General features: G+C 40.6%; 3 protein-coding genes and 1 pseudogene across 4 annotated transcripts in view; 2 read left to right on the top strand and 2 right to left on the bottom strand.

The window, feature by feature from the left end:
• Igf2bp3 (insulin like growth factor 2 mRNA binding protein 3) overlaps window positions 1-19,509 on the top strand; it is a 98,105-nt gene extending 78,596 nt beyond the window's left edge. The window contains exons 9-15 of one of the 2 annotated variants that reach the window (XM_090332758.1): window positions 2,185-2,320; window positions 4,421-4,546; window positions 12,631-12,747; window positions 14,598-14,672; window positions 15,877-16,008; window positions 16,548-16,661; window positions 17,724-19,509. In XM_090332758.1, the coding sequence (XP_090188884.1) occupies window positions 2,185-2,320; window positions 4,421-4,546; window positions 12,631-12,747; window positions 14,598-14,672; window positions 15,877-16,008; window positions 16,548-16,661; window positions 17,724-17,822 (799 nt within the window). In that variant the 3' untranslated portion in view covers window positions 17,823-19,509. The remainder of the gene's footprint in view (window positions 1-2,184; window positions 2,321-4,420; window positions 4,547-12,630; window positions 12,748-14,597; window positions 14,673-15,876; window positions 16,009-16,547; window positions 16,662-17,723) is intronic. The other variant, XM_090332759.1, reaches the window with a different exon arrangement.
• A 587-nt stretch (window positions 19,510-20,096) lies between these two features.
• Window positions 20,097-28,610, bottom strand: Malsu1 (mitochondrial assembly of ribosomal large subunit 1). Its single transcript, XM_090332760.1, has 4 exons — window positions 28,343-28,610; window positions 26,946-27,124; window positions 21,296-21,377; window positions 20,097-20,483 (listed from the first exon to the last, which is right to left on the bottom strand). Exons 1-4 carry the CDS (start codon window positions 28,590-28,592, stop codon window positions 20,296-20,298), a joined length of 699 nt encoding a protein of 232 aa, XP_090188886.1. The 5' UTR covers window positions 28,593-28,610; the 3' UTR covers window positions 20,097-20,295.
• A 5,937-nt stretch (window positions 28,611-34,547) lies between these two features.
• Gpnmb (glycoprotein nmb) lies at window positions 34,548-59,383 on the bottom strand. The gene is made up of 11 exons (XM_090332757.1): window positions 59,265-59,383; window positions 52,080-52,232; window positions 50,589-50,732; window positions 48,837-48,998; window positions 46,341-46,499; window positions 45,276-45,575; window positions 42,579-42,677; window positions 40,810-40,912; window positions 38,983-39,191; window positions 36,554-36,647; window positions 34,548-35,693 (listed from the first exon to the last, which is right to left on the bottom strand). Exons 1-11 carry the CDS (start codon window positions 59,332-59,334, stop codon window positions 35,540-35,542), a joined length of 1,647 nt encoding a protein of 548 aa, XP_090188883.1. The 5' UTR covers window positions 59,335-59,383; the 3' UTR covers window positions 34,548-35,539.
• Window positions 59,384-65,563: 6,180 nt separating this feature from the next.
• On the top strand, window positions 65,564-66,570 carry LOC150063072 (mitochondrial fission factor pseudogene; annotated as a pseudogene).
• The last annotated feature ends 4,722 nt before the right edge of the window (window positions 66,571-71,292 follow it).

Below are 71,292 nucleotides of genomic sequence, written 5' to 3'. Positions count from 1 at the left end.
GGACCTCCTGCTCTTGGTTCATTTTAGTTGAGAGCTGATGCTCTCCCTGCTTCAGCCATGCCTCCATTGCTGTTCTTTGATGTTGTAGTTTCTGCATTTCTCAGCTTAAGACACTAATTGCTCAGTACCTTTTTTAATTGTCAAAATGATGTACAGAGGAGTTCCAGATACATATATAAGATAGTGAATACATTTCTGCTTGAACTTTGTTACCCCCCTCCCCGCCCACACACACTGTACTCCCACTTTCCTTTCTTTCCCTATCCTCCCCTGCCCTAAGTTGTAAAGTTCATTTGCAATATATTGGCTTGTGAGTGTCGGCTGTTGGATTGGTTTGCCCTTTTTTCCTTTCTCTCATGTTGCTCCCCTTCCTTTCCCTAATTCAGATAACATATATACAATAAAACCTAGTACCAAAATCAAATACAGTGACAACAGGGGATAAAACATAGGGAGAAAAACAAAAGAAGAAATAACTTCACATAGTGCATTAAAGTTAACACAGTACATTATCCTCTGCTAGGAAAATCCTAGATACATACTATTTATTAAAATAAGGGAAACCATGGAGTCTGTTTCTTTGGTTCCAGTTTGCTTCACTTAGTATGATTTTCACTTCCTTACGAATGCAGTTCAGGATCTTAGGATTGCTTTGAGGATCCTGCTGGCTGTTGGCAGGGGCCTCAGGAACTTGCCATGTAGGTCTCTCCATAAAGTGATCTGTCCAGTGGGATGACTTAGGAAGAAAAGTGAAACTGGCCTGATTTTTATGGCAAAGCCTCAAGAGTTAATTTTTTTGTGTGTGCTTGCAGTACCATTGATCAAGTCCAGGGCCTCATACATACTAGACAAAACTCTCGAATCATTTGTCATACCCTAATCCTACCTCCTCCACATCTTACCAAGCTCTTCATGTCTGGGTAACTTTATTTGGATTCTGTGAACTCAAGATCATCCTGCCGCTGCCTCTTGAGCTGTTGGTATTAAAGGTATATGTCACTGCATGTGACTAGAAGTTCACTCTTACCATTGTCCTAGTATTATTTATACAAGTTAGATCCTAGATATCTTTGAGATGGTCAAACCAATGATCTGTATGTATATGTGTGCATAAAACATTTTTCCCTTTGCCTGCATGGTGGTGAGTGTTAGTATTCTTAGTTTCCCTCAGAGTACCCAAAAACATGGAAAGAGATGGGTGAACTCAGAGTGATGAAAATTGCAAAACAATGTTTGGCAGGGATTGAAGTCATCTTTGAGTTGTCTAACACAGTTAAACTTCTTGTTACTGAATATATTGTTTACATTTTTAACAAGCTTGAGGAAATATACAGTATGTCATTCCTCTGACTCAGGATTAGTGTATGTTTTCCTGGTGTGAATTCTAGCAATGCGAAGGAGTCACCACTGTGCGCTCTTTTCAGTCTGTGCATTTAGACTGTTTCCCACCGTGATGTCTTCCTGCTTTTCCTCTCAAGGCCTTTGGCCAGTTTAGGTAATAAGTTTCCTCAGATAAAAGTGTTAGTAGATTTTGAAGCTTCAGCAGGTCCTGGGTTAAATAATCAGGAAGTTTTTGAATGCCTATTGAAAGTTTTTAGTCTAGTCATCAGTGAACCATTAAAAATTTTTTACTTGAGACAGATTGAGTTATTTCCTCCAGCCTACTTTAACTTCTGACAACACTGTCCCCCTCCTCCCCCCCCCCAAAAAAAAGAGCTTAGATGCATGGAGTTTGGTTTGCTTTTTGGGACTATTTCCATGCATTTTCCTTGCTTAGTGACCCAGGAAATGCATTTGCACAAAAGGCCAATTAAGCCTAGAATTGGTCAGTACAGACTTGGAACATACTAAAAGGTTGCATGCCATTAAAACTACATTCTTCTCATTTCTTTGGAATTCACTGAGATTGTGAACATGGTTTGATGTTAAGTACCCAAGAAGTAAGCCATGTTTAAAACTGGGGCTTAAACTATATAATTTGATAATGTTTGACAGATTAGGAGGGGAGAGAAACCTTCTCCTCCACAACTTTATAGTTCTTGGATTCCTATCTTTTGGAGTTTATTTCCCATTTTGTTTGACCACCCACTTGTGCATACTGCCAAGGTTCTACAACTTGCCATCTGTGGATGAATTATTAACTGTCTTCCTCCTGCAATTTCCATTCTTTTATCTTTTCCACAGATTGCAGGAACTGACGCTGTATAACCCAGAGCGTACCATCACGGTGAAAGGCAGTGTCGAAACCTGCGCCAAAGCTGAGGAAGAAATCATGAAGAAAATCAGGGAGTCTTATGAAAATGATATTGCTTCTATGAATGTTAGTTTTAACATGAACTTTCTGTTTCATGAAGTTAAAAGATTTTGTTTTGTTTGGTGTATTGTCAGGGTAACATATTGAGAGGTTACAATTCGATTCGCCAGATAAAAAGATTTTCTAAATTGTTAGACTTTTACCAACATCTGAAATATGCCTGGGTAGTAGGAGAGACACAGAAATTAGGCTTAACTACCTCTTGATTTTTAGTAAATTAGCTTTTGAGCCTTGGGTTCTTTAAATATGAGGATGCTTATATCTGCCAACTACAGATGAATATGTATTATGTTCATTTAAGGAACACTCTAGAAGGAATGTGGGCTTTAGAAAGGCATGTGAACTGGACTTGAATTCTAATCAGTGATGAGCTCCAGCCTACTTTACCCAGTGTGAGTTTTTTCTTCACCTGTGAAATGGAGTTATAATAGAGCTTGCATATTTATTAGGATTGCAATAGCCACAGTTCATATAAAAGTATTTTTTAAAGAATAAGTTTTTGGGGGTCCTACTGTAATCCAAGCTACCCAGAAGGGAGATCTGAGGATTATGGTTCAAAACCAGACTGGGCAAACAAACCTGAGACTCATATCCAATTAATCCCCCTCTCCTTGCCTCTTCCTTCCCCCAGAAAAGTCACAAATAATTTGTGGCTCAAGTGGTAGAGCACTAGCCTTTAGAGGAAAAAAGCTAATGAAGCCAGGTATGGGTGGCTCATAACAGTAATCTAGCTACTCAGGAGGCTGAGATCAGTGGATAAAGGTTTAATGTTGAACTGTGTAGCTCAGTCCCTGAGTTTAAGTCCTACTACTGGTACCAAAAAGCAACAACCAGATTTAAAGATGTAAAGCACTAGCTGTGAAGCATAACTCTGAGTTTAAACCACAGTACTGCCAAACAATAAAAATACAGGTTTAAGAGCCAGGCATGGTGGTGGCACACATCACTATTTGAGGTGTGTGAGTCTGGTAGATATTGAGTTCAAGGCCAATAGGAGCACTTTGCCAAGGCCCTATGGTAATAACATTTATAGTCTAGAAACGGAAGTAAGCAGTAGAATGCTAACCTTAAGCACAATGCTTTGCACTATAAAATAAAGATAGCAAAGGCTTAAAATGTACTTAGTTCTTCATATAAACACTTGGCCGTATCAAGAATGGTAAATGGCAAAACATTCTGTGCAATGTATCTTTGTCCATTAAAGCCAGTTCATGATATTCTTTAATTTGTGAAATGGTGCTGATAATGGTATATTTTGGAAATTCTTGTTTCCAAAAAAATCCAGCCCGTCTTAAGTTTTTTTTTTCAATTTATTGTAATTAATAGAAGGGTTACAGTTATATTCATCGCCATCTTAAGTTTTAAAGTACATGAATTAACATTTTCCCAGAGGGCCTGTTGTATGAAATAGGAAACTTGAATAAGGCAGACGTGACGCTGTTGATCCTTGTGGGAAGAGGGAGATGCTCATCAGCTAACTCCTTTGATGACCCACCTGCCACCTTCCCATTCTGCTTGTCCAGATACTTTAGAGTCAGCTGGCTCCAGCCCCAGTATACCCAGCTTTCAGTTCTACTCCCAGTGGAAACAATATCTCTTCAATGGCTCTGTCTATTCCAAAGATAAATTTATTTGCAGTAGTTACATGAAAATGTGATGTCATTTCCAGACTTTGTTTCAGGGTAGTAGGTTCAGGAATAAAAAAGATTTTTGTACACTGATAATTTTCAGATCAAATCTTGTTGACTTACCTTTTCAATAAATGCAAGATTTTGGCAGGGTTCCCATAGCCAACAGCACTATTTTTTTCAGTCTGAGTAGTGTGGGGTGTTAGTGAGAGAAATGAAGGTGCTACTCTTTTCTTCCCTCAAGGCACCTCAATGCAGCTGTCGCTTAAGCGGCTGTGGAAAACCACCCCACAAATTAAAAATGCCATGATCTGTAAACAACTATAAACATGTCTAAGTAAAGCACTATGGAATATCTGCTTAGTTCTACAATGCAGTTCTTTTTATTAACATGAGGGTATAATCTGAATACTGTCACTTAGAAATGCTCACTTTTAGTTTTTTAATGGTCAATTAAAGGATGTTTTTACCATTGCAGCTTCAAGCACATTTAATTCCTGGATTGAATCTGAATGCCTTGGGTCTGTTCCCACCCACTTCAGGGATGCCACCCCCCACCTCAGGGCCCCCTTCAGCCATGACTCCTCCCTACCCACAGTTTGAGGTAAGGTCACTGGCCTCTGCTTGCTTCTGGTTGAGTGGGATCCAATCAGGCAGACAGTGCCTTATGGTCCTGCAGTGGTGTGACCTGTGGTGCTACCAGGGAAAAATCTTGATAAGGGGCCAGATGTCTGTGTGGTCTCTCATTTGTTCGAAGCCAGTGCTTTCTGGTTTTTAGCAGTAGGACCTTTTAATTTGATCCAGTGAAAGTAATTTGATCCCAGTGAAGGTAACAAGCATGAAGTTCTTTTTTTGAAGGTTTTGTATGAGAAGGTTGTCAACAAATATTGAAATGTTGGTGGTTGTGACTATGGAACAGGAAAGAGTTTTTTGTAGTTGTTGGCTGCTATTTGTTTAGTCTGGTATTTTTTTCAGTGTTAAAAGTTAACGTTGGTTACTTGGTTAGTTGGTAAAAGAAAAGAGCTTTTAAAAATGGTTCCTGTTGGGCCAGGACTTTTGCCTAGTGGTAGAGTGCTTGCCTAGCATGCACGAAGACCCTGATTTGACTCCTTGGTACCATATACATAGAAAAAAGTCAGAAGTGGTGCTATGGCTCAAGTGGTAGAGCTCTAGCCTTAACAAGGCCCAAGGACAGTTCTCAGGTACTGAGTTCAAGACCCAGGACTGGCCAAAAAAAAAAAAAAAGGCTCCTGCTAGTGGTGGGCACCTGCAAGCTTACCACTCAAACTGAGGCAGGAGGATCACAGGTTCTAGCCCAGCATGTTAGTTACACAACACAAACAACAACAAAATGGTTTCCTTCCTTTTTGTCACCTGAAAGTTTACTGCTTTAAAAGGTCAAGAAAGCTGGGTGTGGTGCCTCACGCTTATAATCCTAGCTACTCAGGAGGCTGAGATCTGAGGATCACTGTTCAGAGCCAGCCCAGGCACAAAAGGACCTGAGACTCTTACCTTCAGTTAACCTCTAGAAAAATGGAAAGTGGGGCTTGGCTCAAGGGTCAGGTGGTAGCCTTGAGCTGAAGAGCTCAGGGACAGCCCCCAGGCTGAGTTCAATCTCTATCTTGCGCTCTCTCTTGCGCGCTCTTTCTCTTGTGCGCGTGCACACACACACACACAAGAAATTCAACACAATACATTGTTTTCTATGTTATCTATCTTTTAAGTTGCTAGAGTCAAAAAAGCCTTTTCTTGTATACTTCCAGTGGGGTCTATCAAGAGCCTGCATTGAGTTAGTCTCCTCTAACAGTACTCTAGCCCCATGTCCCCCCATCCCTTTTCTTGCCAGTCCTGCGGCCCCTCTTCCTTGTTTTAAATGGCATTGCTTTTTTTTTTCTTTAAAGCTTCCATGCCAGTGGGTTACAGGTATAGGATAGATCTTAGCTTTTGATTGCCTGCCTGCAGAGGTTAGATTTGCACCATCCCACGCTTACTCATTGTGTCACTGCAGGAAGGAAAGGATGTCAGTTTGTCTTGTATGATTATGGTGGTATCCAGTTTTCCATTCGTTAGGAATGAGTCATCAGTATCTTTACAGTATCTTCATTTGAGTTTTACACCTGTTGCTGACATGAGCTGAAATCAATCATACAATGCTAGTTTTCCTTCATTCTTTCCATTCATTCACCAGCAGTCTTCTGCATAGCATATGTACTCACCCACCTAAAGAGATGATGGTTTAATCTGCAGGTACACTAGAATTGCTCTAGGCTGTTTAAATCAGGGTCCCCAGGGGAAGGCACTTTAGAAAGTATCCCAGGTATAGCCTAGGCCAGCAACAGTTGCCTTGGAACAGAACTGAGTGAAAGCTTGTGTCCTGCTTACCATCAATGAAAATCTCAGTGGGAGCAAGCAACAGCCCAGCTTTACAAAGCTGTCAGGTGGCTGTAGTTCATTTCATTGTCAAGAGCTGATGGCTTACCTGCAGTTTTGCTGTCCATTGTGTGACTTAATCTAGTTAACCGTGTTCCAAAAATCACATAACATCACACTTTGTTTTTTATTACTCTTTAGCTGCACCCAATTTATAAATTAAACTATTATAAGGACAATGGTATTTGTAAGATTTGGTACTGTTGGTGATTTTAGGATAAAGGAAGTTTTTCTACTGGACTTTTTGTTACATGTACCTAGGGGTCACACATTTTGAAATATATGTAAGAAATTGTTTTGAAAGGCAATTAACCAAAGCAGTGCCATTTTTTCTGCATTTTACATTTCTTTTGACTTTATTATACTCGTCAGCAATAATGAGGGGTCTGTGATTATTTTTTGGGGGGTGGTGGTATTGGGGTTTGAACTCAAGGGCCTTGGCTTGGGTTTGCATCCTACCACTTGAACCACACCTCCAGCCTAACTTTTTTTTGCCAGCTCTAGAGTTTGAACTCGGAGCCTGAGCACTGTCTTTGGGCTTTTTCCTCAAGGCTAGCACTCTGCCTCTTGAGCCACAGCACCACTTCCAGCTTTTCTATGTATGTGGTATAGCGCAAATGAACCTGGGTCTTGTGCATGCTAGGCAAGCACTCTACTACTAGGCCAAACTCTAAAACTTTCTTTATTGAGATTAAGTAATTACATATATTTCATAGTACTGTAGCATTACACTTGGCTAAAGTCACGATCACTTTTTTTACTTTCAAATACCAATAAGCATCATTTAAATCTGCAAAATTTATATATGTTGAAAAATGCAAAATCTTCTACTCTTTTCTAGAAAAAAAGTTTAACTGTTAGAACATTGACAAACCATTTCTTCCCTTTTGCTAGTGTATCAGTTGTTCCCTGTTTCTCTCATTCTCTTCCCTCCACCGCCACCCTTGCATTGCTTAATTCCATTCCGTCAATGTCTAGTGCAGCTGATGGCCCCGTTGTGGTACCTGAGCACTATCCTTGGGCTTTTTCCTCAAGACTAGCACTCTGCCATTTGAGCCATAGCACCATTTCTGACTTTTTCTATGTATGTGGTAACGAAGAATCGAACCCTGGTCTTTGTGCATGTCAGGCAAGTACTCTACCACTAGGCCAAACTCTCAGCCCCAGGTACCACATTTTTAAATCCATTCATCTGTAGTGGGGCCTCTGGGTTGTTTCCAGATATTTCTTGGCTATTGTGAATAGTGCAGCGATGAAACAGGGCTGTGCAGGTGGCCTTATATCCTGGGTCATGTTGCCCAGGGTAGATACCTAGGATTGGTATGGCTAGCATTTTACTGGGTTTTTTTGGAAATGGAGTCTTGTGGACCTTTCTACCTAGGCTGGCTTCAAATTTCAATCTTTTAGCTTTCTGATGGTAGGATTTCAGGCCAAATGGTGGTAGACTTGTGACAGTAGTTTTTAGGAAATGGCGAACAGCACTGGTTGATGTATTTTTCTCAGCATCTTTTTTTTTCCCCCGCTTTTTGGATCAATACTGGAGTTCACACCATGGCTCCGGGCTCTACTGTGGTAGTTTTCTCTCAGCTGACAGTCTTAACTCTTGAACCATGCTGTTTGAAGCTTTTCTTCTGTGCATCCTGATACCTGTTTTCCCTGATGAGAAGCTCATTATTCCTGGTTGGGAAGTTGACTGAGTAGGGGCATACTTACCTAGCACAAGGTATCAAAAGTAAAGAGAAGTGTGCAGTCTTTAGTTGCTATCTCAGAAAAGGCAGATTTGACATTACCTTCAATGTCCTGTAAGTGGAGCCCATCTCTGCTTTAAGTAGATAATGATGGCTGTTAGAAGCTGATTCTGTATTTTTATGTATTTCCTCCTTTATCTTTGTACTTGTTTTCTCCTTCCTGGTTTATAACATTAGAGTAGAATGCTGTATCTTGTCTTTGGATAAACCACTATCTGTGTTCCATTCCAGAATTTTGCCCCTCATCCTTCTACAATATTCTCTTTTTCTTTGAACCTGCCAGGTTGCTTTTTCCAATAGGGCCAATGGGCTGGTTCTTCTACTAGACAAAAAGCCTCTAGTTTCTGCCCGGCAGCTGGCTCAGGCAGTACTTTATTGGCAAGCTTCTAGTTTATAAATGACAGGAAATGCTCCTTTCAGAAATGCTCAAACAGTAGGGAAGAGGCAATTGGCAGCAAGTGAAGCAGAGCAGGAGCTGGCACTGGCATCGTGCACATTGCCCTGGCTGGATGGTGTTGGCAGCTTGCACTTGGGTTGGCAGGAGTAAACCTACGGGCTGTTGTCTCCAAAATCTGATAGCCTCTTTGGAGTATTCCCAAAAGTCTCCAGAATGATAATGTCACCTTCAAACTGCTAACTTCTGCTGATGACAAGATGGGTACTTCTTTTCGGTCTAATTAGTTTTAAGACACTCTGTAACAAACAGAATACTTTCTGAATTGAAATTCCAATTTTTAGACTGGAGAATTTTCATGACGTCTCAAGTTCTTAAGATTTTTCATTGTGGGTGTTCCTCCTTTGTTGGTAAACAGTTCCCAAGTAAATAACTCACTGAAATCCAGAGAAGTCTTTACTGTTGAGTTTGGGAGAGGAACTTACTTTTTGCCTTCTATTTTTTTTTTAGTTTATTTTTCAAGTCATGAAAATGAGTCAGTTTGCTCTCAATTCCAGACAAAAATCCATTTAAGAACAAAATCCCCCCAACCCCAAATATGTACTTTACAAGGAAAAGGGCAGCACTGGCATCCTTCCACATTCCTGGAGACTGACCCCGCTGGCTGGCGTGCAGGTTTCCTTGCCTTTGTGATGTCTTAGGTTTTGTTCCCCACAAAGTAAATACACTTAACCTTACTATTTGCTCATATTTACGTCTCATCACAATGCATGACTGGGAACTACACACTGGCAGACGTCAGCAGTTATGCAAGTCTAGCTGCCACAGCTTTCTTCTTTTAGGATTTCAAGCCATAGCACAGAGTATGCCAAGAAGCCCAAAGGAGCTTTTGCTGGTAGGCAATCTGGCGGAAACCCACTGGAAAGTAGTTTATATCCTGTGAATATCCTTCACCCTAAAGAATGTATCGAGAAAAGCTTTTTGTTGTTTTTTAAACTGTACTAAAAATAGGTGCCATAGCATTTTCATATATGCATATAATGTATTTTTTGGGGTCACCCTTCCACTTCCATATCTTTCCCTTAAAGTTCTAGATTCCATATGAGAGAAAGTGTTGTCTGGGTATGGATTCCTTGGTACCACATACATAGAAAAAAAGCTGGAAGTGGTAGAGCTCTAGCCTTGATAGAAGTCCAAGGACAGTGCTCAGGCCCTGAGTTCAAGCCCCATGACTGGAAAAAAAAAAATAGGGTTCTGTAAAAAGGGTTCAATTAATGCATCTGAATATTAATTTAAATTCAAGGAGTCTATAAAAACACAGGGTTTTTATGTGACTGTTGTAGTCTCAGAGGAAAATGTACTTACAAAGCAATCTATGGCCAGAGAGATGCCTTATACATAGGAAACTTGGGCAGATTAGGTGATGCTCAAAAATGTCTTCTGAACTTTAGACATCTGGTGAGTCATTTTAAGATACTTTAGGTGAACATGACTGCTCTTCAGTCTCGAGCAGTATCTCTCTGCAGGAAACACTATGTTTGCTTCTAATTCTGCATTATTTGACAGATTCTGTTGCTCTGTTCTCATATCACAGAGCATTTTTTTATTTTATTGTCGGTCGTGGGCTTGGACTCTGGGCCTGGACGCTGTTCCTGAGCACTTCAGCTCAAGGCTACCACCCTACCCCTCGAGCCACAACACCATTTCCAGTTTTCTGGTGGTTAATTAGAGAGGAGTGTCTTGCGGTCTTCAGTGCCTGGGCTGGTTTTAAACCTCAATCCTCAGATCTCAGCCTCCTGAATAGCTAGGATTACAGGTATGAGCCACTGTACCCTGGCAAACTGGGCATTTTAAAGTCAGTGTAATAGTCCTTTACAGTAATTTACCCTTTCAGCTAACATTTGGTCCTTTGCCTACTATTCCTTTCCCAACACTTGTTACATTTCTTTGGGAGGGAAGGGAGGGAGTAGAACTGGATTTTGATTTTAGAGCCTTGGCTGTCACAAGGCTAGAGTTGTATCCTTTAAGCTACACACCTCCACGACCAGCCCTGATTTTGCTGGCTATTATGGAGATAGAAGTTTGGAGGACTTTTCTGCCAGGCCTAGCTTTGACCTGCAATCCTCATTGCTTCTTCAGTAGTTATAGAGGCTTGTGGTTCTCTGCCTGGGTTTTCTGTCTTCTTAATCTTCATATTGGATTTGTTACTTTTCATCTTTATAACCCGAAAATTAACAAAAACATGGTAGCCTTTCATTACCATGTCAGAAAGTTTATTGCTTGTTGAGCTTTTGAGGTGTCATGGTGGCCATCTGTTACGTTCTTAGCTAAGACACATGCTGTGGCTGTGCTTTTGAGGTTGGCACTTTTGTCCCAAGAATGATGTGGAGGATGAAGGCTGTTAAATTTCTATCCTGAAGAGATTTACAAGGTTTTTGGGGGGAGCATCATCAGAAAAAGTTTTAAGCAAATGAGTAGTTTTTCTTTATAGAACCGGCGCGAATCAAGCCCTAGATAGTTTTAAATTGGCTGTTAGCTTCAAGCCCTATGTATGTTAACAGATTTTGGTTTTGCATTATGTTGATATTCAGATCCCTATCCTCTTATTTTTCCACTGCCTATTTTTTATCTTTCAAATTGGTTTATAAGCAACATATAAAATTCTGGAATGAGGCCCAAGGAACAAGGAACACAATATTCACAGTAAAGTATTATGCGGTAGATGTGGGCTAATTACAGTTTAGATTTAAGCTAATTTTTAGCCTTATCATTCCTAAGCTGACATCTTTTATTTATATTTAATTAAAACACAGTAAGGATGTTTTAAGTAAAATAGATACTACTGGGAAAAAAAAGAGTAAGCATTAACTTAACATGCTTGATAAAGGACAGAGGACACAGTGAGCACACCTCATGGTCAATGTCAGCATTGAATCAGTTATAAAATAAGAAAAGCCCTAAGGAGCCCATGGTGTAGGGTGACTATATAAGACACTGCAATGTAATGCCTTCCAGAGAGGCACTCACTCTTCCTATGACTTGGATGTTCTGAAAAATAAAATAATTTTATTTGATGTCTTATGCTAGTGGATATGGATATGTAAGATATACAATTGGGTTATATCAGGCAGTATAGGCCCCTAAAAGGAGGATGTAGCACAAGTGATAGAAAACCTGGTAAGTGAAAAGACTTGAGTTCAAACCACAGTTCTGCCCAAAACAACAGAAACCCAAAAGTTAGACAAGCCACTGCTGACCATGCCTATAATTCTAGCTACTCAGGGAGGCTGAGATCTGAGGATAATGGTTCAAAACCTTCATGGGGGCAGCAAAACCTGAGACTGTTATATCTAATTACCAAAAAAGCTAGAAGAAATGATGTAGCTCAAGTGGTAGAGCTGTAGACTTGAGGTGGGTAAAAAAAAAAAAAAAGCTGAGCTATTGCCCAGGCCCTGAGTTTAAGCCTGGGGACTAACAAAAAACAAAGTAAAACCTACATATATTAAGGGTAGGTATGGTGTCCTTGAATGCTGCCTTGTTTATTGATATGTAGGCCAAAATTCCATTTACTTATCAAGAAACTACCTTGGGATAGTTAGTAGTTGGGAGATACTAGTGGTTAATGCAGTTTTGTTGTCTTTGTCTATATATTTCAAATTTGTATTTTACTGGCACTTTGAAACTTAGAAAAAGTGAAATGAAAACACAAATTCTTTTTAGAATGTGTATGCACAGTACCTCCTTATGAAACTCTTGCCAACTTACTGTAACTTTTCTAATGAGACTACTATATGAGAATGTGCTCATCCTAAATGATTTAAAAAGAACATAAAAATAAAATTGGCTGGCACTGGTGGCTTAAGCCTGTAATATTAACGATTCAGGAGGCTGAGATCTGAGAATCCTGGTTCAAAGCCAGCCAAGGCAAAAAAGTCTATGCGACTACAATTAACCATACCAAAAGGCTGGACCTAAGTGGCAGATTTTGGCTTTGAGCAAAAACAAAAAACAGCAAATTGCCCTCTCCCATCTCCCAACTCAAGGGTTAGCCCCAATATCAAAACAAAACAAAATTGTAGCAAGTAAGCATGTATGTATTGGCTTTCTTTTCTACAGCAATCGGAAACGGAGACTGTGCACCTGTTTATTCCAGCCCTATCAGTCGGCGCTATTATCGGCAAGCAGGGCCAGCACATCAAACAGCTTTCTCGGTTTGCAGGAGCTTCAATTAAGGTACTGTTTTGCCAACCATGGCTGTCTTGGTTCTTCAAGCAAATTACAGAGAGATGAGTCTTCTATCCACTTGATAATTTCAATTGAAAGTAGCAGGCTGTCTTGGATTACGTAGGGTATGACAGAAAACTCCAACCACTGTGGCTTTAACAAGGTAAGTAAACTTTTCTCTCCAGAAAAAAAATCTGGCAGTGCAGAACTAGATATCTCTGCCCTACCAGGCTTTGGATTTACTATTTCCCTTAACCTCATCTTCCCCAGGCATGACCCTTCATGGTCCCAGGGGACATGATTCAGGGTTCTGACAACCAGCCAGTAGGGCAGATGAAGAAACGTGAGCCTTTCTCACAAGCAAGCCTCCTTTAATGGCTATGGCACATCTCAACTTAGTTCTACTCTCTCAGAACTTAGACAAAGCTAAAGAGGCTGGGAAAGCTCATCTGGGTTAGCTACCACTCGGTTAGGTAACCAGTATCAGGACAAATGATGCTGTCTGAACACAGAATAGGTTCAAAGATACTGTGTTTGGATATATTCAGGCAATTTTAATATTAAACAAGAAACTTCTTGCTTTCTGGAAAAGAGGCTTGATAAAACCGTAAGTTTCTCAGGCAAACACCAGTATACAAGAGATTGTATGTTTTATAAACTTTTTCAAAAAGACTTAAAAAGATAACAGACTAGAGGCATGGTTCAAGTGGTAGAAAGACAGCCATGAGTAAGAAAGCTAAGGAACAGAGAGGGACCTTGAGTTTAAAGCACACATGTACACGGTAAGGTATTTACTATATAATCCATAAACCTCACTCCTGGACATTTATCTGAGGAAAATGAAAGATGAGGTTTACACACTGGGGAAAAAAAGCCATTGAAGTCAAATATTTACAGCATGTTTATTGCTATAACTCTGCCCAAATAAGAAACCAATTATCCTTCAACTGGTGAATTGGCTAAGTGTGCTTCATCTATAGTATAAATACTGGGAAAGGCCTGGGTTGAGATGACATTTTCTCCTTCCTTTTCTTAAATTGCAATGATGTTTTGGTTTGTTTTACATAATAAGCTGGACATAGTAGCACAGGACTGTAATTACAACATTCAGAACAGTGCCCAGGCCCCAGTACTGGTGTGTTTCTATACACACATACATGCACTGTCCTGTCTGTAATTATTTTGTACAGCAAATGTTCTATCAGTTTTAAAGTAACACTTAATCATCTGGGTCTCAAAATAGTTTCTTCCAAACTCTCTTAGGTATATTGGTTTCTGCACCATTACTCAAGCCTGGTCTTTTTATGTGATTTTTATATATTCTGAGAAAACAGAAAAGTCTGACTTGTCCTTTTTCCTGCACAGTTACTGTTATTTTATTTGGCATGCTATGCCAATAAGTTTATTTGATAATTTACTAAGTCCAAGACTCAAGCATTTGCTTTATAAATTAAGTAAAAGGGATTTCGCAATCTTGACTATTAATGTGTCCCTTCTTCTGAAAGTTAGAGAAAGCTGTGGGGTGCAAGAACCTTGCAATGGTAAGCAGAGTTCCATAGAGTTTTCTGGGACAGGTAGTTCTGGAGCAGAAACTCTCTCACTGGTCTTATTTCTCCAGCCTTCCATTTCTCCATCTGTGAAATGGAGGTAACTCATGAAGATGCAGGAGGGTTAGCTTTAGGCAGTGTCATGTACATAGTGTATAATGGAAGTGCCATGTGACTATGTAAAAGGCAGTGCTAATTGTGGCTTAATTTCTAGTTGTGCATTTTAGTGAGGTACATCTGTCAAGCTCATTGGCCTACAGTTTCTATCAATTACACCTGAAAGTATAACTAGTTGGTGATGGTCTGTTATAGATTGCTCCAGCAGAAGCACCAGATGCTAAAGTGAGAATGGTCATTATCACTGGACCACCAGAGGCTCAGTTCAAGGTATGTGCTTAGTGTGTAAGCATCAAAGAAAACTATCTGAAGTTTCATTTCAAGGATAAACTCAAGCTTTTGTTTTGGTCATGAGGTTTGAACTCAGGGCCTGAGCTGTTTTGCTCAAAGGTAGTACTCTACTACTCTGAGCCACAGTGCCACTTCTGGTTTTCTGATGGCTAACTGGAGATCAGAATCCCGAGGACTTTGCTGCCTGTGCTGGCTTTAACTCCAGTCCTCACATCTCAGCCTCCTGAGCAACAGGGATTATGTGTCTTACATAATGGGAAATCTATTATACCCGTGTCTTCAAATTCCAATTATCTATTAAATACAACACTTTTTTTTTTTTGGTGAGTGTTGGGGCTTGAACTCGGGGCCTGAGCACCAAGGAATGGAACCCGCGTCTTCATGCATGCTAGGCAAGCACTCTACTACTAGGCCAAACTCCTGGCCCCTAGTAAATGTTTTAACCCAGTTTTTTTAATTGTATTGTCAACAAGCATAAATCAGCTAAAATTAAAAAAATGTGTGTAGTTGAGCGTGGTGGCTCATTCACACCTATAATACTAGCTACTCAGCAGAAAAACACTAAGAGGACTATGGTTCTAGGCCAGTTAGGCCTTGAAAGCTGAATGGGTTATACACACTTGACATCTCTTTATACATTGGAAATAGAAACTGAAGTCCAGACCAGCAAAGGCATAAACACAGGACTCAGCTTGAAAAAAGTAAAAGGTGTGGGCTCCATGGGTAGAACATACACTTGGAAAGTGCAAGATGTTGAGTTCAAAACCCAGTAAAACAAAAACAAAGAAAGTATGGCTCTTGATGAGCTCAGCATTGTTAGCTATGTAGTTCTTTCCTTACCTTTTCTTCTTAATTCTTAGTGCCAGAAAAGATGTGTTGGCTTTCAGTAGTGGAGTATGAGTGGCCATTGTCTGTAAAAATGATTTTCTGGTTTGACTAGTAGTTGCCATTAACTGTTTTCATGAGGAAAATGTGACTTAGCCTTCTTGCTACATTTAGTTGGCTATTCTGTGATAATCATTGTCACACTTTGTAGCACTCCTAGCTTTTGTGTCTTAACTTCAACAACCTTCCAGATGTAGATGTAACAAAGGATTATTCCAGGTGGGTTTAGGCCTTCTTTAAGTTAACTGATCTTTCTGTTTTAAATATGAATGATACTGAACAGACATCTCATTTGTAGGCTCAGGGAAGAATTTATGGGAAAATAAAAGAGGAAAACTTCGTTAGTCCTAAAGAAGAGGTGAAACTTGAAGCTCATATCAGAGTGCCATCCTTTGCTGCTGGGAGAGTTATTGGAAAAGGAGGCAAAACGGCAAGTACTTCAGCAAAACCTGTTGAGGGGGTATGAAAGGGAAAATGGTGGAAGGTATTTGAGGAGTGCATTTTGGCTAATTGGTAAAAAGCAAGACCATGTTTACCAAGGTTTGAAGAAGATTGCCTATTGTTCCCTGCACACTGGTATCACCAAATCGCTGATGCATATTTCAGACTTTGTGTGAAAGGGAGATCCCATACTTGTATGTTTTCGACATTGTCTTGTTAGCTTTAAACTTATTATACCCTGAAAAGTGAATGGTTTCTTATTGCTACCTAACAGCCTTTAAGCTGTTTGTAATTTTGAAGTGATGGACAACCAGATTTGAATGTAGTTTTGCTACATGTAAATGGGCAAATCCGTTTCTCTGGATGAACCTTAAAATGGGGATAATAGTCTGTAAGCTAGTAGATTCAGTGGATAATAGTCTGTAAGCTAGTGGATTCAGTGGAATTTATAAAGCCTGGAACATAGTATGTACGTAGGGATAAGTGGTGATTGTGTCTTATGCCACTTAGTATGATTCTGTATTTCAGGTGAATGAACTCCAGAATTTGTCAAGTGCTGAAGTTGTTGTCCCTCGTGACCAGACACCTGATGAAAATGACCAAGTTGTTGTCAAAATAACTGGTCACTTCTATGCTTGCCAGGCAAGTCGGCTTTTTGTTCCTTAGATTGAAGCAGTTCTGCATGGATGCTCCCACCCCATACAATATTTACAAATATTTAACGTTTGGGGGACACTGAATTCTTTACGGACTGTGTAAAATGTGTGGGTGCCTCCAGGGACACACTGCTCTCTGAACTGTTGATTCTATTTATTTGTTCACAAGTTGGTCATGATATTACTGATCTGAAGGATGTTGTAAAGCCCTTTAAAAGTCATTTTTTCCTCATCCATATTTCAAGATTAATTTCTATAAACCATAAGATTGGTTTCTATATAATAGGATTCAAAATGCATGTCACTGTCCCAGGCACAGTGTCAAACACCTCTGTAATGTACCTCAAGCTTTCCCTAGCCTCTAAATTACTGAAATAGGGTCTCAGTAATTTTGTCCAGGCTATTCTAGAATTTGTGATTCTCTGGTATCTTGTTAATTTTCAGATGGATTTCTATTTTGAAGTTGCTGAAATGGAGGGACAAAAAAACCTTGGGGGGGGGGCGAAGTGTGGCCTAGTGGGTTTGAAAACCTTAGTACTACATACACAGAAAAGGCTGGAACTGGTGCTATGGCTCAAGTGGTAGTGTGCTAGCCTTGAGAAAGCCCAAGGATAGTGTCCAGGCCCTGAGTTCAAGCCCCAGAACTCCCCCCCCCCAAAAAAAAAAAAAAACCCCAAAAAAACTTTTTAGGAGCTCATTACCTATAATCTAAGCCTCTCAAGAAGCGATGGGGAGGATTTTGATTCAAAACCAACTTGAGCAAAAAAGTTAGCAAGCCCTATCTCAACAGGACAGACATGGTTGTGCAAACCTGTGATCCTAACTATGGGAGGCTTAAAGGAGATTAAGGTTTGAGAGCTGGTTGCCGGTGAAAAAGATTGACTCCATCCTAACAAAAGGGCTAAAGGACACAGATCTAGTGGTAGAGCACCTATCTAGCAAGTACAAGACCTTGAGACCAAACTCTAGCACCATCAAAACCCAAAAAAGTTTAGAAACTTTTGATTGTGGAGGGGAAGCTTTTTTTCAGAGCTATGTCTTTTTTTAGGTTGCCCAGAGAAAAATTCAGGAAATTCTGACTCAGGTAAAGCAGCACCAACAGCAGAAGGCTCTGCAAAGTGGACCACCTCAATCAAGGAGGAAGTAAAGGCTCAGGAAACAGCCCACCACAGAGGCAGATGCCAAACCAAAGACAGATTGCTTAACCAACAGACGGGCGCTGACCCCATCCAGAACCACATGCACAAGTTTTTACCTAACCAGTTGTTTCTGAGGACCAGGCAACTTTTGAACTCCTGTCTCTGTGAGAATGTATACTTTTATGCTCTCTGAAATGTTTGACACCCAGCTTTAAAAAGAAAAGAGGGGGAGGGAGGGAAAGAGCTCTGCACTTCCCTTTGTAATCTCGCATATAACAAATACTCGTTTCTTCTTAATATCCCCTATATAATGCCAGAAATTGGCTTAAATGGTGTAGCCACTAAATTCATCAAATGAGTAAATTAAAAAAGTAGATTGCTCCTAAATCCAATTGTCAAAATTGGAGCCAAATACAATTACCACAGGAACTTAATTAAATGTTATGTCATTAGTAAAGAAAAACCATTTTTATCTAACACTAACACAAATAACCTAAGGGAAGTGCTAAACGGTGTTGGCAGGGGTATTAAATGTGCATTTTTACTCAACTACCTCAGGTACAGTAATACAGTGAAAAGCAAATTGTTCCTTTTTGGAAAGTTTTATATACTTTGAGTCCAACCATTTTTTTAAAAAAATTCAGTAACCTATATCAGCAGATAGGCAAATAAGAAATTTTGCTTCTGGCTGGTGACAGTAAAGTAGGAAAATTTTGGGCTTTTGGAGGCTACAAGTGGAAAATCCAACAAGTATTCAAAGATAGGGAGCAGTCAGTGCCTGTATTTAAGGAGCAGCCATACCATGTATTTGTTTATAATTGGGAATTTTTGGCAAAGTGATGGCAGGAGGCTTTGAAACAGCTAGTTTAAATGGCTTCAGGAGACTTCAGGAATTTTGTTTAGCTGTGTGATTGAACGCACACTTATGCTTTGTGCTTTTGACTATCACTGTATGCATTGATGAGGTGCAGGATTTATACAGGAAATGCGCCAGCTTGGGCTTGTCTTACAGGATGTTTAACTTGCCAATATAATTCAGATCAAATGATCTACACGGATTCCAGAAGAATTGCTTTGTAAGAGATAGTGACAGTGTTTGAACACAGTCATGTATTTTGAAGATTTTAAGCAGTGGATAATTTTTTTTAACTTCACCTAAACTATTATGTAGAATATAGCAGGACTTCTGTATATCCTGCAAGCAGTTACTTGAAAAATAAGTCAAAAGGTAGAGAATGCAAGGAAACAGTTTTGTGAATATAATTTGAATAACTGAAAACATCAGACCATTGATGAATTCTTTGCCCAGTTTGTACAAATGTGTGGGTGGTCTCCAGGGCCACACTGCTCTCTGAATAGTTTTTCTGTTGCTTTTGTTCACAAGATGATTACAGTCATCACATTACACTAATCTAAGGGTGTTATAAAACCTTTAAAAATCTTTTTTCCTCATTCAAGATTAATTTCTACACACTCTAGGTAAGTTTTCTAAAGATCAGTATATAATGTAGACGACTGGAAATGTCTTCCTAAATACTTTCTAAAAACCAATTTCTTTTGTAGTTTTAGCCAAAAAGTGCCCTTTTCATCATTGAATTCATATAGCGTTCTTTTTTCCCCATACAATGAATTTAAATTGCTAAAATAAAATCATGTACATGCTTTTTGGTTGGATTTCAGGTGAGATGTATAAGGCCAGAGCTCTTCCTCAATATTTGATTTTTTTAATAATGACAGGTGCTGTATAGGAATTTATAGCTGCTGGTTTAAATTCTGCCATATTTCACTTCTAGCCTTTGTCTGGCAAATCATGTTTTACTTTCACTTAAAGCACCGGTAATTTAGAGTATCTGGTACTAAGAATGATTCTGTAATTGAGTTTTGTACTTACCATATATGCATCATTCCTCATCTATAATGTGCCCCAAACGCAGCTTCATTTTCCAGATACCCTGATGCAGAATAAAATTTTCCATTGTTAGATACAGCTTGTTTTGCACTATTTTTCAGATGAATATATGTTCTATAAACTTGAGCAGATTTTGAACAATGATATATGTATGTCAGTGTTGAAATATACACCATTTCCTTCAGCTCCTGAGACATTAATGTGAACACTGATTATTGCGTATGAACTACAAGTTCCAAAAATTTACCCTAAATGGTGTAAGAATATGCTGGTGTTGACTACTGACCTCTTACCTCAAAGTAAATGAATTCAGTGTGAGGTGATACTGTACATAGAGTTAAGCAAAATTGTAAAAACAAAAACCAGAGCACAGCACTCAAATCACAAGAACCAGTGCTAATATTTAGGAAATTTCAGTAGCAAAGACAAATGTTATAAGGTATTGTAGATAAATGGCTTGAGTGCCCACACATAAGGTAAATCAGACTGGTTCTAGCAGCAAAATTGCAAAGGTAAGATTTAGGACCTCTATTTTCCAAGAAGTAACTCAATCCAAGTCTGCAATGACTGTTTTATTCACTTTTAAGTTCCACTGGTGCCAGGGAAGAACTATCATCTTCTATTCCAAGAATGAAGTCTTCAGGTAATATCTCAGGTACCATTTGAGATAACTGGTCATCATAAGAACGTAGGGTCCATAATTTTTCTAATTCATAGGTTTCTCTGGTTTCTGGGAGCATCAAATGAATCACCATGCTGCCTATTGGGGATAAACAAGAATTACAATTAGTATTGTTTTCCCCACCTCTACTTAGTATGAATCTGGAAAACTACAGCAGTGGTTCCAAGATCATTACCTGGGAACTTTTTAAAAGGGCAAATAATTGTGGACCCTCACTCAGAAAATGAAATGCTGGGTTCCACTTAGGGGACTTCTCCATGGATACTGCATATTGCAAATAGTCCAGAAACAAGTCAGTACTATCAAGGTTTATAGTCTTAGCAGAAATGTCGTCTATCAAACAGTATTTTTTAAGGCACAAGAAATCTACAAAACATTACACAAGGTATCGCTACAAGATAAATTGATCCAAAATACTTACAGTGGCAAAGCTGGGAAACTCCCACCTTTGGTGTCTACCCACAAGAGCAAAGTACCCTGGCTTCCTAGTAATTATAAAAGACACTCTAATCTCTGTGCATGTGTCAGCTGGCCTTCTGTTGCGAAAAGGGTTCTAAGATGAGACCAGTACAAAATCTGTTCTAATTGCATAATCTGGTATCTATGAACCTGGAAGGACAACTTGGGACAAAAATCTATGACCAAGCTTACTTACATCTCATCCTCACCCCTACAGTCCTTTCTCTACTACACTAAAGGATCTATCCCACCTGAACCATGGTATTCATCCTGTTCTACTTTCTGGCCCCAGGTGGTTAGATAGGTATCTATTAATACATTCCTCGGGAGTATACTTCTTAGAATATTTTGGTCAAGTAAAGCTTTCCTTTCACACATGAATAAGACTACCTGGGAATTAAAAATCAATTAGTACTTTTAAAGTAACTTACCAAAATCTACACATAGCCAGTCATCAGTTTCCTTTCCTTCAATCTTAACATGAGGCTCACTTTTACATTTTAGATGTTTGTACTGAAAAACAAAGCCAAACCATATATTAAAAAGTGAGGGAAGTCTCTGCTAGTAGGATCTATGGCCTTTTTCTTAGTCTGAATTTGGAGACTAACTTGTTTCTTATAGCTATAAGCCCTGAATATGACTGACAGGACTAGATTTGAGACAATTCTATCTTCTACATCTCTTTCCTTCCAAGGGATTAACCTCTATATATTACCTTTTGTGCCAGTTAACTTGCTCTTTACCCTTGGAGAAAGCAGATGCCCCTTTCCTGTTTGAAGGCAGTGCCTTTTCAGTACTACTGGTTTTATATAGGTCTTAATAAAAAGAACGTTTTCTGATCACAATGTGATGTCAATTCATACTAGAAATCAGCACGAACTAATAACTACACAAAAATCCGCTTCATTTTTCTATTCACTAAGCAATAAAAGAAAATCCTTAGAAATAAACCTAGCAAAGGACAAAGGACTTAAATAAATGAAAAATATCCTGTTTCGTAGACTGAAAATATATTTATTTGCCATCAGGGCTCAAACTCTGAACTTGGGCTCCATCCCCAATCTCCCTTTTGCTCACCGCCAGCAGTCTAACCACGTAAGCCACAGGGTTAGTTCCAGTTTTTGTGGGTGATTAATTGGAGTTAGGCGTTCTCACAGACTTTTCTGCCTGAGGTGGCTTTAAACAGGGACCCTCAGATCTCAGCCTCATGAGTAGCCAGGATTACAGATATGAGCTCCCAGCACCCAGTTTGTAAGACAGTATTTTTGAAATCCAATTATGTTTTCAAAAACAAAAAATTCATTCTAAACTTTATACAGATTCTCAAGTGATCCTTAACGGCTATAAACAATTTCATACCCAGATTTAAAAATTTAATATTGAGATTGGGTGCTCTGTTTGCTTGGCATGCTTGAGGCCCTGGGTTCAACTCCTTGTACCAAAGCAAAAGACTTAGTATAAAACTAAATCAAAATATGAGGTCCTTAAATATAGTAAGAACTACAGATCAATGGAAGATTTTCAAGAATAAACTTTCACCCATATGGCCAAATGATATCCAATACAATTGCAAGGGAAAAGCAAGTCTTCAACAAACACTGCCGAGGAATCTGGATGTCCATATGGAAAACCTCATCTAAAAAAGCTTAAAATTTGGGGTTTGCACCTCTGAACATCACCTTTATAATAAAGATAAAAAATTATTTTAAAATGTAGGGTTGTAGGCATGACTTGGTTGACAGAACACTTGCCAATGAGTGAAAGCATATCACATACCAAGTTTGAGTACTGGTGGAAGGCAGGGGACTTAAAATAGACTAAATGCCTAGCATAAGCCCTAAAAGTATAAAACAATAGGAATAAAGCTTCACAATGTGAATTGGGCAGTGATTTCGTGGATATATCAAAGGCAAATACTTTTGGAGCTAGGGAAGGAATGTAGCTCAGTAGTAAATCACTTGCTTGGCATCTCTGAAGCCATAGGTTTGATTCCCAGCACAATGCCACTTAATACATCAAATGACGATGGTAAAAAATAGGCCATCTATAGAATGGCAAGAAATACTTGCAAATTACATACCTGCAAAATACATAACTACACTCAGAAAATAACTCTTACAACTAAAAAATTTTTTTTAATTAAGCCTGATTTAAAAGTGGACAAACAGACCTTAGTGCTGATGGCTCACACCTATAATTGTAGATATTCAGGAGGCTGAGATCTGAGGATGGTGGTTTAAAGCCAACCCATGTAGGTCCATGAGATTCCAGTTAACAAAAGAAGCTGAAAGTTAATCTGTGCCTTAAGCAGTAGAGAGATAGCCTTGGCAAAAAAAAAAAAAAAGCAGAGAGGGTTGGGAATGTGGCTTAGTGGTAGAGTGCTTACCTAGAAATGTACAAAGCCCTAGATTTGATTCCTTGGTCCCCACATACACAGAAAAGGCTGGAAGTGGTCTAGCACTAGCCTTGAGAAAGCCTAAGAACAGTGTAGGTCAAAGGCAGAGTATCTATCTAGCATGGAGAAAGGCCTGGATTCTATCCCTGTCAATGGCAGATGGAAACATGGCACCAGAGTACAAAGACTATGTTTTGGTTAGAATGTAGAGAAATTAGAAACCTTGTGAGGATGTAAAGTGACATAGTAATTATGGAAGAGAATATGGTAGGTTCTCCAAAAGTTAAAAGAATGACCAGCAGTTCCAGTTTTGGGCGTATACCTGGAATTAAAAGCAAGTTTACTGCACTATTCACAACAGCCAAAGTTGGAAGCAACCCAAGTGGCTATCAATGGAAGAATGGCTAAACAATGACCTCCATACATGCAGTAGAATATTACTCTACCTTCAAAAAGAAAAGGGCACCAGGTACTAGTGGCTCAAGCATGTTGAAATCCTAGATACTCAGGAGGATGAGATTTGAGGACCATCATTCAAAAATCAATCCAAACAGAAAAGTCCAATGAGACTATCTCCAATTAATCAATAAAAAGCCAGAAGAGGAGGTGTGGCTTGTTACAGTGCCAGCTTTGAATAAAAAAGCCAAGTGAGGGAATTTGGCCTTTTGGTAAAATGCTTGCCTAGCATGCATGAAGACCCCAGTACCACATACATAGAAAAGCTGGAAGTGGTGCTGTGACTCAAGTGGTAAAGCACTAGCCTTGAGGAAAGCTCAAGGATGATGCTTAGGCCCTGAGTTACGACTTCAGGACCAGCAAATAAATAAATAAATACATACATACATAAATACATAAATAAGGGCCGGGAGTTTGGCCTAGTGGCAGAGTGCTTGCCTAGCATGCACGCAAACCCAGGTTCAATTCATAAAAAAAATGCCAGAAGTGGTGCTGAGGCTCAAGTGGAAGAGCTCTAACCTTGAGAAAGTCCAGGCCCTGAGCTCAAGCCCAGGATTGGCTAAATAAATAAATAAGCCGGGAGTTTGGCCTAGTGGTTAAAGTGCTTGCCTAGCATGCATGAAGACCCGGGTTCGATTCCTCGGTACCACATACATAGAAAAAAGCCGGAAGTGGTGCTGAGGCTCAAGTGGTAGAGCTCTAGCCTTGAGAAAGTCCAAGGACAGTGCTCAGGCCCTGAGCCGAAGCCCAGGACTGGCAAAAAAATAAAAATAAAAATAAAAATAAATAAAAAAATAAAAATAAATAAGCAAGCAAGCAAGCAAGCCAAGTGAGAACAAGAAGCTCTGAGTTACTCAGCGGTGTTTACCTAGTAATGTACAATCCCCTGGATTAGATCCCAACACTGGGAACATCCTCTAGTACATTCTTTACAGATGACCTTTGAAGCCATGATCTGAGTCATCACTAAAGGACAAACACTGATTCTACCTATGTGAGATACTAAGAATAGTCAACTTCCTAGATAACATGCATGATAGCCATATGTGCAAGTGGGAACAGAGACTTATTGTTTGGAGTTACTGTTATTTAATGGGTACAGAATTTTATTTTTGCAAGTTAAAGTTCTAAGGACAGTAGTAATAACTGCACATCAATGTGACTAAAGCCACTAACCAGTACACATAAAAACAATTACAAGGGCCGGGAGTTTGGCTTAGTAGTAACAGTGCTTGCCTAGCATGCATGAAGACCCAGGTTCAATTCCTTGGTACCACATACATAGAAAAGGCCAGAAGTGATGCTGTGGCTCAAGTGGTAGAGCCCTAGCCTTGAGGAAAGCCCAAGAACAGTGTTCAGGCCCCAAGTTCAAGCCCTAGGACTGGCAAAAATAAAAAAACAAAAACCCACAATTATAAGCCAGATACCAGTAGCTCATGGTTTGCAAGGTAAAGTTCTAAGGACAGTAGTAATGATTGCACATCAATGTGACTAAAGCCAATAAACAGTACACATAAAAACAATTACAAGCCAGGTACCAGTAGTTCATGCCTATAGTTCTAGCTACTCAGAAGGCTGAGATCTAAGGATGACAATTTGAAGCAAGCCTAGTCAGGAAAGACTCTTTATCTATAATTAACCACTAGGAAACTGGAAGTAGCAATATGGCTCAAAGTGGTAGAGTACTGGCCATGAGCAAAGAGCTCTGGGACAGTATCCAGGCCTTGAGTTCAAGCCCCAGGACCAGCGCAACAATTATAAGCCCTACATTATACCATTATACATATTTCATCATAAACTTTTTTTTTGTGGGTCATGGGGCTTGAGCTTGGCCTGTGTGCTGTACTTGAGCTCTACAGCTCAAGGCTACCACCCTACCCTTGAGCCTGGGTGTTGTCCCTGAGCTCTTCAGCTCAAGGCTACTGTACTGCCGTTGAGCTAAGCCTCACTTCCCATTTCCTAGAGGTTAGAGATAAAAAGTCTCAGGTCTTTTTGTGCCAGGGCTGGCTTTGAACCTTGATTGTCAGATCTCAGCCTCCTGAGTATCTAGGATTATAGGCATGAGCCATCTTGCCTGGCTCATCACAAACTTTAACCTTAATTGCACTCTCTCCATTTTCATTACTTTGTAAAGGTAATTTTTAATCCCTTATTTTACCTCTTTTAGAAATGTCTCTGAAGAATCTCTCATTCTTTTTATATTCCCCAAGTACAAAAATTGTCATTACTGAGTCTTCATGTTAATCCATTACACTATTATATCTGAAAGAGGCCCTAGCTTACAACTCTTCTCTATACCACTTATTTACTTATTTATGCCAGTCCTGGGGCTTGAACTCAGGAGCTGGGCACTGACCTTGGACACTTTTTGCTCAAGGCTAGCCATCGAGCCACAGTGCCACTTCCAGCTTTCTCTATGTATGTGGTACTGAGGAATCAAACCCAGGGCTTCATGCATGCTAGGCAAGCACTCTACCACTAGGCTATGCTCCCAGCCCTCTCCATTCTTCAGAATCAATCTTTGTTCTATCACACTATATATACATCAGTCTATTTTTACACCCCTTCTTATAACACTTTTCTAAGCAATTCTGGCTATTCTTCTGATCTTGTCTTCAGCCAATTTTTAACAGCACAAGAAAACTCCATTATCTTATAGAATGGTGGCAGATCAATTATATGGTTTCAAGATTCAGTCCAATTGGAAAATATGCCCACCTTGCTTTCCTTAAGACTTGTAAATTCACAGAACAAGGACTACACCATTTTTACTGTCCAATACTGAGTATAATGTTGAAGGACACTAGAAAAACTCAAACACTCAAACAGATAAACACTGTCTAGAATATTTTGAATTTTGGAAATATTTTATAGATCTCTAATATGATAGCAAAATACCTTGAAATGTGGCTAGTGCAAATGAGTACTACAACTAATAGAATTTAAGTTTAACTTACAACTAAATAGTTTCTGTGGCGAATGGCTACTATTCTAGAAATCTTTCTGATTTATACTATTTTCTAGCTTGCCCTTAACTTTTTGTGGCTCAACAGGGTTGAATTCTATATTTTTCACTATCAAAGAACTTACAATAAACTCTTGTAAATTTTGAAAGTTCAGGATTCCTCTGAAGCCCCAGTCACATAAGAAGTGTTGCTCCTCCATCTGATCCACTGATACTATTCCCCTGAGTTAATGGTCCAGAAAAGAAAAGAAAGCATCCTACCTACCATTTTCACAATGTAGTAGGCCATAGCATGTATGTGCCGGGTAGAAGTTCCACTACCAATTACAAAGTAATCCGTATACTGCATTTCTGGAGGAACTTTGATCACACAAATATCTCTTGCATTTTCTTGCCTTAGAAGTGAGACCAGCATATCAATGTCAAACTTGAGACCAGTATGATCTGAAATGCATAAATGTTTGTCAGATAGCCAAGTAGAAGACAGACCTGTGTGCATCCAGAGAAACAGTCAGAGAGATAGATGTGTCCCAGAGAAAATAAAACTCCTCCTCCTTGAAATGATCCAAAACACTTTAAAAGACAACAGTGTCCAGGCCTCCTCAAAGTTAAACCTGAGAAGCAGTTTCATGTACTCCTGCTCAGCTTTTCAGCCTGAGTGTGTGGGTTACACAGAGCCACTCTGCATCCTTTGCCAGTGCCACAAGTAAGCAGAACGAACCACAGATTACTTGCAAATGACTTTCTATTCACTGTTACTGAAATGTCCAATACACTTCAAACTCAGAAATGCTTTTACAATGTGGGGAGAGGGTGAATCCCATTCAAAAAAGGATACAGAACTAAAGATGTGAGCTGGGAGGGCTCAAATATCCCACAGTCTTCAACTGAGATAAACTCAGACTTACACAGGCAGCCTAAGATCAGAAAGAGCTAAAACAAATAATTCTCATTTTTCAACAAATTTTCTTACAAAGCAATCTGAGTTATTAACTATTATCTATGAAAATATTTTTTTTCAAGCAGCGATTTACAGTTTGCTCTTCGGTTTGGAGTATAAGTGTGTAAACATATAGCTCACTTAAATACTAAAACTGTCTCCAAAGAACCAAACAGCTAATTAAGTTCCATCGCATCACCTGGTGACAGTGGCTTATTCCTGTAATCCCAGCTGCATAGGAGGCTTCAGATCTGAGGAAGCCAGCCTAGAGAGGCAAATCTGTGAGTCTCTCACGTTCAACTACCTAGTAAAAAGCCAGAAATGGTTCTGTGGCTCGGGTGGTAGTGCGCCAGCTGTGAGCTAGAAAAAGCTGAGAACGGGAGTCAGAGTTCAGAGGTTCTTAACCGCGACCCATCCGAGTTTACACGCGTCCCTTGACCCGAGCTTCTGGCTCCTCCTCAGAACCCTCTGGCCCCACTTCGCCGAACCCGAGGAAGAGCGAGAAGCGTGTGAGGACAACGAGGCTGGGCCGCCAGGGTTCCGGGGTGTCCTTCGATGACCGCTGGCGTTTGGAGACCACAGCTCATTCCCCCCACCCCGCCCCCGGGCCTTCACTAAGAAACAAGCCCCTTCCAGCTTCGGGTCTACAGCTCTGAGCGCCTGAAATGCATACGGAAGGGAACTCCGGCCGCCTGGGTCGGCACCTGGCTCCACGCCCGTACCTGCAGCGCCCGGCTCTGCGCATTCCTCGCCGCCGGCCGGCTGCTCCTCCAGCTGAGACCCATGGTGTAGGCCGCGCACAAGATCCCGGCTCAGACCCGCCAAGCCGTGCGCGGCTCCCGCAGAAAGCCGCCCCTCCGGCAACAGCTGAAAACGGGACCCCAAAAACAGTGCGGGCCGCGCTCCCACCCAGACAGCCCCGCGCCCCAGGAGCAGCGCGACACGCCGCGCCACACGGACGCCGAGCCCCATCTTAGCGGTCGCGGCGCACCGACGTCACGGGGCGGGGCCTCCCGAAACAGCCCAAACACTAGGCCTGCTGTGGGCGTGACTATGTCCCGGAGGCGGGGCTATGGGCGGAGTCTAGGAACAAAGACGTTCCCATCATCCCCGTCTCGTTCAATACACAGATTCCCTACCATCTGAATCTCTCCAGTCGTAATTCCTAGAACTAAACATAAAACTCCTTAACTTTGATAGTTTCTAACTTAATTGATATGGTCAAAGTGGTCTCTGGGTGAAATGAGCCCCATGCTTAATAATATGCAGGCAACATGGTGTATTCCATTCTCAAGAAAAGCAATTTCTCATCATCTATGAGTTCAGAGACACGGGTTGTCAGGTCTCCATCCTTAATTACCAAAACTCATTTGAAGCTAGGCTCCGGTGGCCCACATCTGTGTTCCTAGCTATTCAGCAAGCTGAGAACTCAGGATCATAGTTCAAAGCCAGCCTGGACAGGGACATATGTGAGACTTTAATCTCCAATTAATCAACAAAAAGCTGGAAGCAGAGCTGTATCTTCAGTGGTAGAGCACCAACAGGAGTGAAAACACACACATACAATTTAAAGGTGCTGGTGGTTCACTCCTGTAATCCTAGCTACTCAGAAGGCTGAGAGCTGAGGACCATAATTGGAAGCCAGTCTAGACAGAAAAATGAAAAACAAGTTAAAAATCTTTATGCACCAGAAAGCCAGAAATGGAGGTGTGGCTCAAATGGTAGAACATTAGCCTTTGGAAGAAATGGTCAAGGACGCCTGGGCTCTGAGTTCAAGCCACACCACCATCACACACACACACGCACACGCACGCACCTGGTTCTGGAGCCTGGATTAGACACAGTGTCTAAAGAGCCCAAGGACCAGTAGAAACCGTAACGTTTTTATGAACTTAGAACGAGGGCAACAGCCGGAAGCTTTGAGACACAGGTGACACTTGATAGGGCCTTCTGATGTTAAGCAAAGCCTAGAGGTTGGGGGTGGGGGAGAGGCTTCCTTGGCTGCCTCTCATTAGGAGCTGAAGGGCTGTAGGTACTATGCACATGATCTAAGTTAGCCACCAACAGTCATGGTGAGTCTAAGCAGAAGTACAACCTTTAAGACGGAGGATGATGATTTCAGGGAAAGGCCAAAAAGTCAGGGCTCTAGCCAGCTTTGAGTGAAATAGCATAGATTTTTATCCCAATTGGCAAGCTCAGATTGCACACAGCAAACCAAAAGGTAGTCAATAATTCATTCTTTCATAAATAATGAAAAATTTGGGCCAGGAGTTTGGCATGAAGACCATGTTCCTCGGTACCAAATACATAGAAAAAGCCGGAAGTGGTGCTGTGGTTCAAGTGGTAGAGCTCTAGCCTTGAGAAAGCCCAAGGACAATGCTCAGGTCCTGAGTTCAAACCCCAGGACTGGCCAAAAAAAAAAAAAGCTGAAAAATTTCCAGTAGTACAGAAAAAAACACAAACTACTCAGATTCAGCAAATATTTATGTTATATTTATTTCAAGTTGTTTATTCCTGGAGAAAGAGAACGTTTCAAATTCACCTGAAGCTCCCACCACCACCACCAAGCCATAGCTAACCACAGCCCACTGTTTCCTGTGAACCAAGCACACTTCTGGCTTTGAAATTTGTATGTATTCATAAATCATTTATGATACCTCAAAAATTTACTTAAATATTATTATACTGTACAGTGACCTATGGTTGATATACCATTGTTCTTTTTGTGTACGTTTCCCTAATTACTGTGGTTGAACTGTTTTTTGGTTTTATTTTCCTCCCCCAGACCTTGGATTGTTCCCCAGAACCTTGTACATACTAGGCAAGTGATCTACTATTGAATTACATCATAATCCTCAGCCTCAAGGAAACGTATTTTCATATATCTATTTAGAGTTCTTTTTTGAGTTGTTTGCTAACCTTTCCAAAATTTAGTCTCTCTAAAATTCCTTATAGAAGTTTGAGTGTGTGTGTGTGTGTGAGAGAGAGAGAGAGAGACAGAGACAGAGACAGAGACGGGGGGGGGCGGGAGTGGGAAAGAGAGAGAGAGAGAGAGAGAGAGAGAGAGAGAGAGAGAGAGAGAGAGAGAGAGAGAGAGAGAGAGAGAGAGAGAGAGAAGAGGGAGAGAGGGAGAGAGGGAGGGAGAGAGCGCGTGCGCTGGGGTGTATTCAGGCTTGAGCTTAGGATCTCAAGTTCTACTTTAGCCTTTTGCCCACAGTTGAAGGCTAGTGCTCTACCACTTGAGCCACAGCTCCACTTCTAGCTTTTTGGGACTTAGGGAAAAAAGTCTTATGGGCTTTGCTGCCCAGGCTAACTTCAAACCACGATCCTCAGATCTGAGCCTTCTAAGTAGCTAGGACTATAGGTGTGAGGCGCCAGCATCCGGCTTGACAGAGTAGTTTTTGAAAGGTGGTGGCTAGCCATGAGTGATAAGGGAGATTCTGAAGAAATCAAAAATTGAAAATTTTCAAGGCCTTTAGTCCTTAAAGGGAAAATGATAGATAACAGAGCCATTAGTGAAGAATTGGGAAGAAGAGACCACAAGGTCTCAGAGAACAACACTACTATAAACTCACACTAGGCAAAACTAACACCAACCTATATGTTCTTTTGTTTTTCCTTCAAGCATTTAAAAGTAGACAAACTTAGCTTGTGGGTTGTGTAGAAATATGCAGAGGGCTACCTCTGGCTGTGATTTGCTGGTCCCTGAATTAGAATTTAATCCTCCTGGAATCACTATTAGGAAGAGGGATATACTACCCTCCCAGTCTGCACAGCAGAGCATCAAAGCCCAGAGACTTGAGAAGGTGCACATGCAATTTATTTCCTCCCCCAGCCTCCATTTTCCAGATGAAGAGGCCTCAGGACAGAGAAAAGAATGAATGGTTTTCCAGTCACCTAGTTCTTGCCAACATGAAGCCAGGATGGAGCCCTACCTAATTTCCTGCACTCAATTCCAAATCACATTTAAAAACTGCCTCCACAAAATCCTTTTGCCACAGGCTCATCAGGATCCATCTTTTTTCACCCTAGAGAAGTTTAATAAACATTTTAACATGAAGCACTTGTCTAGCTTAAACTTTGACATTTAATCTTTATTATCAAAACTAACTAGCAAGAGACATTTTGATTAGTGAGTTGATATGGTATTTGTGGGAAAGCCATACACAGAATGAAAATTAAGTACAGAAATACCCTCAAGGCACCCAAGTTTCAAAGAGTTTATGGAAAAGCTCTAAAGGAAAAAAAATGTGTGTCTGTGCCTGTCCTGGCACTTGAGCCGGAGTGCTATCCCCCCCCTCTCTCTTTTTCTTTTGGGGGGGGGTGGTCATGGGACTTGAACTTGGCCAGGGCCCTGTCCCTGAGCTCTTCTGCTCAGGATACTGTCTAACCCCTGGGCCTGAATGTTATCCCTGAGCTCTTCAGCTCAAGGCTACTGCCCTACCCTTGAGCCAAGCCCCACTTCCTGCTTTCTAGTGATTAATTGGATATAAGAGTCTCAAGGACTTTAGTACTTGGGCTGGCTTTGAAACTCAATTCTCTTGAGCCCTGCTTCTCTTTCTCTCTCTTTTTTGGAGATAAGAATTTCAAGGACTTTCCAGCCTGTCTTGTCCTCAAACTACCTTCTAAGTAATCAGGATCACAGGTGTGAGCCACCAGCAATGCAAAGTTTTTCCCCAGAAACTTGATGACAAAATGGGAGGTGCTCAGGTATAAGTGGAAGAAGAGTTACCCTGAGATGAAGCTTGGTTAACAAGGCTGGCTCCAGTGTGGCAGGGCTAAGGTCAGCTCTGTCACTCTAGTGTCACCTCCCCCCCTCCCCCCCCAGGATGACAATCTTCTTTACCTGTGGCTGGGTTTGGATTTACTACACAGTCTGGCTATATAATGAATGTATTGAATGTGTGGTCCTTGGAAGCCCAAAGTTATGAATGAGTCACAAGTGATTAAAATGTAGACATTTATAAAGGTTCTAGGAGAAAGAAATTCTTAGAATTATTTATTACCTACATATTCAATTTTCTTTGAAAGTTCTAATTCTCAGCAGGCATTCGTCAAGCCATTCATTATCTTCCGTCCCTGAAGTTAAATGAGTAATTGCAAAGGTCAGTTGGATGATATAAATCTAAAGAACTCACAATTTTGGCCCTGCCTCCTGCATTTTTTAAGGGAAATCTAGGGAGGTTTGATGAGTATTTCCACTTGGTTTGATTATTTCCACTTGAAGCTTCCTTGATAACTGTTTATATGTTGCTCTCTGCTGCCCCCTGCTGATGTTAGAAGGGAAGAGCAGATCATAAAACCAATAATGCTGAAATTTGGGTCCTTTGGAACCATATTATCAGCCATCTAGAAACTTGTTAGAAATCCTAATAATGGAACCTTCTGGCACAATACTTAGAGACTTTAGGTGTGTGGCTTAGCAACCTGTGTCTTAACAGATCTCCAGGTGATCCTGCTGTAACTTGAACTGCCTTTTCTGCCTTGGGTACTAACGTTCTGGCCTCTTATTAACTCATCACAAAATCAGTAAAGCCCCTCCACGCTGCTTCGGTCTTCAGGCATCACGCTGCAACCCCTATTCAAGGAGCTTTACCCTAGTTCACTTTTACAGATGGATTTGCAACAGCTCTGTTAAGAAAGTCAGGAAGGAATGGGACCCAGTTTACAGACAAGGAGATTGAAAGAAAAAATCAAAGGATGTTCCCAGAGTTACTCAGATTTAAGTAGCAGAGCTGGGCTCAAATCTGGTCTTCTGATTTTACACCTATTCCAAAGGCTTTTTCAATGACCCTGAGACAGGGGCCAACTCTTCAGCGTAAGGGTTGTACTGTAGACTGTAAAGGTGTAGCAGCATTCCTAGCCTCTAAACACTAGAGGCCAGTAGCACCCTACTCAACCTATGTCAGCCACAAATATATCTAAATGTTGCCCAACATCCCCTGGTGAGCAATTCCTGCAGATAAAATTTTGTTTTTATTTGGAGTAAATGTCAAACCAGAAACTTCTTTGGGGTTCTTGGCTATCTAGAAAACAATATTAGACCAAACGTTGGTCTCTATAATGTCTTCACCATCCATTGTTGTTTGTTCTAAATCATCACCTATTACTGAGGATGTGTTTCAGATTCCTTCACTTGTCCCTACAATTTTTTACTTTTTTTTCCAAGAAAGAGCTAACATAGATTCTAGAATTTCACTTGGCTCCGATTTAGTCCTTATCAGACAAACTATGTTCTGCAGGCCAACTAGATCCCATCACCTGTTTTTGAAAACAGGTTTTTGCAGGGATTCAGCCATACTCTTTCATTTATGCAATGTTGAAATCAGCCATACTCTTTCATTTATGCAATGTTTTTTTTTTTATCTGCAGTCTATAATGGCAGAGCTGAGTAACTACAACAGAGACTGGATGACCCCAAAGCCCAATTATTTACATCTTGATCCTTAAAGAAAAGTATGTTGACCCATGATCTAGAATCTTACTCCCAATTTTTGAGTTTTATTTTGGGGTTCTTTTTCTTCTGTGGGGTTATGATATTTTCATACATGTATAACGTACTTTGGTCATATTCAACCCCAATTAATCTCTTTTTCCCCCTCCCCTTCACAACTTTATGTTATACATGGTATGGATTATTCAAATATCCCTAAACCACTACTTATAAAGATCTCTTAATTAATTGATTTTTTTTCAGGTCTTGGAATGACACAGACGGCCTTGTGCATTCAAGGCAAGTGTGCCCTCACTGAACTACATCCCCAGACATAATCTCTTATTTTATGTCAGCCCAATTAGACATATTTATTTGTTATGTTAAAATTTTAGCTAGAATTCCACACTCTACATTACATATTTTTAAAACAGAAAATATGTGTGAGCTTATCAGTGCTTGTCAAAACGATAAATGAAATTGAAACTAAATAATACAAATAGTAACAAACCAATTTATTTTTCAGGAGGGAGAAAAAAGAATGTTTCGTTTAACATATAACGCTTATAAACACATGATTTTAGTTATAAATGGAGGTAAAAATGTGCTCTAACCAAGTTGCATGGTTGTAAATATATGAAGCAGAGTATACAGGTATGCAGATAAATACACAAGGGTCTCAGTACTCTGAAGGCAGGACCACGTCCCAAGTGCCAGGGTTGGCATACAGAAAGCACTAAATAACTGTCCATAGGAATGAATAATAGAATGGCTATACCAAAAGCTAGCATGTACACCTATTTATTAGATGACTTTTTTCTTTTTGCCTTTTTGTTTGTGTCTTTTCTCCTTTTTAAAATTTGTGTATGCAGTTCATTAGCTTTTTTTGATTAAGGCTGGCACTCTATCAGTCCTTCTGGGCTTTTGGAGGTTAATGGGAGGTAAGAGTCTCAGGGACTTTCCTGTCCCGGCTGGCTTCAGACTGTGATCCTCAGATTCTGGCCTTCTGAGTAGCTAGGAAAACAAGTGTGAGCCCCCAGCCTCCAGCAGGTGAGCACTTAAAAACAAACAAACAAGCAAACAAGTATGCACACTGTCTGAGAGGCAGGAGCTCATGCATATTCAATGAAATGGAATTCAATAAGCATGGAGCTAAAGCTAGCCAGAACTACAATGGTGTTTCTGCATATGATTATACAGAGAGACAGAAAATGTCCAGCCTCTTTTTAGCAGCCAATCTGGGTCAGAGTCTAATGAGTCTTCCTACTCTTGGGACAAAAGTATGTCTACCCTAAAGCAGTACAATGTGAATTATAGCACATAATGAAAGGTAGTAGTTCTAAAATTTCATTTAACTAACCTCCCTAGCTCATGATACATCTTACAGCACAATCTTTAGGAAAGAAGATAATGGTGATCCCCTTCTGCACAGCTCACATTAACAGCACTGAAGAGAGGACTGTTGCTCAGAAATAAGGCAGAAGACTTAAGGACTTCCCAGTATGCCCTGCAGCAATGGATTCTTCTCCTGGTCTCCTGGGAAGATGGCAGACTTGGCACGGTGGAGGCAAGCATGCAGCCCTTTGTTTCTGATTGCCTTTCCAGAACTGTTTTCTATTGGTTTGTATTTCTTGTGTTTTCTGAAAACAACATGTTGCACAATTAAAGCTGATGTTACCTTCCATCTTTCTGATGGAAGAATATCTTCAATAAATTGTACTTTCTAAAATCTTTTCCATGGCAGACACAAAAGAGCTAATTCTACAGAACCTAATCTATGGCTTGTGAAGATATAGTTAATTTTACATTTATATAAGAAATGTGCACACTCGGGGGTGTGGGAGGGGGAGGGAAATGGGTACCAAGACATGTGGAAGGGTATCAATGTATGTGAATTAATGCACCTTCTATCTGGCAAATATCATGTAACCCTTTTACTAATTACAATAAAAAATTAAAAAAAAAAGAAATGTGCACACTCATTATAATTGGAATTTTGGGGGGTTTTTTTGTTTGTTTTTGGTTTTGGGTACAAGTAAAACTTAGGGTCTTGTTCTATCCCTTTGCTTTTTTCCACGTACGGCTACTGTTCTATCACTTAAGTCAGACTTCCAATTTCTGGCATTTCAATGGTTAACTGGAAATAAGACTCTTACTAACTTTTCTTCCTGCTGGCTCAGATCTCTGTCTCCTGAGTGATCAGAATTACAGGTATGAGCCACCTGTGCTCCATTGATTGGAGATTACGCGTTAAACATTATGTAGGTACAGTAAACTACTGACACCTGGGAGCACTTTTAGGATTTTAAAAAAGGAATATTAACAAGTCTCAGGTTAGTATTCCTAGTTCAAAGGAAGATTATTTTCTCGTAACCTAAATGTATTAAAGGAAAAAAAAGGAAATAGCATATTTGTGCAGAAATATGCTATTGACTACTGACAGAAATATGCTACTGCTGGAAAGATATACAAGATTAAAGTGTTAGAAACGTAAACTTACGTGTACATCAAGGCAACAATTGCGGTGATAATTATGGCCAGGCAGCCGAGGGAGATCAGGGCACCATGTGCCATTCTTAAAGGGAAGGCTGTGTCTGCAAACAGGAACAAGATATTCATTACATCTTCCATTCACAGGGCTTCTATTTGTAATAATTAAATAAATGAGGAAGGGAGTTCTCACAGGAGGTACTCTCCTCCTCCCCCCGCCCCCCCGCCTTTCAGCAATCTTTTTTTTCATTAAAAACATTAATACACAGTCTTTGGATCAGTTTATCTTCCGTTTAGAGAACGAGTTGGTGTGTCTGGAGGACTGTGTTAAGGGTTCAGGGAAGGACGTCATGGCATAGACACATATGTTCAGGTGTCTGTTGAGCCAGCGGCACACAGATGCCCTACCTGCTCGCCTGCTGTGTTAAGAATCTTGGGAGTTCCTTGTACCTACCATGGTCTTCCACCCCCACATCCTCTGCGACAATAACCTCCAACCGGCTATTTCAAGTCTCATTTGCGTTCTGCATGGCTCCTGTTCCCTCCTCCTGCCCCCAAGCTACTTGCCTCTCTCCCTGGGCCTGGATCACATTGTGTTGCCAGCAGTTTCCAGGTATCCATCCTCCCTCCCTTCCTTATTTCCTTCCTTCCTTGTTTTTGTGTGCCAGTACTGACTAGGGCTTAAATTCAGGGCCTTGCTTCTCGCTTGACTTTTTCCACTCAAGGCTGGTGCTCCACCACTTGAGCCACATCTCCACTTCCAGCTTTTGGTTTGTTCATTGGAGATATGAATCCTCATGGGCTTGTTTTTTTGTGTGTGTGAGTTTTTTTCTTGGGGGGTCCTCAGTTTGTTTTGAACTGTGATCCTGAGATCTCAGCCTCCTGAGTAGCTAGGGTTATAGGTATAAGCCACTGGGACCAGCTTGAAAATTTCTAAATGGAATTCCTTTGTCTACTGTTAATATTTTGCCTCTCCAAGCACCAGAAGGATGAAGAGTAGAGTTTCTGTTGAGTCTGCAGGGAAAGTAAGATGGTTTGTTATCCTTTCTGTGTAATGCTTGGTAGATCGAACAAGTATGCTGGGGCTTCTCATGTTTGCTGGCTTCCTGTCCTTACCAAGGCAGACTCATTTGACTCCTGGTCTCAGCCTCTCCTTTGTTCCCATATCATTGGGTACAATTATTAGTTTTTTGATGGGCTTTACCTTTGTCCTCTTGGAGTATAAATCTCTTGAAGCATACAATGATTATATCTTATTATTACTAATCCATGATCACAGCTGACTTTAAAAAAATTACTAGGCATAAGTAAACCTGAGTTTCTTTCTCTCATTACTGCCCTATACTTGTTTATAGTTGTTTTCTAATGCCAATTCTCAAATCCCTATTAACAATGATTTAACAAAGGTTTTTGGGGATAGAGGTTGGCAGTAGAGTGTTTGGTACACTCAGAGCCCCAAATGTGCTTCCTTGTAAGACAAAAGATTGCCACTACTACACTGTTGGTGGGAGTGCAAACTTGTTCAACCACTATGGAAAGCAGTATGGCAGTTTCTCAAAAGACTAAACATAGAGCTCCCCTATGACCCAGCAATTCCACTACTTGGCATTTACCCATTGGTCCAGAAACAAGGACATACTAAAGCCACTAGCACAACAATGTTCATTGCAGCACTATTTACCATAGCAAAGATATGGAACCAACCCAGATGTCCCTCAGTTGATGAGTGGATCAACAAGATGCAGTATTTATACACAATGGAATTCTATACTGCTGTCAGAAAGACAATATTGCCCCTTTGTAAGGAAATGGAAAGACTTAGAAAAGATCATATTAAGTGAAGTAAGGCAGGCTCAAAAGAACATAGGCTCAATGTTTTCTCTCATTTGTTATAATCAGTAGAAACCTTGGGCTCTCCTAGCAGAGATTTACAATAGAGCAAAACCTAGATACATAAGGCCATATAGTTTGACACTAAATGAAAGGACCTCCAGGATATAGAAACAAAAGCCATATAATGAGTGATTGTTGTCCTTAAAGTACTATGTTATCTCTTATCTCTTTTGCTGTCCCTTGGTTATCTCATATTGTTACAGTATTTCACCTGGTTATCTGATATATTGTATCTTTACTTATTTGGCTATTTGAAATAGGATAGGGAAGGGGGAAAACAAGATGAGGAGCGAGGATGGGGGGAGGGAAATGGGGACCAAGACATGAGAAAGGGTATGAATGCTTTTGAAGTAATGCACCTTCTATCTGGTGAATGTAATATAACCCTTCTATTCATTATAATAAAAATATATGAAAAAAGACAAAAGATAAATTTTGCCCTGGAATATAATTGAACATGGATGGCAAAGCCTTCAATGGCTTTGACCTTGGGACACACTTTATCTGTGACATCCACTGCTCAAAGGACCATGAAACAACGCTTACCTTTGCCAGGAATGGAGATCAGTGTGCTGGTGAGGGCCAGACTTGTGTCATCCTTCAGAGTGAAGTTCACACAGTATGTGCCAGGCCCATTGAAGGCTCTCCTCGTGGTCAGCAGAGGCATCTCATCCACATTTGCTGGGCTGCACACCACATTGTGGGTGATCTGGCAGGTGGGGTCGGCAATGATGGTACAGACCTCTGTGGGGTTGCTGTGAGGTGGAAGAGTGGATAAGGACACACAGATCACAGGGATGCAGTTAGGGGTGGGAATGGGGGAGAGATGTTACTTTCAACATTTCCATAAAACCTAACTTCAGCTCACTCATTCAAATCATATAATGCTAAATTGTAACATATGATTTACTCGCGCGTATGTGTGTGTGTGTGTGTGTGTGTGTGTGTGTGTATGATATTGGGGCTTAAACTCAGGGAGTGTGTTTTCAACAGGCTTTATTTTTATAGCAAGAGCTCAACCACTTGAATCATGCTTCCAACCTAGCATTTTGCTGTTTAGTCAGAGATGGAGTCTCATGGACTTTTCTTTCTAAATTGGCTTCAAACCTGGAATCTCTGATCTTAGTCTCCTGAATAACTATGATTATAGGTGTGAGTCACTGGAGCTATGCTTTGACTTTTTTAGGCTTTAAACTAAGCCTAGGAATGAGGTAGCATTTTCTCTTCATTCCCAGGAAAGTGAGGCCTGGAGGAGCAAGAGACTGTATCTCCCGGGGTGAAGGACTGGCAGAAACTGAGCAAAGCCCCAGCCATTCCTGCTATCCTCTGGTCCCCAGAAGGCTGGAAGATACAGATGGCTGAGGTGTTGGACAAAATCATTGTCAGGAGGCAGGTCCAATAAAAGTGTGAGGACAGCTGCATCACATCTGTTTGTGTGGGACTTGCTATGTGTGAGGTACTAAGAGAAGGTCATGACATGGTCTTGCTTGTTCTTTGGGGTGGCTCCTTAAAGAAAGTAACACTACCCCTGTAAGAAGTGACAAACCAGCTCAGGGAAGGGACACGTTTAGGCCAAGATAATGACAACAGCTCATTCTGCTCTTCTATGAATGTTGGAGAACCTCTTATTCTGTTTTACCAAAAGAAACTCTGTTTTAGATCATCCCAACCTCTTGATTACTCTATGTATTTAAACACATAGTAGGTTTTTGTTTTTGTTTTTGAGAAATGCAGCTGGCCTCAGCTTCATGAACTTCTTACCTCAGCCCCAGTGAATGCTGGAATTACAGGTATATACCACTATGGTTGGCCACGATTTTTTTTATTACTTAAGTTACACACATGTAAATTAGTCATTTTAAAAAGATATCTAATTAATAATTTATTTATATTCAGCTTATTGTATATAGTCTGACCAAAGCATAACACATTACATTATATTAGGAAAAGCTTAATCAGTTATAGAAAAAGGATTATCATGAGACAATTGGGCATTGGGTTTCTTGGGTTTCAGTCAGAACTCTGGCCCATGAACCACATTCTGCTAGGTCCTAGTGGTCTGTGACCAAATTTTGTGACCACTATGCCTCATTTGCCTCATCTGGAATTAGAGAGACTTAGGATGGTAAGGATTTAATATGAGAAGAGATGTAAGGTGTTGAAGACATAGTGAATGTTCAATTCAAAGTTCAGTTAAAGATAGAGAGTCTTGCTCAATTCTAACAACGAATGTGCTGGATAGAACCTTCCTTGTAGAGTTTCTAATAACTAAGAATTTAAATCAGCTTAGGAGGGATGATTAGTGGTCAAGGCCTTAGTTCAGACACGGGGTCCTTTCTTGACGAATGCCTTTGGCAGAGACCATGTACTTACGTCCCTTTGAAGGTCACAGTGAAGTCCATCAGGGAGCTCTCAGACTGTGACTCGGGCACTGGGACATCTGTTATCTGGATAATATTAACCTCCAGGATTCCCTCTAACAGAATGACCGGCATAGAAAAACAACAAAACACAGAGTAAACCAAACCACGCTCATGTCAACTGAGTATGTCCACTCAGTTTCATATGTTGAAATCCTAATCAAGATTATGGTATTAGGTGATGGAGAGACCCCAGGGAACCACATATGGCTTCTGTCATGTACAGATGCAGTGAGAAGATGGTCATCCTTGGACCAGGATAATGGCCCTCACCAGACCATCAATCTACTACCACCTTGATCTCGACTCAGTCTTCAGAACTGTGAGAAATCTCTCAGAAATTAATCTCTGGTTGGAAGCCACCCACTTAATGGTCTTCTATTATAGAAACCCAAATGGATTAAGCCACACTCCTTAACAAATCAGAAGAGCAATGGAGACAGTGATCTTGCCAACCCTGGGAAATCTGGGAATTTATGCATGTTCATGTAATATGGGACTGTCCCAACTAGATCCTTGTTTCTAGAGCTGGAGTGTGTATTAGAAAATAGCATCCCCTCTAGGAAGATGTTTTAGAAAAAGGTGAGCCTGGTCAGATGCAGCCCTGGCTCAGAATGTGGTTAGCTCTTCTCAGGCAGAGGTGACTGGCTTGGGATACTGTTTTGACTTCCTGTCTCTGTCCCCAGAACCAGAGCTTACAGTGTCCAAAAGACACAGACCTGTGAGATGGCCTGTTCATCCTTCCTTTTATACACAAAATAGTGACGCTGTGAAAGTTTGCAGAGAGTGGAAGATGGTAAGAATTGTGGTAATTCCATTCTGATCTTTCTTTCTCCTATTCATTTGGATTTCTGGATACATGAGTGGTTCAACCCCACGGCAGGCTTGTTCACACTGGGCTTTGTAGAGGGCCCCTCTCTCCAGGATACATAAGGAATGGTAGCCAGTGAGTTGTCTTGCTAGTGTACATTGGCATCATCTTGGAGCCTTTCTAGTCTAGCCAAGTGACTGTGATATCCTTGTACATGGACATCCATCGCCACTGGTCTTTTTTATGATTAATTGCTTTTATTTTATTTTTTATTTTATTGTTGGGGTAATGTATAGAGGGGTTACGGTTACATTCGCCAGATAGTAGGTGTATTACTTCTTACACATTGATACCCCTTCTCATGCTTTTGTCCTCATTATCCTCCCCCCACCCCCTCCCAATCATCTTGTTAATGTATATACAATATGCCAGGTAACAAAGTCAGATACAGTAACAATATGAGATTAACCAAAGGACAACGAAAGAGAAGAGAAATAACATAGTACATTAAGAACAAAAATCACACAAGATAAGCCTCTTGCTTCCATATCCTAGAGATCCTTTCATTTAGTCTCATCCTACATGACCTTAAGTACTTAGGTTTTGAGTGATTGTAATCCTGTGCTAGGAGAGTCCTAGATGTCTACTAATTATTACAAATGAGTGAAACCACTGAGCCTATGTTCCAGAAGATGGCAGACATTCAGACAGAGCATGTGTACCAGAAGCAGCTGACCATCTTCCAAAATAAGAAGAGGGTGCTTCTGGAAGAAAGTGGCAAGGAGAAGCTTCCCTTGTACTACAAGAACATCGGTCTAGGTTTCAAGACACCCAAAGAGGCTATTGAGGACATCTATTTTGACAGGAAATGCCCTTTCACTAGTAATGCTTCCACTGGTCATTAGCCTTACCTACAATTGTGATGGTGGCTTTAAAGTAACCATATCTGTAAATCTGGCAGTTTTCATCAGAAATCTGGTTCAGCTCCAGGGAGTTGTCAGCAGCAGGCTCTGGAATGTTTTGAAAATAAAGAGTTTAAAATAGTTGTCTACAATGCAACACAGTGTAACCACAAATGGAAACATATCCAAGCACAGGTAGCTCATGCTTGTAATCCTAACTACTCAGGAGGCTGAGATTTGAGGATCAAAGTTTGAGGCTAATGCAGGCCTAGAATTCAAACTTGAAGATTGGCAGGTGCGGACTTGTGCACACACATGCACACACAGATCTCTTATTTCTAAAGCCTTAGTTGTCTGGTATTTATAGCAAATAGAAAAAAAAAGCTACCAATAGTCTATTCAGGGGCCGGGAGTTTAGCCTTGTGGTGGAGTGCTTGCCTAGCATTCACAAAGACCCGGGTTTGATTCCTCAGTATCATATACATAGAAAAAAGCTGGAAGTGGTGCTGAGGTTAAGGGGTAGAGCTCTAGCCTTGAGAAAGTCCAAGGACAGTGCTCAGGCCCTGAGCTCAAGCCCATGACTGGCAATAAATAAATAAATAAATAAAATAGTCCATTCATTAAAATAAAGCACTCCTTTTAGATTGAGTCATAGTGCCCTCTCGAGGCCAATAGAGGACATATCAGCATGGGGTGCCAAGATGTGGAAATGGTCAGAGAAGCCATAGCATGAGGTAGGGTGAAGAATCAGAAACTTCCTATGGCAAATTTTTAATTAAGAACTTCTTGAATATCTTCACAGACCATTAAAAATGGGTGATATTTAATTAATATGCTTTACAGTAAAACACTTTTAATGGCTTTCTCAACCAGAAATGCCATTCATTTTGGGCCACTTGGAAGTTGCTTTCTACACCAGATGTGTTTCCAGATGGGAGTTGGTGGAGTGGTGAAAGAAAACGATTGTGATTGTTGTTCTTGATGTACTATGTTAATCTCATGTGGTTACTTATCTAACTTTGTAATCTGTACATATGTTTATTTTGTAACTGTATATATATTTATTTGTTTATTTAAAATAGGGAAGGGAAGGTGGGTAAACAAGATGATTGGGAGGGGGTGGGGGGAAATGGGGACAAAAACATGAGAAGGGGTATCAATATGCAAGAAGTAATATACCCACTACCTGATGAATGTAACTGTAACCCCTCTATACATTACCCCGACAATAAAATAAAAAATAAAAAATAGATAACAATAAAGAAGGCTATCAATCAAGAAAAAATAGAGAAAGAGAACAGGTATATGGAGAACAGTGGGAGGAAGGAGAAAAGGCCTGATCCTTTATAAGGGGTGAATGTGTACTTTCATAACTATGGAAAATGTCTGAGATCTGAGGACTCTGGTTCAAAGCCCTCCCAGGTAGACAAATATGTAAGACTTTTATCTCCAGTTAAACAACAAAAAGCCAGAAGCAAAGCTTTGGCTCAAGTGGTAGAGCCCCAGCCTTGAGTGAAAAAACTAAGGGAGAACCTTGAGACATGAGTTGAAGCCCAGTACCCATACTTAATGCAAAAACAAAGCCAGGTACTATTGGCTCATGCCTATAATTCTAGGCTGAGATCTAAGGATCACAGTTCAAAGCCAACCTAGGCAATAAAGTCTGTGAGACTTGTATCTCCAATTAATCACCACCAAAAAAAAAAAAAAAGGCAGAAGTTGAGCTATGGCTCAGTGATTGAGCACTACCCTTGAATAAAAAAAAAGCTTGGGGAGCCAGGGGTGGTAATGCCTGTAATCCTAGCTACTCAAAAGGCTGAGATCTGAGTATTGAGGTTCAAAGCCAGACCAGGTACTAAAGACGGTGAGACTCTTATCTCCAATTAACCACTAGAAAACCAGAAGTGCCACTGTAGCTAAAGGGGTAGGGCAGTAGTCTTGAGCTGAAGAGCTCAGGGACAGTTTTCAGGCCCAGAGTCCAAGCCCCATGATAAAACAAAACAAAACAAATCAAAAAACAAAACAAAACTCAGGGAAAGTGCCCAGGCCCCTAGTTCAAGCCCTGCTTCATCTGTATTACCACCACTTCAAAGTAAAACTATAATAAAGACTACACAATTCTAACCGGGCACAGTGGCTCATACCTATAATCCTAGCTAGTCAGGAGGCTGAGCTCAGAGGGTCATGGTTTAAAGCCAGCCCGGGCACTAAAGTTTGTGAGACTCTTATCTCCAATTAAGCACTAGAAAACCGAAAGTGGAGCTGTGGTTCAAGGTGTAGGGCAATTGCATTGAGCTGAAGAGCTCAGGGACAATGCTCAGGCCCAGAGTTCAAGCCCCACAACTGACAAAAGAAAAAAAAAAGACTACACAATTCTTTTAAATAGACAATTGTTTCCTGATCTGTTTTTGTTTTGTTTTGTTTTGTGGTGCTGTGGAAAGAACATAGACTTGTGAAATGCTAGGAAAACATTCTCACAATTAACTGTCGCTCAGCCCCTTAAGTAGAGATTTAGTAATATAATCTATGCTTTGAGGAAGTAGCTCAGTGGTCAATTACTGGCATAGCACCTGGGAGGTCCCAGGTTCAGTCCCAAATACTGAGTACACACACACACACACACACACACACACAGATATATATCTCACATGAATATTCTTTAGCCATTAAGAAGTCTACCTCAAAGATCACTCAGAAAATACTTACCTAGAGAAAGGGAGGGTGATGCTGGAGAAGGACAAGGCTTGAGCACTGCAGCTTGCACAGTGAGGTTAAGGTTGAAAGTTCCATTGAGCACATACGTGTGGTTCGAAGTATGGTTGTTGGAAATAAACAGGCCAGTGTTATCCCCGAAATTCCACTTGTAGTAAATGTCAGACTCATTGAGAAAGTGGCTGGGATCATGGATAAGGACATCAAACACAATTGGGAGGTCTCGGAGGAAGGTTTCCTCAGAGGAATTTCGATTGTTCTTCTGGGACATGGTCACAAACACAGGAATTTGATCTAAAAAAAAAAAAGGATAGTATGCACAGCAGTACTGGGGCTTGAACTCAGGGCATTGTGTTCTTCAGCCACGCAAGGCTGGTACTCTACCACATGAGCCACATCTCTACTGCTTGCTTTTTGCTAGTTAATTGAAGATAAAAGTCTCATAGATTCTTCTTTTGTTTTTTTTTTTTTTTGCTCATCTAGATTTGAACTGTGATTCTTAGAGGAGCTAAGACTATAGGGATAAATCACCAGAGCCCAGCAATTGGTTGATTTTAAATAATGTTTTTATATTTGAAATTAAAATTAGGACCAGGCACAGTGGCTCACATCTGTAATCCTAGCTATTCAGGAGGCTGAGATCTGAGGATCCTCATTTGAAGCCACCCAGGGCAGGAAGGTTCATGAGACTCTTATCTCCACCACAAAGCCAGAGCTAGAGCTACGTCTCAAGTGGTAGAGCACGAGTCTTGAGCAAAACAGCTCAGGGACAGCATCTAATCCCTGAGTTCAAGCCACAGGACTGTTACAAAATAAATAAATAAATAAAATTAGACATAACAACAGCCTGGTTTTCTTCTTATATGAAAATTTTCTAGACTTTTTTCAAAAACTCTTCTGGAAAATTGGTGGGAACAACACGATTAAATACATAAGTTTGAGTAGGGTCTCAGACTGAGCGAAAACCTAACCCACAGCACTTGGTGCTTACCTTAATCCACTAAGGTCAAGAAATCTAAGGGCCTCATGCACAGTTAACTCAGAGTTTCTGCCACGCACCTGTGACCACGTACACATCTTTAACCTGAGCGATGGGAAGGTATGCCCAACCATGTCTTCTGTAGACGGTCACTTCCATGACTTGAGGACCAAGAGTTAGGCTGGATGTGTTAATAGAAACTCTTGCTGAACACCGCCCCAGTTTCTGGAAATACTGACCTTTAAGACAATGAACATTTTTAGTTACTGTCAATATCATCTTATCATCATAGGAAGTTCTTTCTCCAAAGGTTTCCCACAATGATTTGTGGGAGAGCTTTGTGAAAGGCTTGGAATCTTGATCCTCTGGATCACAATTTCTTGAGTGCTCCCCACATCCCCTCTCATCCATTTAGAGAAGGGAAACAGGCTTCTAATGTACTGTGATTCCACACAAACAGAAAGTGTTCAGAAATTCTGTCTGAAACCTTACAAAACAAACCCACAGTAATGTATGTGCAATGACATCTAGTTAATTGAAGTGGTAAGAGATATTTAGTGGGATAACACCATATTGGACAGTGAAACACATGCTTTGTCTATAGGAAATACATTTAATATAATACTAACATGTCCAAAGGAGTTAAAAAGTTATTTTTTCTGGCACCAATAGCTCCTACCTATAATCCTAGTTACGCAGAAAGCTAAAAATATGAGGCTCTGAAGTTCAATTTGAGCCTGGCCAAGAAAGTTTGTGAGACTCTTACCACCAATAAACTACTACTTGAACCCTAAGTCAAACTCTAGAGCTTGCGCAAAAGCAGCTCAGGGACAATGCCCAGGCCCAAGTCCTGGACCAACACACACACACACACACACACACACACACACAAGTTATTCTGAAAAATTTAGCATCAGTTTTGTAACAATATGACTACAATTATATTATTATATTTAAAGGGCGATCCATATTCTCCACTTTCTAATAGTATTTCTACATAAAAACACCGTCAATCACAGGTGAATGGTGGCTCATTTCTAATCTTAGAAGGCTGACATCTGAAAATCACAGTTTGAAGCTAGTCCAGGCAGGAAAAGTATCGGAGACCCTTATCTCTGATTAGCCACCAAAAGCCAGAAGTGGAGCTATGGCTCAAGTAGTAGAGCATCAGCCTTAGCAAAAAGAGCCCTCAGTTCAAGCTCCATGCTTAAGCAGCATAAAAACAAACAAAACAAGAAGTTATAGATTACAGATACAAAGGGATAAAGTGATTCCTTAAACTTCTTTCTTTCTTTCTTTCTTTCTTTCTTTCTTTCTTTCTTTCTTTCTTTCTTTCTCTTTCTTTTTGAGGGTCATGGGGCTTGATCTCAGCCTGGGCACTGTCACTGAGCACTTCAGCTCAGGGCTACCACTCTACCCTTGAGCCCAGCTCCATTTCCTATTTTCTAGACATTAATTGAAGATAAGAGTCTTATGTCCTTTTGTGCAGAGGCTAGCATTGAACCGTGATCCTCAGATCTCAGCCTACTGAGTAGCTAGGATTACAGGCGTGAGCCATCGTGCCCGGCTTTAAACACATTTCTAGAGCATCTTTGACTTATGCCTTTTCTTTCTCCAATTTCTCTGAAACTAATTGCTACTAGCTGGCAGAAGACTGGTGTGTCCTGGCCTGTTTAGGCATTGTAAGATGAGTACATTTGAGATGGTGAGGTTTAAAAGCCACATTTATTGTATGGCTGAATGAGTGTGATCATAGCATGTGACTTGCAAGCTCTCCTTGTAGTGATTGGAGGACAACTCCGCCGGAGGCAGTGGGGGAGGAGGGGCTGTAAGGGAGCTGGTAATACACAAGGAAATGTTAGTGCCCACAATGAGAGACAAAACCATGTGCCACTGAGGGAGATCTTGAGGAAAACGGAAATCCACGAAAGTCTTATTACAAAAGCAGAGTTAGCCAGGTGCCAGTGTCTCACACTTGTGATCCTAGCTACTCAGGAGGCTGAAAACTGAGATTCTTGGTTCAAAGCCAGCCCTGGCTCCTATCTCCAATAAACCATTCAGAAAAAGCCAGAAGGGCTGCAGCTCAAATGGTAGAGTGCTAGCCTTGAGCAAAAAGTGACTCAAGGACAGAGCCCAAACCCAGAGTTCAGGCCCCAGGACCAGCCAAAAAAAATTACTTGAGAACATATAGCATAAATAAATTCCCATTCATGTGCCTCTGTATTATGGGCTGGATTCAAATTATGATCCTCAGATTTCAGCCTCCTGAGTAGCTAGGATGACAGGTGTAAGCCACCAGCAACCCACAAAATTTTTATTTGCTATTTTAGATACAAATATTGAGTATCTTCATTTTAAGAGATAGTTGAATTTGCCTCCTTTCTCATTTTAATTCTTTGCTGTCCTGGGGATTCACAAGGTTATCCAGGATTTTTATTTTTCTTCCTCCATGTCCACCCAAATAAGGAAAAGTAACAGAGTACCCGTTAACTCTTGGTGCTGTAATGAAAATAAAGAAACAGAAGACTCCATTTTAAAAGGTAAAGGAAAGACAAGGCAATTGATAAAAGTCCAACCATGTGTGTGAAAGATGTAGATGAAATTCCCTTTCTTCCATCTGTGGGGGTGAGGAAAGGGCTTCCCATCAGGAAACACCTGCTGGCTTTGGTCCATGTCATTTCCCCAGATACTGTCCTGGGACCACTTGTACACGTAGGAGTCAGGAGACAAGCCAGACTCTAAAAAGAAAAGGAAACAAGTCAAGAGTGGCTTCAAGTGCCCACTGCACGTCACTCATACACGGTTTTGTAGTTTTCTTTAACCAGTTGGAAAACTTCTAAATGACAGGACTAAAAACCTAATGTCAGGGATTTGTCCAATAGAACACTTGGAACTTGTGCACTTTCCTGTATAAACATATTTCAAGAAAAGTATAATATAAACTAAGATTTTAGGAAAGTTCAACATGGAGCTTTCACTTAATTCACTATTAATCTCCCCCAATTTCAAGCGTATTCAAAGAAGAGGGGAGAATGTATGATATTTTCATATGATACATTCTAACAGAAACTTTTTTCTTGTTTCATTTGACATCATGACTCTATTTTATTTTTTGTGGTAGTCCTGGAGTTTGAACTCAAGACCTGGGTGCTGTCGCTGAGCTTTTGTGCTCAAGTTGAATGCTCTACCACATAAGCCACAACTCCACTTCCCACTTTTTGGCAGTTAATTAGAGATAAGAGTTTCCTAGACTTTCCTGCTTGGGCTGGCTTCAAACCTTGATCCTCCAATCTCAGCCTCCTGAGTAGCTAGGATTACAAGTAGAGACACCATACCGGGCAACATCATGGTTCCTTATTCCTAAAAATGTTAGCTAAGAATGAGCAAAGAGTAAGGGGACCTTCCACCGAACTACACCACCACCATCACACCTCCCACAGTCCAGACCATGTCTGCATACCACATCTAGCTCTTCACATCAGCCATTTGTCTCTTCAAATGATTCAAAGAAAACAACAACAACAACAACAAGCCCAACTCTATACTGGGCACCAGTGGCTCATGCCTGTAATCCTAGCTACTCAAAAGGTTGAGATTTGAGGATTATGATTTGAATTGAAATAAGCCCAGGCAAACAAATCTAAGAGCTCCTATCTCCAAGGAAGCAGCAAGTGAAGGATTTCAGCAATCACACTGCTCTCTCACTCATATCTGTAAGCTGCTGTCTCACCTCTGTAATCCTAGATACTCAGGAGGCTGAGATCTGAAGATAGTAGTTTGAAGCCAGCCCAGTTTAGGAGAAAGTCTGAAATTAAGCACATGTATGTGCAAGTGCATGCACACACACACACACACACACACACACACACACACACACACACACACACTCACCCAGAGCCAGAAGTGGAGATTGTGACTCCAGTGGTAGAACACTAGTTTTGAGCAGCAAAACTCAGGGACAGTACCCAAACCCTGAGTTCAGGCCCCAATATCCATATACAAAGAGAAAACCTCAAAGACACAAATAAAAATAATGGTCAGCAGAAACTAAACTCATCAGCAAACATCTGTTAAATGGACTATTTGGGGGGTGGCTAAAAATGTTCCAAGTAATAAAATCAAAGCTTGAGTCTATTAACCTAGACTTTAAGGGTCCAAACCTTGGATATATTGATACTCAGGTTGATGAAAGGGCCGGGTTTTGACCACACACTCACCCTCCATCATCAACTTGAAGAGGAGGTGGAAAGGGATTCCGGCATTATCTTGCTCTTAGGTGCATTAAGATTTTTGATCTGGGTCCCCAGTAGCTTAGGAGAACTCCTTACCATTTCTGCAGTTCTTCTCATACACTATGTCACCATTTGCATCTTCCTTTTGGCATCTGGGAAACACCAGATTCACCACAAATGTAATATTTGAACCCAGCAGTGCTGGTGAGTCACTGGTCAGGACTGCCTGCACACGGCCTCCTAGGACAACAAAGCAGGGATGGAGTTCACTGAGTCAGCATCGCTTTCTCCTTCCATCCGAAAATAAACATTGAAAAATAAATCAAAATATGAGAATGGAAGGAGCCATAGATTTCTTTAGAATGCATTAGATTCACTTTATGGAGGTTAACGTTCTAAAAGCTGAATAACAACAATAAAGTGAGACTAGTTAAAAGATTTGCTAACTATAGAAAGAATATTTATTTAGGAAAATTAAAACAGCAGAGCACTGGTGACTAAAGACTGTAATCCTAGATACTCAGGAGGCTAAGATCTGAGGATCAAAGTTTGAGGCTAGTCCAGGCAGAAAAGTCCATTAGTCTCTTAATCTCCAAGTAAGCAGCAAAAAGCTGGAAGTAGAGGTATGGTTCAAGTGCTGGAGTACCAGCTTTGAAATTAAACAATGAAGGGAGAACATGAGGTTCTGAATTTAGCCCCAATACTGGTACAAAAATAAAAATAACTGGGCTGGGAGTTTGGCCTGGTGATAGAGTGCTTGCCTAGCATGCACAAAGACCCAGATTTGATTCCTCAGTACCACATACATAGAAAAAGCCAGAAATGGTGCTGTGGCTCAAGTGGTAGAGCTCTAGCCTTGAGAAAGTCCAAGGACAGTGCTCAGGCCCTGAGTTCAAGCCCCAGGACTGGCAAAAATAAAAAATAAAAATGACAGGGCAACCCACATAACACCCTCCTCTTTTATTTATTTATTTATTTATTTTTTGAGCCACAGCATCACTTCCAGCTTTTTTCTGTGTATGTGGTACTGAGGAATCGAACCCAGGCCTTTGTGCATGCTAGGCAAGCACTCTACCACTGGGCCAAACTCCCGGCCTCACCCACCTCTTTTGACACATCTTCCAATATATCATCTTATCAACCATCCAGCCTTCCCTCCACATAAAAATAAAAGTAAAAAATAAAATCTTCCCATTGGATTAAAGAGAAAGGATAAAATTGTGTTTTTTTTTAAAGTTCAAAGTCTAATAGCTGAAGGACTCTTTTATCTGAACTGAATGATGATTCACTTTCTGATAAACCACCCTACATCAGAGCCAGAGGTGGGGACCATTTCAACTTTAAACACATTTGAGACTAAACCTGTACTTGGAATTTTCTAAGAGTAAACATTATTTTTTGTAGCTTAGTGAAAAATACTGGGATCAGAGAAAGATACCCAAAGCCAAGAATCCTTAGCTTGGCAATCAGGACATCATCTGTCATATTGGACGCATGAGCCATGCAGTCTTACAGGCTCTCCAAGCAACCACAGGGATTAAACTAGGAAGCTCCAGTTGTCCTGGTGGAATTTCTTCTTCCACATACCTTTCCAAGAGTTTTCCCATCTTGCATCTCCTGGCTTCCACACTGGGTACAGCTTTTCATTCCAGTCATTTTCATCAGAAGACCAGCCACGTAATTGGTTGTGCTCCCTTGTAGAACCAGGATGTCTTTCACTGCCCAGGACATCATGAAATCCTGTGTCAACATTTGAAAAATTAATTATTTGTCTAATCCATTTCCCATTTAGTTCTTATATAGCAATGGTGATAGAAGCTACTCATTTCAGTCTGTTGGAAAGCAAATATACAATATGTCCAGAACGTGGTGAGTGCTTATAAAAAAAAAGCCTACTGCATTTACCTTGAATATAGTGTTTTGATCCAATCTCTGCATGCAATGTGGATACATTTAAATTTTTAAAAATTGTTATGATAAAGGTGATATATAGAAGAGTTAGTCACATAAATCAGATAATGAGTATATTTCTCTTTGGACAATATCACCCCTTCTGTCTCTCCTAGATTTTCCTCTCATTTTCACACTTAGGTTGTATAGTTCATTTAGTGAGTGCCACTGCTGGCTTTGTTGAATACCTTTTTTTTTTTTTTGCCAGTGCTGGGCTTGAGCTCAGGGCCTGAGCACTGTCCTTGGACTTTCTCAAGGCTAGAGCTCTACCACTTGAGCCTCAGCACCACTTCCAACTTTTTTCTATGTATGTGGTACCAAGGAATTGAACTCGGGTCTTTGTGCATGCTAGGCAAGCACTCTACCGCTAGGCCAAACTCCTGGTCCCTGACTACATTTTTTTAAAGCTAATGTTTCTTAAATATCACTTGGCTTCTCTGAGTATTTGGGTTTGATTTGAAATCATTAGGAAAACTGATGTCAATGTTTGTCAGACCTGTTTTTAAATCTTTCCTCAGTATGAACTAATCTCTGGCTAAAGCAAGGCAACACCAAGCACAGAAATGCTTCTATGATTCAGAGACTCATAGTGGGAATGGAGGGGCCTCTGGGAAACAGCCTTTTTAGAGCCCAGAATATGGTCTGTCTTGATAAAATTTCAATTTTCAAATACATTTGTGTAGTCTATATTTGTTGAATACACTGTTTTGTTTTTTAAAAATTGTCATTTGAGATGAGGTTGTAGTTCCTTGGCAGAACATTTGCTTAGCAGAACCCCCCCACCCCCACAATCTATATTCTATTCTCTGGAATTAAGAAAAATCTGCCTGCTCTTTACTTCAGTTACTAAGAGTAGAAGTCTTTATATTTGCCAATAGCTCATGTTTTCTTCCAGTTTATACTTCATGCATTTTGAAGCTCTGTTGTTAGAGTTGCATGAATCTAGAACTGTTAAATTAATCTTGTTGATGTAGTGATTTTATTATTAACCCTGGCTCTATTCCTTGTTATAAATAATATTTTGAAATTAATGCTAGGTGTTTAGCTAATACATAATTTTTACTTTAATCATTTTTATTTTATATCATATATATGTATATATCTATGAACTTCAGTTTGAATTCAGGGTCTCGTGTTTGCTATGCAGGTACTCTATCACTTGACCCACACTTCTAGCCCATTTTGTTTTAATTATTTTTTGGCTAGAGCTTTGAGTTTTGCCCAAGTCAGCCAGGATCAAAATTCTCTGATTCTTGTTTTTATTAAAGAATTTATTGACATTTATTTTACATCATTATTATTCTTGCATAGCTAGAATCATAGTCATCTGCCACTGTACCCAGCTATTGGTTGAGATGTGGTCCACTAACTTTGTGTATGTGTGTGCACGCACATATGTGTGCATGCAACAGTATTGGGCTTACACTCAAGGCCTGCGTACAAAAGCCACATCTACACTTCCAGCTGATTGCAGGTTAATTGGATATTTATGCCTAGACTGGCTTTTTGTATATGTGTGCCCATCCCGGGGCTTGAACTCAGCCAGGATGCAGTGCCTGAGCTTTTGTGCTCAAGGTTAGCACTCTCCACTTCTGGCTTTTAGGTGGTTAATTTGAAGTTAAAGTCTCACAGACTTTCTGCCTGGGCTGGCTTCAAACTGTGATCCTCAGATCTCAGCCTCCTGAGTAGCTAAGACTATAGACATGAGCCACCAGTGCCCAACCTGTCCTTGAAATTTTTTGCTCAAGGTTAGTTTGCTTTGCCACTTTGAGCCACAGCTCCATTTCTGGCTCCTTGGTGGTTGATTGGAGATTTAAGTCTCATAGATTTTCCTGTCCAGACTGGCTTTGAACCATGATCTTCAGATCTTAACCCCCTGAATAGCTAGGACTACAGGTTTGAGTCATGGGTGTTCAGTTTCATTAACATCTTTCCAGAAGTGACCTTGAACTTCAGTCTTCCTGATTTCTACCTTATGAGTAGCTAGGCTTACAGATGTGAGTGATAGCACTCAGCTGCATTCTTATATTTGAAAGCAGTTTCGTATGGACAGTATGTAGTTGCTTATGTTTTTATAAATCTAGTCTGATAATCCTAACATTCATTTCAGTGTTTAGGTAGCTTACACGTGATGTAACTATAGACATTGTAGGATTAAGTTTACCATCTTATTATTTAAAAAAATTTTTTTCTGTTCAAGAAACAAGTACCAGCTGTGGACACTTGGCTGTTTCTGAAATACTTTATCAGAGAGAAACAAATTTTGATCTTGCACAATCACAGATTTGTAATATCTCTGTTACCTATTCTATACTTAGTTTATATTGATTGCTAGTAATTACTCTTTAAGAGAATTAAAGTGAAAAATGAAACTAAACATTTTTTTCCTGTTCATTTTATTTTACTTTCACTAGTTTATTAGGTATACCCCTACCTTTTGTTTTAAGTAGTTGCTCTAGAGTTTATAATCCTTGGTTTTTAATTTTTATTTATTTTTTTTGTTTATGTGGTACTGAGGAATTGAACCCAGGGCTTCATACATGTTAGGCAAGCACTCTACCAATAAGCTGCATTCCTAGCTGAGTTTACAATTCTTTAAAACTTCTTTATAATCTTGAAATGATGGCTACCCACTAACTCTAGAGAACATACAGTTCCTACTTTCTTTGATGGCTATAGCAGATCGGTTAGTCATGCCACTACTTAAAAAAATGGAGTAATACTATAATTCTGATTTTCTAATTAGCCTAATGACTAATAATGTAGAACATTTTTTTCCCTTTCCAAAGCCAGTACTCTGTGATTCTGCAAGAGTATTCCTATTTTGAAATAATTATGAAGTGAGGACAGGAAATTTGTGTTTACTGATAAACCTTTGTAACAGGATATTTACTTTGAATGGAGTCACATGGAAAGAACTAAAATTCTTTCATTTGAACCAGTTCTAAAGACTTAATATGATTCATACAGGGGCATCTTTAAGCCGGTGGTAATGAGGAGCCATGACTAGTTTTAAGAATGAATCCTGTCTCCTGTTCCAGAGTCTACTTTATCAAGTTCTGAGAGACTGTTTCCAGCAATATAATAAAAACTCAGTTTTCCCTCTTCTGATCTTAACTTTAAGACATCAATGACAAGCATACAAACATAAAAAGAGTAACAATGAGCCAGGAGTTGATGGTTCATACCTATAATTCTAGCTACTCAGGAGGCTGAGATATGAGGATCATAGTTCAAACCAGCAGAGGTAGGGTCCAGGAGACTCATATTAACCAATTAACCACTCAAAAGCCAGAAGTGGAGCTGTGGCTTGAGTGGTAGACCATTAGTCTTGCTCAGGGACATTTAAGGACAGCATCCAGGCCCTGAGTTCAATCCCAAGGAATGGCAAACAAAACAAAACAAAAGAAAAAAAGTAAGAAGGAACAGCTACACTGGTGACTAGAACAGAATACAACACAGAAATAGACCTACACAACTATACCAGTCATGAGCAAAACAAAATAAAACAAAAACTGAGCCAGAATAATTCAGTCCTAATACCAGGAAAAAGGCAGGGGAAGGGGGGAGTGATTAAATAAAAGAAACAATGCAATGACAAAAAGACAAATTTTTAAAGAAACAGTGCTGTAAAAAATAGAGCATAGATGAAATCTTTAGGATTTAGAGCCAGATAAGAATCCTTAGACTTTGGGCCGGGAGTTTGGCCTAGTGGTTAAAGTGCTTGCCTAGCATGCACGAAGACCTGGGTTCGATTCCTCGGTACCACATACATAGAAAAAAGCCAGAAGTGGTGCTGAGGCTCAAGTGGTAGAGCTCTAGCCTTGAGAAAGTCCAAGGACAGTGCTCAGGCCCTGAGCTCAAGCCCAGGACTGGCAAAAAAAAAAAAAAAATCCTTAGACTTCACCCAAAAAATCATCCATAAAGAAAAAACTGACAAGTTGGAACCTTACCAAAATAAACATTTTGCTCTATGAAACTACTAAGAGAAAAGGAAAGCTGCAGACATGGATAAATTATTTGCATAGTACATTTCTACTAGTAGATTAGTATCCAAAATATACAAAGAATTTTCAAAACTCAACACTGAAAAATAAGCAATTCAATTAGAAAAATGGGTGAAAAGCATAAACAGCTATGTCAAGAAAGGAAATGTAGGTGGGCTCTGGTTGCTTACACTTGTTATCATAGCTACTCAGGAGGCTGGGATGTGAGAATCATGGTTCAAAGCCAACTGTGGCAGAAAAGTCGGTGAGACTCTTGCAATTAAGCAGCAAAATGCCATAAATGGAGACATGGCTCAAGTAGTACAGTGCCAGATTTGAGCAAAAAAAAAAAAAAAAAAAAAAAGGCCAAGCGGGAGCATGAGTCCCTATGTACGAGCTCCAGTATTGACCTGTAAGCACACACAGAACAAAACAAAACAAAAGTCCCAGGATGTGTGGATAGTAAGTAAACATGTGAAAAGATACTCAATATTTCTAGCTGGTAGGAATATACACACCTTAGCCACAGTGAAAACTCCCTGTCACAGTGTAAACAAAACGAAGAGTAACAGCAGTTTCTAATGCAGGTGAGGATGTAGACACTGGGTCACTCATAAGTCGCTGATGGGAATATAAAGTGGTCCTCTGATAGTCTCTTGTAAAACTTACCAGGCCATCACCATAGAACCAGTTGTATGCTTGCATTGTACTCTTCGTTATGCATCCCAGGGAAATAGAAGTTAGGTTCATCCACAAATCTATACATAAATATTACTTATTCATCATAGGTCAAATTGGAAGTTAAGGCACTGGTGGCTCAGCCCGGTGACCACCTCTGCAGGCTGGCAGGGAGCTCAAATGGGTTTTTCTCTTCCCCAGGCAGGGCAGACTTGATCAGCGGCCTGCCAGCTGTTGAATTCCATACCCTCTCTGGCAAAGGTGACAATCAGCACCAGATCCTGACAAACACCCACCCCAGGTCCTCAGCGCTATGTGCACCCTCCAGAGTGCAGTCAGGGAAGTGGCCCAGGATAGAGTCCAGCCCGGGCCTCCAGGTCCCCAGGCTCTGAGCATCTCCGGCTTCCACAAGGATCTCATTCTTCTTGGATCACAATCCCCCAGTCCAGGGCTCCCACTGGCTCCCCACCCCCTGAAGGAAGAGGCACCGGCACCCCTGAACCTGCTCTTAGAACTACTCCGAGAAGCAAAGTGGGGTCTGGGCTTGGCGTGGAGGGGCGGGGTAGGGGGGGGAAATCATTGCTGTATAAAAGTGAATGTGAGGATCATCTGAACAATGCAAACAAAGTAGCCAGTATAGCACCCCCACACATGGGTCTGCCTCAGTTGAGTTGCTCTTAGGCTCAAAGGGCAAGAGAAGGTTTTACTCAAGCTGCTCGGATGCTCAATCCCAAATGTGCCACTGCGATGTGATCCCACAGCAGCATTTTATTTTTTTTAAATTTTTTTATTGTAATTAGTAAAAGGGTCACATGATATTTGCCAGATAGAAGGTGCATTAATTCACATACATTGATACCCTTTCACATGTCTTGGTACCCATTTCCCTCCCCCCCCCCACATCCCCCTCCCGTCTTGGTTTTCCCCCCTTCCCTATCAAATTTCAAATATCCAAATACAAATAAATTCAATATATCAGATGACAAAGTGAGATACTATACCAATATGAGATAACCAAGGGACAGCAAAGGAGATGAGAGACAACATAGTACATTAAGGACAACAATCATTCATTATATGGCTTTTGTTTCACTATCCTGGAGGTCCTTTCAATTAGCTTCACATTATATGTCCTTATGTATCAAGATTTTGCTCTATTGCAGATCTCTGCTAGTAGAGCCCAAGGTTTCTACTGATTATGACGAATGAGGGAAACCATTGAGCCTAAGTTCCTTTGAGTCTGGCTTACTTCACTTAATATGATTTTTTCAAAATCTTTCCATTTCCTAACAAATGGGGCGATGTCATTCTTTCTGACAGCAGCATAGAATTCCATTGTGTACAAATACCACAACTTGTTGATCCACTCATCAACTGAGGGACATCTAGGTTGGTTCCATATCTTTGCTATGGTGAATAGTGCCCACAGCAGCATTTTAACGGGGAATTTTTAAAGCCCAGCACCAGGAGCTCTCACAGTTCAAAGCCACTTCAGGAAAAAAAAAAGTCAGTAAGACTTTATCACCAATTAACCACCAAAAAGCCAGAAATGAAGGTGTGGCTCAAACGATAGAGCATCAACTTTTAATGAGAAAGCTAAGAGAAAGCACCCTGCCCCTGAGTTCAAGCCCCAGTTCCAGAATAAAAAACAAAACGAAACAACAATGAAGGCATTAAAAAAAAGAAAACCCCTCTAAAGTAGAACTATGGGAGAGAGGAATACACTAAGCATGGTGACCTCATGAGCATAGCACGCTCCTGAAGGTTAGGGGAATTTCAGCTCAGTTAGCAAGAGTTGGTGCTGCGGGGGATGAAGGAGCCTGTTTCCAGATCTGGGAGCCCCTTTCATCTGAGCTCTCCATCCTTTTGGAAGGATACGAAAATTTTGATGGACAGAGACTAGCCTCTTCCCTGTGGCCACTGTGTGGTAAGTACTGGAGAAAGGGCTCCAGGAGAGTGGCATGGGCCAGAAGCAAAGATGGGATTGGAGGTCTGTTGCTTTCTTTCCAGCATTCCTTCTGTTGGTAGAAGAAATGGGTGAGGCTGTAATTGTTTCCCATGGAGTTCCAGCCTAGCCCCATCAGAGGGCATTATTATCCATCACTTGAGCCAACAGCCAGAGAGTGGGTTAAACACCAACAGAGAAACAGAAACTCACGTTTGGTGGCACAGACTGGCAGCCTTGAAACCAGCAGTAGCAATCCCAGGATGTGGTAGAGACATTCCATGCTGAGTTCTTACAGGCTCAGTCAGGGCATCACTTGTAATTCTTCTGACTCCATCCACCCTGAGCAACAGTGTTCTGGGCTCTTTATTTTAATGAAATACGGGGCCTCCAGGCAGATCATGTGATGGCATTAAGCAGCTGTGCCTGATCTGTTCTCTTGAATTCAACCTCATGTGCTTGTGACTCACAGGCCTTTGGCATCTATTACTCCCTTTTCAGAGGCACGCTATTTGGATGTTGTAATTCCCTATCAGTTTTGAGGGAACTTCTTTTCCAATGACTCTATTTTAATACTCTTCACCAATTCCAATTTCAGTTCTCCAGCCTCACTGAAGTGGATATACTGTGTCTTTCACCACCGCTGCCTCCACCTCATGCATCTTTTTAAGAATTTAGGTAACAAGCTCAGTGTGCTGGTCAATGCTGTACATCATTTCTCCCCAAGAGGAGATAGTTGTGGAGGTCTCCTTCCAGTCATTGGTAATCATGTCATACACATGTGGATTAAAAACATACCTGTGAGCTGGGTGCGGTGACTCCTATGCAGGAGTCTGAGATCTGAGGATTACAGTCCAAAACTAGCCAGGGCAGGATCATCTATTTCTCCCTTTCTTTCTCTTTTTTCTTTCTTTCTTTCCTTCCTTCCTTTTCTTCTTTTTTTTTGAGGGGGTGCCTTGAACTCAGGGCCTGGGCATTGTCCTTGGACACTTTTTGCTCAAGGCTAGCACTCTGCCACCTGAGCCACAGCACCAGTTTCATTTTTTTTTTTCTGTGCATGTATTACCAGGAAATAGAACCCAGGGCTCTGTGCATGTTAGGCGAGCACTCTACCACTAGGCTACATTCCCAGCCTTTTCTTTTCTTTCTTTCTCTCACAGATGGATTGATTCCAAAGAACTAAAAATCAGGTAATTTGTTTCTTGGTAATCAGGAGTAGACAGTGTGTAATATCTAGGAATAGGGATATTTGGAATAAAGCACATCTATACTTCCAGGCTTTTTATTTTAGCGAGTTAGTGTGTGCAAAATCAGGCATTTCAGTGTGATATCTCCACAGCTTGCACAGTATACATGGACAACAAATTCACTCCTCCACTACATGCCCATTGCGCGCTCTCTCTTTCTCTGTGTGTGTGTGTGTGTGTGTGTGGTGTGTGTATGTGTGTGTGCGCGCGCCTGTACTGGGTCTTGAACTCAGGGCCTGGGTGCTGTTCTTTAGCTGTTTTTGCTCAAGGCTGGCATTCTGCCATTTGAGCCTTCCACCTCCATTTCCCTTTGCACTTTTCAAGCAGTGTTGGTACGTTTCCACATGCTGCATACATACACCCACACTCATATGTATGTGTGTGTAACTTCCTTGGATTTTCTTCATCTTCACTATGTCCCCATTGCCTCAACTGTTGCGTTCACATTCTAGTCTCATTACCCATTTTAGGGCTATTCTTTCTAAATGAAAGAATAATTTTTTGAAAAAATTATTTTTGAAAAAAATCATTATGAAAATTATTTGAAATAGAAGATAATCATTGTGTTATTATAGACACAATTGCTTTAGTTAAGAAATGACATTGAGCAAAGCAAGTAATATCAAGTTTTGAGAAAGGTCTCTAATTGCCTCCATGCATCTTCGTTGCTGCCACCCTTCTGGTGGCTACAGTTCTGGCTTGAGGAGCAAGCAAGTACCTGAGATTTGGTGTCTGCAGCAGCCACACAAAAAGGACACATGGAGGACACAGTGGAGCCACAATGGACTAAAGCCAAATTAATTTTTTTTCCTTCCTCATGCCAGCTCAGCTTGTTATTCAGCTGGTGCTTTATTACGTGAGCCATACCTACAGCCCTGGTTTTTGCTGATTATTTTGGAGATGGAATCTCAAGACTTTTTTGTCTATGTTGCCTTCAAACTTCAGTCTTCTGGATCTCAGCTTCCCGAGTAGCTAGGATTACAGGCATGTGCCACAGACCCTCAGCTTGCAAATGAACACTTTTTTTTTTTTGCCAGTGCTGGGCTTGAGCTCAGGGCCTGAGTACTGTCCTTGGACTTTCTCAAGGCTAGAGCTCAACCACTCGCGCCTCAGCATCATTTCTGGCTTCTTTCTATGTATGTGGTACCAAGGAATCGAACCCTGGTCTTCGTGCATGCTAGGCAAGCACTCTACCACTAGGCCAAACTCCCAGCCCCAGCACATTTTTAAATTTAGAAATTGTTTTACCATAGGGCCTCTCCATCTTTTGTAAATAGTTACTGTATTTTTTCTCTACTACTGTTACAACAAATTATTAGAAATGCATTATTTTATGGTCCTGGAAGTCAGAAGTCTGAAATGGAACCAGGCATTGGTGGTTCACACCTATAATCCTAGCTACTCGGGAGGCTAAGATCTGGGGGACTGCAGTTTGAAGCCAGCCTGGACAGATAATTCTGAGAGACTCTTTTTATATTAAAGAATTTATTAACCTTGATTTTTACATCATATTTCAAATGACGTATTTAACAAACAAGTATTCAAAAAGGGAATCTCTATATACAATCACTGGCACTTAGGTTTTAGAACATAATTAAAATTAGGCTGAGGGTTTGTATGTCATAGATACATATTAATCTGTGTAATAAAACATTATGTTTATAGGAGACTCTTAACTTTAACTCAAAAACAACCACAAGTGGAAGAGTGACAAAAAGAATATAACCCTAACATTAAGTAAAAAAACAAAAATGAAGCAGGAATGTGAGGTGCTGAGTTCAAACCTCACTGTTGGCACATGCATCCATATGCACAAATACATAGCAAAGTCTAAAATAAGTGGCACTGGATTAAAACCAAAGAGTCAGCAGGGAAGCTCCATGGGAGAGGGTATCTTTAACTTTCCAGCTTTTAAGAGCTTTCCATAATCTCTGGCTTTGTTGCAAAGTCACTGCGCAAAGCTAGCAGTGGCTAGAGATGTGCCCCATCTTATTCCTCTAATTCTGAGGCTCTGGTCTCTTGTGGATTTACAGCATTCTGGTGACCATAGCAGGCCTCCTTGGATAATCTAGGACCATCTCATTTTAAAGGTCAGTTGATTACCCATCTTTTTACTTATTTATTTTTAAATGCCAGTCCTGGAGCTTAAACTCAGGGCCTGGGCACTGTCCCTGAGCATTTGTGTTCAAGGCTAGTCCTTTACCACTTGAGCCACGTTCCACTCACTCCCAACTTAAGAGTCTCATAGACTTTCCTGCTTAGGTTGGCTTTGAACTGTATTCTTAAGATCTCAGCCTCTGGAGTAGCTAGAATTACAGGTGTGAGCCACAGACACCCAGCTGACTACCCACTTTTAATACATCTACAACCTCAGTTTCAACTTGCAATAGCACACACTCACAAGGCTTGTGGTTAGTGGTAGGCGTCCTTGGGGGAGGGCTTTCCCACTAATCACAGTCATCCAGTGGATGATCTGTCTGCAATCTATAAAAAAAAGGTGAGTGGTGGGAACAACGGTAGAAAGCAGCTTCCAAAGCTTGCAGACCTGTTGAAACAAAGCCCTCAACATTTGGCAGAGTAGGAAGGCAAGAATAAATCCCAGATAAAGGGATCAGTTCAAAGAGAGAGGCCATCCATATGACTGCCTTGCCCTAACATGGGCTTATTTAAGGTGCCATAATGAGAGTCACGGCTTTCAGATTTAAGTATTAGCAAATGACTCAGACTTCTGTTGTAAGTCCAGCTCTTTGTTCTTTCCTGTCTGGATGCTCTTTGTATTGAATAAGTTATTAACCTTCCTGTTACCAAGATTTACTTACTAAGCTTTGAACTCATTCTTTTACTATTTTATGGTCTCCTCATTTTCCAGGAAAAGTAAAGAAACAGATCGCAAAGATTCTAGCATCTTTTCTAGTCACCTCCCCTTTGTGTTAGCCCGATTTTCTGCCAGATTTAGGCAGATATTTTGATCTTTGGAAGCTTCTTTTCTTTTTATGTAATTATTCTTTCTCATGAAGTTCCTGGCCTCACTTGAAATTAGAAAGACCTGCCCAAAGTGGAGCTATGGTTCAAGTGGTAGAGCACTAGCTTTGAGCACAAAATCTCAGGGAGAGTGCCCAGGCCCTGAGTTCAAACCCCAGGACTGGCAAAATAAATAAACAAACAAATAATATTATTTAAGAAAAGAAACTAGAAAGAGCCAAATGTATATAAGTATGTTGATTACCACACTAATATTTATGTGTTAGTTTTAGAGTACTTTCTCTGGATTTTCCAGGTAGGAGAGGCAGATATAGACACTTAGTGTGCAGATGTGGTGTTGGGGATGGAACCCCAGGTTTCATGCATGCTAAGTAAGCACTCTACCACTGTGCTGTACCCCACTGCCCTGCCATCAGCTGTGGGAACTGAGGTGAGTGCAAGCTCTGAACCATTCATACCTAGAGAAGAATGGGGTTCGGGAAGGAGATGCAGACTGGGCTCTATAGTGAGGGAGAGAAAGGAGGGGGCTAAATGGGAATGGGAATGTAAACGTGGCTTTCAGCTGTAAGAATACTGTGGATTATCCCCAACATGTCTCAGAACAGGAGGTAGGGGGTTCCATTCATCACCAGAGATCAATGATAAGTCCAATAGAGGCACAGATAGACTAGAAACCAAAAGGAGGCTGGAAGGAAGGTCAGGAAACCGCAGACAGGACAGCACTTTGGACCTTTCTTTACCCCTAAAGCCAGCCTTCTCTTAATGGGATACTGTATACAACTGACTCAGTGAGCGCTGGTGAAGATCTACCTTTCTGTGACAACCATCATTTGATGATTTATAAACAAAAATTCTGAAAACATAGTCTTATAGGGAGGGTAAGATATCACCCCTAAAATAGCTAGTAGTATGAGACAGTATTTTAAGTTTCATGGTGGAATAATTAGGACATGCACAAAAATAGAGAGGATACTAGGCTGGCTTTGAACACCAATCCTCAGATCTTACCCTTCTGAGTGAGTAGCTAGGATTATAAGCAGGAAGCACCAGCATGGGGAGAGAATGGAACCATTTTTAAAGCCAAGTGGATAAAACAAGATTGACTGTATACTCACCCTCCCCTGTTGTCTGTAGGTGGTAGGGATGTAGAAGTTCTTCATGGTATCGTCTCAATTAAAACTCTTTTAAAGCCACATTCAGGAAAGGAAAAAGGGGAGATAGAACGATTCAATAGAGGGAATAAACTTATTGAAAATACACTGCATGTATTTATGCAATGATTACAATGAAATCTCCTTGCACTTTTTTTTTGTCGGTTGTGTGACTTGAATTCTGGGCCTGGGCGCTGTCCCTAAGCTCTTTGGCTCAAGGCTACCACCCTACCCCTTGAGCCATTATACCACTTCTGTTTTCTGGTGGTTAATGGGAAATAAAAGTCTCATGGACTTTAGTGCCTGGGCTGGCTTTGAACCCTGATCCTCAGATCTCAACCTCCTGAGTAGCTAGGATCACAGGCGTGAGCTACTGTGCCCAGCTGCACTATTTTTTTTCCTTATGTGTGCCAGTACTGGGTCTTTAACTCAGGGTTTTATACTCTTACTGGCTTTTTCAATAAAACCTGATGCTCTGTCACTTGAGCTATGCTTCCATTTCCAGCTTTCTTCTGGGGAATCAGAAGTAAGAGTATGATGGGCTTTCTGCCAGAACTGGTTTTGAACCATTAGCCTCAGATTGCAGATTCTTGAATAGCTAGGGTTACAGACGTTAAGACATTGAAAAGTTAGCCTCTTCTTACACTATTAAAAGGTGTTAATAAAAACAAAGAAACAAAGGTTTTCAAAAGTATACAGGAACTATTTAAATGATTTGGATATTAAGTTATTTTAACTTCATATGCATAGAGCTTATCAACACATAACAGATTAATGAAAGAAGCTTTTATCTTTTTCATGCAAATCCTTTGAGATTTGCTGTGTGTTTTTCAGCCAGTGGCAGGTGCTCAGCAGTTCTGGTGGCTACTGCAGTGGATATCACCATTTCGGAGAACAGAGGCTGTGACTCGCAATACTCTAGGCAGAGTGTCATGAAAGCATTGGTCCAAAGGGCAGTTGAGGGGATTGGAGGTGTGGCTCAGTTGGTAAAGCACTAGCCAGTAAGTAATGAATGCATCAGGTACCAAGTTCAAATCCTGATCTCAGACCTTAAAAACGGGGTGGAGGGGAGCACTTACCGGGCGCCCCGGGAGCCAGTGGGCGGCAGCCCTCTCCAGGGACTCTCCAGAGGGCCATGGAGACAAAAGTGGCTCTAAATCCAGCGCATGCACATTGAAGCAAGTTAAAGGATTTAATATGAAGCACAGAAGCAGATAGTGCCAAGTAGCAAGAAGTAGTTGGTTCACATTTGGTGAATGGGGCAGCATTTCCTTCTCCAACTGGTGCTGAGATGGCAGAAATTAGTCAGATTCAGTATGAAATGGAATACCCCGAAGGTATTAGTCAGTGAATGCGGGTCCCAGAAAAATTAAAAGTCGCACCACCAAATGCTGACCTGGAACAAGGATTCCAAGGCCTTCCGAACGCTAGTGTGATAATGCACGTTCCAGAGAGGATCGTTGTAGCAGGAAATAATGAAGATGTTTCATTTTCAAGACCAGCGGATCTTGACCTTATCCAGTCAACTCCCTTTAAACCTCTGGCACTGAAAACACCACCTCGTGTCCTTACATTGAGTGAAAGACCACTGGATTTTCTGGAAAATTTAGAAAGACCTCCTCCCCACAAAATGAAGAAATCCGTGCAGTTGGCAGGCTAAGGAGAGAGCGCTCTATGAGTGAAAACGCTGTTCGCCAAAATGGACAGCTGGTCAGGAACGAATCCATGTATACCATTTCAAATATAGATGCCACAATCGAAGGAACATCAGATGACATGACTGTTGTAGATGCAGCTTCGTTAAGATGACAGATAATCAAGCTAAATAGACGCCTACAACTTCTAGAAGAGGAGAACAAAGAGCGTGCAAAAAGAGAGATGGTTATGTGTTCAATTACTGTAGCATTCTGGCTGCTTAATAGCTGGCTCTGGTTTCGCCGCTAGAGGTAACCTCAGCATTCAAATATATTGTCTCAACTGCTGGAAATATAAAAGGATTTGCAAACTTCCTTGTTTCTGTCTTTGCATTGTATGCCATTTTATAGTTCATGCCCTGCACATGTATTTCTTCCACAAAGTAGGGGGAAGGACTGATAATTTGTAGAAGTAAAGGTATTTCTGTTACTTCACTGTATTCACTTTAGACCAGTTCGGCAGTGACTCTGGTGTGAAATTTTCCTTTTGCATGTTTTGTAAATAGGCTGTGGTTTGTTTTCTTTAAAAAAAAAAAGAAGATATTGATTTTTTTCATATATTTTTATTGTAATTAATAGAAGGGTTACATGATATTTGCCAGATAGATGGTGCATTAATTCCCATACATTGATACCCTTTCATATGTCTTGGTCCCCATTTCCCTCCCCCCACCCCCACCCAAGATATTGATTTTTTTTGCTTCATCATTCAATACTCTGAAAGGCAGAGAGAGTGCGTACAGAATGGACTTAGAAAAGCCTGTGAAGGCAAAACAACGATTGTCCTTTCTTAGACACTATTCAGCAGTCTTGTTAACTGACATTGTTTTTTTTTTTTTTTTTTTTTTTTTTTTTTTGCCAGTCCTGGGCTTGAGCTCAGGGCCTGAGCACTGTCCTTGGACTTTCTCAAGGCTAGAGCTCTACCACTTGAGCCTCAGCACCACTTCCGGCTTTTTTTCTATGTATGTGGTACCGAGGAATTGAACCTGGGACTTCATGCATGCTAGGCAAGCACTTTAACCACTAGGCCAAACTCCTGGCCGTTAACTGACATTGTTGCATCCACATTTCATCGTTAACATCCTACCAAGTCACGGTCTGGTGCCTGACTTCACAAAAATCAAGCCACTCACTACTTCATGATCACCTGTACATATTAAAATAATTCCTAATAATTCAGCAGTTTGTGCAGTATGTGTTCTTATTTTCATTTTAGTTTTGTAGATAATTTTCTATAAAGTATATTTTTACTAAGTCCATGTGTGAATGATAAAAAGTACAGAATAAGGTACAAATGTAGTGCATTTAATAAACTGTCAACCAAAAAAACCCAAAAACAAACGGGGTGGAGGGGATGGACAGTTGAGGTCTGCAAGCCGAAGACGACCCTATCATCAGTCAGTGTAGGTGGACACCGGCCTGGTGTGTATGCAAAGTGAGTATCACCGGGAAGATATTTTCATGCACATTTTTTGTTTAGTTTTGTCTCTTTTTTTTCTGACAGATTTTTGCAGGCTTAAGGATAGAGAAGAGAAAATATAGAGGTTGAATTCTCATTAGACATAATTCATTGAATGACTACTTCCTATATCCGTCTGTCTGTCTCCAGCTTGCTTTTCAACATGCCAATAAATCTTGCAAAATCCACTTGTAAAACTTTTTGATCTCAGCTGAGTCATCAGCGCATTGCTCAAGATCTTGTGTGAGTGTCAGGGAAGGGTGAAATCTCAGAGCAAGCAATTTTAGAACAGGATAGATGCCCATAATATTAAAAGTTTTAAGTTTTGTTTTGAAATTATTTTAAACACAAATGTGAGTTATAAGAATAACACAAGAACTCTCCTATGCCCAGATTCACCAATTTGATTGTTGCTGTTATTGTCACTACATGGCTTGGGCTGGCCTGGAACTCAAGATCCTTTCTCAGAGCTTTGATTGCAGGTGTGTGTCATCACACTGTGTTACAGATATCAGGATTAATGGTTGGCAATGTTTATATGATATCTATATAGACATGTACATATACACATATCATTATTATTTTTGAAAATATACTGTGAGTTGCAGATATTATGTTCCTTTATCCTTATTTTCTCCAACTGCTATGTTGTAAGATCAAGAACATTTTATTGTCATTAGTATGGAGCAAAGATCACAGTTAGGAAATCTGATATTATAACTGCCTAATTTTGCCATTTAGTCTAAGAACTTGTTGTACAGCCCTCCCCCACATACACACCGGTTTTATTCCCTGACTTCTGTCTCCTTTCATCTGGAATATTCCCTCAGCTTAATTTATCTTTGATGGCACTAATATTTTTGAAGAGTGTTGGCCAGGTTTTTACAGATGACTCTTCATTTTGGATGTTGGATGGTTAGGTTTAGGTACATTTTGGACAGGAATAAATACCACATGAGTGATACTACTTCTTTCTAGCCATGCTCATCTTTTAATAACTTCTGAAAACTTTCTGTTCATGAAATTAAACACAACAGAATTTAAATAGAATTATATACAAACTCTTAGCACCAGTCATGGCATAGAGTAGATGGTGGTATGTTCTTGTTTACTGATTGAAATTTGGAGGCCTATTGTCAGTAAGTGATGGTCACTCTAATTTTTGTTTAGAAGATAAATTAGCTGGTGCCAGTGGATCGTACTTATAATCCTAGCTACTCAGGAGGCTGACAGCTGGAGGATCAAGATTTGAAACCAGTCTGGGCAAAAAAGTCAGACTCTGTTGGGAGCCAGAGTGTGGAGGCAGGCTGTCCCTTGAATCTGCACATCAGAGTAAAATAATCACACTAAGAAGTGAGCTGGTGCCATGCCTAGGAACTTCTGAAGCTACATTGTCTGTATTGTGAACTTTCTGATATTTTTGATTTATTGCTTTATTGCTTTTTGGCCTTGTCCTGCTTCTCTGATCAGAGATCTAACACTTTGCAAGGCTGCAACCCCCAATAGTTTCCTGATGTACCATATGAATGTAACCCCTGGCAGTGCCCTGGTTTCAAGAAAAGTATATAAGCCTTGATTTGGAAATAAACGAGGCTGCAGTCTTAAGCTCACAGCCTTCTTGGGCTTCTGACTTGGGCTGTAGTCCTCCTGAACCCCATCTGTTTGTCTCTTCTATTTTTTCCTAGTCCCTGCCCCTTATTTCAGGAATCCAGGTTCGTTGCTGGCTGGCTCCGACAAGACTCAATCTCTAATTGTCTTACAAAAAGCAAGCCTAGAGGTCTGGATCAAGTGATAGAGCACTAACCTGGCAAATGTAAGGCCCTGAGCTCAAATCCCAGTACTACTCAAAACAGAAACAATATACCATGGTTCTATTTGGCTGTATGTATATCATTTTCACCATGGTCCTACATGCTGCAAGATTGTGTGGATTATCTGTGTTCTCACCTGAGTCTTAAAGACAGGTGATATATAGTTAGGGAAACAGTATGGGGTCACATTCCACCAAAGTCACAGATGGAAAGAAAAATTGAGATATGTTCTAGAGTAAACAGAGAAAACAAATTGCACTTTATACTTTGCAGCGCTTGTTTGGAATCTATGGCTTCATGCATGATGGGATGCATTCTTCCACTGAGCTCCAACCACACCGAGTAAATTTTTGATAATATAAGAACTCCTGGGCCGGGAGTTTGGCCTAGTGGTAGAGTGTTTGTCTAGCATGCACAAAGACCTGGGTTTGATTTCTCGGTACCACATACATAGAAAACTGGTGCTGAGGCTCAAATGGTAGAGCTCTAGACTTGAGAAAGTCCAAAGACAGTGCTCAGGCCCTGAGCTCAAGCCCAGGACTGGCAAAAAAAAAAAAGACCCCCCCCTTTAAAAAAATAAAATAGGCATTTCACAATTCCTAATTTTTTAAATTTATTTATTATTATTTTGTTGTGGGTCATGGGGCTTGAATTCGGCCTGGGCACTGTCCCTGAGCTCTTCAGATCAAGGCTACCACCCTACCCCTGAGCCAAGTCCCACTTCTCATTTTCTAAAGGTTAATTGGAGATAAGAGTCTCAGGTCCTTTTGTACCCCAGCTGGCTTTGAAGCTTTGTCCTCAGATCTCAGTTTCCAGAGTAGCTAGGATTACAGGCATGAGCCACTGCGCCTGGCTACAATTCCTAATTTTAAAAGTTACCTTGCTTGAGAGTTACAATAGAACAAAACCTAGATACATAAGGCCATATAGTATGATGCTAAATGAAAGGACCTCCAGGATATAGAAACAAAAGCCATATAATGAGTGATTATTGTTCTTAAAGTACTATGTTATCTCTTATCTCTTTTGCTGTCCCTCAGCTATCTTATATTTTTACAGTATTTCACCTTTTTATCTGATACATTGTATATATGCGTATTTGGTTATTTGAAATCAGATAGGGAAGGGGAGAAAACAAGATGAGGGGCAGGGATGGTGGTAGGAAAATGGGGACCAAGACATGAGAAAGGGTATCAATGTTTGTGAAGGAATGCACTCTCTATCTGGTGAATACAATGTAACCCTTCTACTAATTACAATAAAAGTATATGAAAAAAAGTTACCTTGCTTTCCTTATCTATCGGAATTTAATTGTTCCTTCCTGAGCCCATCTTCTGAGTGGAGTATTTTATGAATAGGCCATTAATATGTGAGCATGGGGAATCAAAGGAGCTCTGTTGGGGCATCTCGTGGGCATTTACTCATGAGGGCCAAGATCACATGCCTAGCTCTAACTCCAAGTCTTCCTGGAACCTGTGCCTTCCCATCCCAGCCTTTTATGTACTCTGTATGTGCTTTGGCTAGTATCTAAGAATATTCCTCCGTTTGCCTGTGTAATGATGGGGAAGGATCACTCTAGTATCCTGACAAGCTTATCCTTATAAGAACCTGGCCTGTGGGATACTAATTTAATTTATAGCGGGAACCACATGGCTGTCCAGCACCTGAAGGGTCCAAACTATGAAACATTACATTTCATTAGAAATGGCCAAGCTCTGGGCACGGTGGCTCACGCCTGTAATGCTAGCTACTCCGGAGGCTGAGATTTAAGGATTGCAGTTCAAAGCCAGCCAGGCACTAAAAAGTCTGCAAGATTATTATCTCCAATTCATCACCAAAAAACCAGAAGTGGCACTGTGGCTCAACGGGTAGGATGGTAGCTTTGAACTAAAGAACT

Source organism: Megascapheus bottae, chromosome 5 (genome assembly GCF_031878675.1).
Source record: "Megascapheus bottae isolate mThoBot1 chromosome 5, mThoBot2.hap1, whole genome shotgun sequence".
Lineage (NCBI taxonomy): Eukaryota > Metazoa > Chordata > Mammalia > Rodentia > Geomyidae > Megascapheus > Megascapheus bottae.
The sequence above is the reverse complement of the archived record's forward strand: the minus strand, read 5'-3'. Positions and strand labels throughout refer to the sequence as shown.

Coding starts and splice junctions, on each gene's coding strand:
- Malsu1 (XM_090332760.1), bottom strand. CDS start 28,592: ATGGGGCTCGGCGTCCGTGTGGCGCGGCGTGTCGCGCTGCTCCTGGGG. Junction 27,125..28,342: donor CGCAGAGCCGGGCGCTGCAG/GTACGGGCGTGG, acceptor TATGCATTTCAG/ATCATACTGGTCTCAAGTTT. Junction 21,378..26,945: donor CCTACTACATTGTGAAAATG/GTAGGTAGGATG, acceptor TTTGTTTTTCAG/TACAAACATCTAAAATGTAA.
- Gpnmb (XM_090332757.1), bottom strand. CDS start 59,334: ATGGAATGTCTCTACCACATCCTGGGATTGCTACTGCTGGTTTCAAGG. Junction 45,576..46,340: donor AGATGTGTACGTGGTCACAG/GTGCGTGGCAGA, acceptor TTTTTTTTTTAG/ATCAAATTCCTGTGTTTGTG. Junction 35,694..36,553: donor ATTGTTGCCTTGATGTACAC/GTAAGTTTACGT, acceptor TGTTGTTTTCAG/AAAACACAAGAAATACAAAC.